The sequence below is a fragment of the Hypomesus transpacificus genome, unplaced genomic scaffold (genome assembly GCF_021917145.1).
Source record: "Hypomesus transpacificus isolate Combined female unplaced genomic scaffold, fHypTra1 scaffold_356, whole genome shotgun sequence".
Classification (NCBI taxonomy): Eukaryota; Metazoa; Chordata; class Actinopteri; order Osmeriformes; family Osmeridae; genus Hypomesus; species Hypomesus transpacificus.
In genome coordinates this window covers 7588-79676 of record NW_025813880.1, presented here as the reverse complement: position 1 = coordinate 79676, position 72089 = coordinate 7588, and the positions used below count along the sequence as shown (strand labels likewise).

At 45.1% G+C, this 72089-nt stretch overlaps 1 protein-coding gene across 2 annotated transcripts; it reads right to left on the bottom strand.

Annotated features, from left to right (window-relative positions):
* Window positions 1–24279: 24279 nt before the first annotated feature.
* tshz1 (teashirt zinc finger homeobox 1) lies at window positions 24280–52034 on the bottom strand. Of its 2 annotated transcripts, none has more exons than XM_047016401.1 (3): window positions 51801–52034; window positions 51005–51603; window positions 24280–28803 (listed from the first exon to the last, which is right to left on the bottom strand). In XM_047016401.1, exons 2-3 carry the CDS (start codon window positions 51042–51044, stop codon window positions 25406–25408), a joined length of 3438 nt encoding a protein of 1145 aa, XP_046872357.1. In that variant the 5' UTR covers window positions 51045–51603; window positions 51801–52034; the 3' UTR covers window positions 24280–25405. The 2 variants fall into 2 exon arrangements, with proteins under 2 accessions (XP_046872357.1, XP_046872356.1); XM_047016400.1 differs by having other exon boundaries at window positions 51005–51600.
* Window positions 52035–72089: the final 20055 nt, after the last annotated feature.

The window sequence follows — 72089 nt, the reverse complement described above, 5'->3', positions numbered from 1 at the left end:
CGTCTCTCAATCTCACTGCTGTTTTCTGGACCTCCCTGACATCATTTCCTCCGACACGATAGCGTCAGGACACGGGGGACTCCAGCCATTGTGGGTTCAGTCTTTCCAGCCATCACTAACTGATGTGGTGCATCAGTGGTCCTGTCAATCAAACAGGAGGAATGGAGTGGGAGATACCTGCGGTGTGATGTGTGTGTGGTTGTGTGTGGGTATGTGGTGTGTGTGTGATGTGTGTGTGGGTGTGTGTGTGTGTGTGTGGTGGACAACTAGCTTATAACAAAGTGGTCTAGGTTCAGATGTGCAGTTCTGATTAGTGATTGTGTGTGTGTGTGTTTGTGTGGTGTGTGTGTGTGTGTGTGTTTGCACTGTTATTGCTTCCCGGTGAAAATCTGAAAAGCTCATAACTACTGATAAGGATGGGGGAGGGGGGGAGAAAAGGGGTCAACCACAATGCTAACCCTACACAGACAATAACTCTCCAGGGAGGTATAGAAAGTAAAACTTCAATGAGTTACCGTTGAGCTACGGTGCCCCCGACCCTACGTCCTCCTGCCCCGCCCCCACCGCCCCCCCGCCAAAGTACCCAAACACACCCTCCTTGTAACGAGCCGAACAAACGAAACAAACAGTGACACGAGCAGTGACGACCACGTCAGCGCGCGTCAGAAGGTCGACCGGCGCCCCGCCGTTGTTCGCCGGAGACGAAGAGTGGCAGAGCGCACGGTGCACCTCGGGGCGCCGGAGCTGTCACGGGGACGCACAGCAATGCATTCTGGGAAATGGTCCCCTCGTTATGAGCTGGCATGCATCCTGTCACTCATCAGATGTTCCTTGTCGCGCTCGCTCGATGGAATCGTTACTTCTCCTTCGCTTCCTGTGTTCTCTCCGTATCCTACTTGACCTTTTAGAGCGCACGAACGGGAAAGAGTAACTGAGGGCTAAAACTCTTCAGATGCACATAATATGATATCTGGAATCATAGCCAGAAAGAGTTTGTTGCGTCGCTTCCTTTTTGGGCTGAGATACAGTGCGACGTGTTTTTCATTAACGACACAGGACTCGCGGTCGGTCGGTCTGGGCCAACGAGTGAATGATATCGCTCTCTCTCTCCGCCAGGACGGGCGAGCACGTTCACGTCATGAAACACGACTGGATGTCATCTCGAGTCTCTCCACCCGCCATTCTCTGCTCTCAGCCGTCCAGTCTGAGGAGATGGTTTATGGCCAAGCTGAGCCTGAGATGTGCTGAACAAGGTATCAAACAAGCTGAAGTGTTGAGCTCGTTTGAAGTGCAATGCCTTTGGGAAAAGTGAGACAAGCAACTTTTTTTTACATAGTGGATGGATTTCATTTGTCACAATGAAATAAGAGAAGGTCAGTTTGTTTTGAGTTTCCTCTTCCTTGCCAGGGTTAGGGTTAGTACCAGGGTAGGGTTAGGACTGGGTTAGTACCAGGGTTAGGCCTGGGTTAGGACCAGGGTTAGGCCTGGCTTAGTACCAGGGTTAGGGCTGGATTAGTTCCAGGGTTAGGGCTGGGTTAGTACCAGGGTTAGGGCTGGGTTAGTACCAGGGTTAGGGTTGGGTAAGTACCAGGGTTAGGGCTGGGTTAGTACCAGGGTTAGGGCTGGGTTAGTACCAGGGTCAGGGCTGGGTTAGTACTAGGGTTAGGGCTGGGTTAGTACCAGGGTTAGTACCAGGGTTAGTACCAGGGTTAGTACCAGGGTTAGGGCTGGGTTAGTACCAGGGTTAAGGCTGTCTCCTGGCCATCTGTGTCTCCTGTTGAGGTGTTCCTGCTGTGACAGCCACGTCATTGTACAGTCGGATTCTCCACCGTGGCTAAATCAATCCATCACTCACACACTTACTCATACACATGCACCATGCCACACACACACACACACGTGTGCACACGCACACAATTGCACATGGTACACACGCACACACTGAAGAAATCTGCCATGAAACGTAATCACAAAAGGTCATGTTGGTGTGTGAGGAACAGATTAAATTAGCATAGTATTAGATATGGAAAATGATTTCTGTCAGAACCATCCGTAGCACAATTATAATATGTTAATTACGTATTTCATTAAGGAAGTTGATTATGGTTCACAGATGAAATCATGCAGTCAGAGACACCTGGAAGGAAGCAATGGGGCTCAAACTCTCTCCCCCTCCTGCTCCCTCCCTCTCTCCTCACCCCTCTCTCTTTCCCACCCTTCACTTTCTCTTTATTTCCATCCCTTGCATCTTCATTGCTCATCATCATTTTTCATTAATTCATGGTTTGCCATTCACTTAGGCCTTAATTGCTGCAGCATGGAGGAGAGGTGGAAAGGAGTGGAGGAGGAGAGGAGAGGGCTCCTATTTGTTCATCAAAGAGGAAATGAGGGTTAGCAGGAGAGCATATTCATTGACCGTGCCACCCTACAATGGGTCCAAGGAGAGACTGAGCATGTGTTATGGCGGCCAATAAAAACAGAGAGAGGAACGAGGAAGGGGGGTGGAGGGTGGGGGGGACGCTGATGCAGTTTTCCTAACGTTCTGGTTTGTAAAACACACACACTCAAACACACACACATACATACACACAAACAAAAGTCAGTTCTCTAAACAATGGCTTTGCCCCTTTGGAAGGCAGCTCAAAGGCAGGATTTGCAGCATGGCAGCAGTGGTGAAAACGAGCCCAGCCAGACACGCTTCTCCTGGGAGTGCCATCTTCATTACTGGCCTCGCTGTATGCTCCGGGACGGGGCGGGGGAGGAGAGAGAGAGAGATATCTTTAGAGAGACCTTAGAAGGGTGCAGTATGGTGGAGTATTGTCTGTCTGGTTGTCAATAATGATTGTGGATGACACCCAAAGACTGTTCATGGATTGTTAGTTACTGCTGGCCTTATTAATTGTGGTTAGCGGCAGCAAGCTAAGATGTTTCTGCAGATGGGGGGTGTGGAGGAGGGGTTGGGGGGAGGCGGGGAGAGAACACTTCTGAGAAGGATCATTAACGTCTTGCTGAAGCAAGCACACTCGTTCTGTCAAGTCATGGAGCGTCCACAGTGACTACAGGGGGCTGTGGGTTGATTTGGGTCATCAACATACTTGTCATTCATGTTTATCTGGACCGGAAGCTACAACATCAGGTGTGGGAACTCTGCAAAGAGATTTCCCATATGTAGACCTCGCTCTTTCAAGTGTATTTACTCAAACTCTGACAAACAGACATACTTACAGTATACCATACGCATGCAGGCACACACTCTGACTCAGACACACACACACACAGAGATGAACAGCACGTCACTATTAAAAGGGCTGTAGATCTGAGCTGACTGGGGCCCTTTGATGTGCATTCAAAGATGTATCAACATGAGTGAGCATGGTTAACAGTTAATATATTTCAAAGCCTGAATCTCATGAGGTTGTCGATGGAAATACACTCAAAAAGAAACAAGTTCAAGTTTGAGGCCGTTTTTTCCCCCCCGAATAATTTCCTCTTTTAAATACACTGCTGATACTTCACAGGTTAGTACAACACAGAAGAGGGACAATCTCAAAACCAACCATGTATTTATCTTGTTACAGTAACATGTTAGAGCTGATTCCATTTTCCCACAAGTCATTTGCCAAAACAAAGAAAACCCCTGCAAAAACCGACATTTTGCAGCAGCAGCAAAGTCAGTTAGCATTATTAGTTAGCATGCTACTGCATTACATACCAGGTCTGTCTTCGAGTTAGCATGCTACTGCATTACATACCAGGTCTGTCTTCGAGTTAGCATGCTACTGCATTACATACCAGGTCTGTCTTCGAGTTAGCATGCTACTGCATTACATACCAGGTCTGTCTTCGAGTTAGCATGCTACTGCATTACATACCAGGTCTGTCTTCGAGTTAGCATGCTACTGCATTACATACCAGGTCTGTCTTCGAGTTAGCATGCAACTGCCTTACATGTCAGCCCTCTCTGAGTTGGGAGGCTACTGCCTTACATATCAGGCCTCTTTCTGAGTTAGCTAACTAACAAACTCAGGGATTGTTTAACAGTCACAAATAAGCAAGTTAATTAGCAGTTGACTACAAAGAATAATGTTTACTGTGATGAGGTGTGCTGCACTCTGTTTAAATCAGGTGTTGATAGCCAACAAAGGTTATAATTAGTTTTCTCTCTCAACAATGCTGCATCCTTCCTCTGTAACAGCCTCCCCTATTTACTGCTGGTGTATTCTATATTTTAGGATCTACCAAGTTCGCTGCTTGAATACCGTCAACTTGGAACTTTCCTATTCTTGAGTACAGAAAGTGCTTGTTCTTAAAAGAGCTTTAGATGCTTTAAAAAATAATAATAATTTAAAAAAAATAAGCGCACACTATGGCAAAAACGATCTACTACAGAATATCAATTACTGTACATGACCTTTGCTAAAATGTGTCTATTTGGTATTAAAGTGCCTTGCTTTTGTTGCTCGTCGGTGAAGACGGTTCGAATCCGTCTCAGTTCATTTCTTGTGTATCCTCCCCTCTCTGCTACATTTCCTGTCGTTCTTCACTGTCTATCTCAACAAAGCAACCCTCCCCAAAAATATCGGATTTCAAACTGCATCAAAGTTTTTAACTCAGAACTTCATTTGGGACCCCCTCACACAATTACACTCCAAGCACGGCTGCTCTCACAACTATGAGCACTTTCCCAAGATTTGATATCTCTCTTTCTATCTTTTTTCTTTTCATAGTCTTGTACCCCCCTCCTGTGCCAACGACATTGCCCATTATTCAATGATTAGCTACTCAACCGAAATTCTTGAAAGACAGACAGACACAGATTGTGTGAGATGGACACATCTTGTGTGAGTTGGATGATGAGGGCAAAGCAAGATGGCAGGGCTCTCTCAGTCTGGTGACAAATGCAGAGGATTACCATAAGCCAATGATCCCCAATTTGAGTGTGTGTTTAAATCTCATTTGAAGTGGCGTCAATAACATTCTCACGCCTATTTGGAAAGAATCAAATCTGTCTGCATCACCCCTCGAAACTCTGATTCGACTTCTAAGGAGGCCAATTTGTTTCGGAATTTGCGCAATTTGATTTTTTTTTTGGGGGGGGGGGCGAGCAATTATGATATCTGAATTTATTCATGAGGCTCAAGAGAGTTGAACTAGATTCCTCTCTCCATCAGTCCTCAAATTAGCCTTCCTTATCAAGTGTTTGAGTGAAGATTAGGACGAAATACGGTCTGTCATGAGACTTGGGGTAAGGGTTAATGTTGCTCCTGGGTGACGCTCTCTCTGGTGTCCAGAAGGGTAATCTTTATTTTTGTAACGTTACTCGAAAGTGCATCCGCTGTCAGTACCCATCATTCACAGTAGGGATAGCCTACATTCACATTTGACTCCCAGGTTTTGAAAAACTAACTAAACTAATTCCAGGGCTCTCAAGTTTTATCAAAGGTTTGGTGTGAGATTACCATAGTAACCATACTGGGGAGGGGGGGTGGGGGTCTGAACTCTGTATAACTCGATACACCTATCAACTCGCCAGAAAACTCTGTATGCCTGCATCTCATCCATTCATTTTATATAGAGGGACAAGTTATCCCTTAATTTTCAGCGTGAGAAATCCAAGGTGTTAGAGAGCGTGAGAAATGTTTTAAATGCATGAGTCTCACGGCAAATGCGTGACACTTGAGAGCCCTGCAACGTTTTTGATTTTTTTTATTACAGTAAATGTACGGGAGTAAACGTGTTTGGAAAGTAATTTCCTGTTAGTTAAAACAGTACTCAAACAGCGAGTGAACTGGTCTGAATCTTAGTCTATGCTCCTTATTTAGCTATTTGATGTGTAACAAATGACTCCAGTACAAATTCTTTTTGTATTCACCTACTTGGGAGAGTATTTTAAAATACATCATACAAGCAGAAAACATGATCTATTTGCATTTAAGTCATTTACACGTTTCAGAGGAGATGTCAACAGTGAAATTAGAATTGTTGTTAGTGGGGAAAGTGTGGTTTAGTGGGTAGATGCCAGTAACGTGTGTGTGTATATATTTGTGTCGGTGTGTGTGTATTCCTGTGTGCGTGTACCTGTGTGTTTGTGTACTTGTATGTGTGTGGGTTTGCATGCTTGTGTGTGTACTTGTACACGTTTGTGTATGTATGCCCTGTTGTATGATAAATGTGCTCCCTCTCATAATCTATGTGCTTCAAAATATGATGTATGTGAGGATGAACTTTGAATTATAACCTAAAGAGGGACTCATAAATCATGTGACTTTGGTGGGGAGCAGACCAGAGGAATCCATTTTGTGTGTGTGTGTTTTGTATTTTATGAATAATGCAATTGTGACTGGCCAGCTGGATGCAGACAGTGACTTGGACGCACGTTTACTGAGATAGAAACAGCTCTTTTGGCAGAACAGGATGGAGGGAAGGCAGTGTTATTGTTCAGACTCAAGGTCAGATTCAGCTCTGATCCTATAGATGTTATATGTCATTCCTCACCTTGGTGTCACACACACAATATGAATAGGCCTGTCGGAAAGCGCTCCTCTCTATTACTTTGGTGCAGAGTGTGTGGTTTATGTTTAAAAACTTCAGACATACACAGACTACATCATCCTATTTCTAGTCACAGCCTGTAAAAATTGTATGTCGGTGGAGGTAATAGATACAAAACTAGAGAGAGACCTCACTAGTGGTGGACGATGAAATTCAACACAAATACCCTCCAAGAAAAATGTGATCTCCAGACTTGTATAATGAATCGCTAACGAGGAGAAGTAGGTCAGTCCGGTCATCTCATGCACTGGAGGATCCCAGATCCTGGGTGAGATCAGACACGGCCTATAAGAGACTGACCACAGATGGCTTCAGGTCAGGGCTAGGTGCGGGTTAGGACATGTAAGAATCCTGAAATCTATCAATTAAATATTTATTAATTTTATGAATATGATTCAAATGTTTAAACCCTGAAAAATAAGACAACACATGTAGTGTTATTCCCATGGTCCGGACCACTGACACTGTGTTCAGTCTTGCAACTAAAATACGACTTTTTTCTTCGTTTGACAACTGTGTCCTCTTCTTAGAGCCTTAAACCAGTCTCATACCTACTTCCTCCTGTGATACAAAGCAGAACAACCAGGTTGGATGTGAGGGTTTGTGTCCAAGCCACACTTTCAGCCAATCATTTAAGCCCCGAACACAAGTTGACAGCATCCTCTTAACATCCAACCAGAGACGCAAAAAAACCCTTTCACAGGGAAATGTAAAAACCCACCAACTGTCAGGTGAGACCACAGACTTACCTCGGCACAATGTAAGAAGTGATTTTCCCCGAGCAGGGCTACTGTCGCTAGGGCTTTCTTTGCTTCCCTGAGGTCTAATTTGTACTTAAATTGCCACTGTGGAGCTACCCGCCCACCCTTCCTCTCCCTTTTTGCACCCTCCGATGACACCAATGTTAGGTTGAAACCTCAAGGCCTCCTCTCAGGTCCTCGCATCCTCATGTCCTCCTGGCAGGAGTTTCGGAGGAAAGATCTGTGCGGTTTCTTCGCTCGCTGCTTCCAGAGTAGTAGGGAAGGACAAAGGACGTGAAGGATCGAAGAAAGATGAGATTGAACCTGAGTACTCTCCCCCCCCCAAGCCGTCCCTCCCAACTCAAATGATAATGTCCTCATCTGGGCCCGGGATAAGCCATCCTTCACACGGGGTGAGAAAGGGGATCGCTTTCAGGACCAACAAGGAGAACGGACATTGGACGGACAATAGCTAAATGCATCTGAGATTAATACTTGTCCACTTAACTGATAAGACGCTGTCCAAGTAGCAGGACTTTGAGAGGCATTAAAGTTTGCAAATTGCCGTTAGCTTAATTTAGCAAGGTCATTGCACTGGCCGGTGAAGATAAAAAATGAAACAGAGCTTTTAGTTGGCCTCCTTCACATTTTAATCTGAAAGAACCAACTAGGAAGGATAAGGGATGTGTTAAATAACAGCATAATTGATAATTTAATCAATAGTTTCCTTCCTATAGGACTTGTTTTTGGATGTGAAAATACAAAAGTATGTATTGAATGGTCAAATAGTTTTACCTTCCAATTGAGGTTCATTAGTTGTGGGCATTATTCCCATAGTCTCCACTCAGTCACATCCATCGGTTGTAAATCACTTTTGCTGCCAACAGAAAGGTATTTACTGTCAAGAAACACTTTCAATTTGCTGTGAAAAAGACAACATGCATAAAACATATAGAACACAATACATATCTGTCCTCAACTGCCACCCACACGCCCCACCCACACAATCCATCTGCCCGCAACTCACACATACGTGCTCTCATCCCTCCCCTGTACGCCCCAAACCAGCGCACACAACATGGGTGAACAGGGGTGGTGGCGGGGGGGGGGGTTGACGTCGCGGGGTAAGATACACATGGGACAACCTCGGCTCTGCGAGCAGGGGTCTCGTAGCGCAGCACGCCGCGGCGCCGCCCGGACGCCCGTAAGCAGGTGCGGCGAGCGAGGAGCCAGGCGTTAGATCCTCACCTCGGTATTTACTCTGCCGCTGAGTGAGAGAGATTAGCCTCGCCCGTCCCCTGATTTATGGACGACAGAAAGCAATCCCTTCTCGCCCTCCTCGGTGGGGATTCCCAGGCAGACTGAAAGGCCCTTGATAGTCTTTTAGCCCCTAGGTGTAATGTTTGATAATATAACTACTGCTTCTGTCACAACACTCCTATTCTTTCCTGTGCAAATACATTACACCGGCTCAGATTTATGTGAGTAGGGGGATGTTAGTGAGAGAGAGAGAAAATAAGAGAGAGAAAGAAAGAGCGGGGGGGGGGGGGGGGGGGGGGGATATGCATTGATTAAAAGCCCTAGATATTCACATCCAATACCGCCCCAAAGAACATCAGTTATTTTGCATTCTGACACAACGATTGATAACTCGTAAATGCGGCCGGGGATGACAAATGCAGATGGAAACTGACTCTGACAAAAACGATAACAGCGCTGGTCTCGGGGGGGTGAAGAGGCAGGAGAGGGATGCTGTTTAAAATATTTAATCATTTTATGAAGGCTGCAAGATGTTGTTTGACCCTGGAGGAGTGTGAATGTCACATGGATCAGAAATTGCCAAGACTTTGAAGTTAAACAGAGCAGGAGGTGTGTGTGTGTGTGTTTGCATGTTTGTGTGTGTGTGTTGTGAGTGTGTGTGTGTGTTGTGAGTGTGTGTGGTGGGTGGGTGGGTGTGTGTTGCGAGTGTGTGTGTGTGTGTGTGTGATGGGTGGGTGGGTGTGGTTGTGGTCTAGGATGGCTCCCCGATGATACATTACAAATTCTATCATTATTTGGTCTCTGTCTTGAGGATATGTAATATAATCTATTCTTATGGAAAACTGCAGAGGGCATAAAAGCAAGGCTGTTTGTGCTGGTTTTATCATCAAATATTAAAGACTGAGCTAATACAGCCAGGTTGTTGTCTGTTTCCTTGCCATTAGGCAGGAAAGAGAGAAAAATACGTAATTGTGTTCAAGCCATACAGGACATGTAGTAATGTCTTGCTTGTTTGTATTTGTAAATAATAAATGTTTATTTGTAATGCGCCCTTTCTCGTACTCAAAGCAACATCATACAATTGCATGTTTGTGTATTTTGAAAGGCTATGTGTTATTTCGGTAATCTAAATATACATTCAGGTATTCATGAGACATAAAATCCTGCATTGTATTCCAAAATAAAATTTTACTGATGTGTTTTTGTGATTAAAATCCGTTCACCGACTATGTTTGAAAGCTGTGTTCTAAAACCTGTGGGAATGTATTTGACTGTAAAATGTTGAGAAACAAAACGAGTGTGTGTGTGATGACCCTTGACCTCTACAGCTACTAAACTCTGATTGGTCACCGCCAAGTCATTCCAACTAGTCCCTTTTATCCTGACAACAGAACTGCTACGCCCCCCTCCCCCCCCCCCCCCCCCCCCACCTGGCACACAGCAGAATCATGGAGAGGAAACAGCAGGACTTATGAAAGACTGCCCCCACCCCCCTACACCCCCCTACACCCCCCTACACCCCCCTACCCATCCCCCCACACTACACACACACACATACACACTACATACCACACTACACACTACACACCACACAGACACACTACACCCCCCCCACACACAAACTACACACTACACACACAGTACACACTACACCCCCCACACACACACACACTACACACTACACACACAGTACACACCACACAGACACACTACACCCCCCCCCACACGCTACACACTACATACTACACACACACTACATACCAAACTACACACTACACACCACACAGACACACTACACCCCCCTCCCCACTCACTACCCCCCACTTCTCCTAAATCTCTAACAGCACCCCCACCCAGCTCCTAAATCAATAAGCAGCTGTGAACAAACTGCTTCTCATCTCGTATTTGAAGGAATCAGCCCTATTACAATCCTCTTATCAGTCAGATGTCTGAGATGAGGCGCAGACAATTAAGTGGGAGCTGCTAATGAACCAGATTAGCTCCTCGTGTTGAAATATAATTTGAGGGCTACTTAAAGAACAGGCAAAATACATGACCTGCTTGTAGACCCGATGTCAGACTTCTAAGGGTACAAGTCATGTCTGTGAGGTCTGTGATTCATACCTTTGACATGATGCCTCTTCACGGTACACTTTCTCATCGGTGAAGTTGAGTTGAAACTTTACTAAACGAGAGAGAGAGAGAGACAGAGAGAGAGAGAGAGAGAGAGAGAGAGAGAGAGAGAGAGAGGGAGGGAGGGAGAGAGAGAGAGAGAGAGAGAGAGAGAGAGAGAGAGAGAGAGAGAGAGAGAGAAGGAGAAGGACTAGACCATAAGCAGACTTTATAAATAGTTCAAATGAGAGGTGTGTCTGGGATGTTACGGCGTACTGCCGAGATTAAAGAGCTGCTGCCGTCTTCAGAACGCTTCACAGAGAGACTTCACAAGGATTTGGTTCGGCTTAAACACCACCTGACACGCAAAATCCAAACAAACACTTCCTCAATAATTACGTGTCTAGTGTCCGGGATGACAGCATCTCAACTTAGGTATTATTCAAGAAGGGGAAATTGAGAAGAATAATGCAAGCCGGCGTTTTCTTTAATTTCTGAGGTTGAAGACCTCTCTCTCCGACAGGTGTGTTTGGAGTTTAGGTAATGCGACTGTTTCCCGTTAGCAGAACCTTTGGTGGTGGGGTGGCAGTCTTTGTTGAGAGAGCTCTCTGGAATGTTTGTTACAGCTGATTTGCAATGGTCTTCAAATAGGTTTCCCATACTCTATCCGCAGCGATATTACAGTAATGTAAGAACTGCCATGAGTCTTAAAATATTTAGAAACCTTTAAAACTTGTGAAGAATAGGTTTGGCTGTTTGCAATTGTGTTGTGTGTGACATTAATGACACGTCACTTGACTGAAACTACTTTTCTCATAAAAAAAATAGCAAATTACTTTGCTTTACTTATAATAAAACCCTGTCAGTTTAGTCCACATTTTGTATTTATTTTCATGGTTATTGAACACACAAATGTATTTCATCTAGATTAAGTAGAATCATCTAGGTAGAATGTGCCTAAAACAGTGTGCATATGTGTGTGTGTTTTGAACATGTAACTAAATATTTACTTAGTACCTGTACTTCACAAGAAGAGTTTAGAAAAACTTAATCGTTCGAAATATAGAAATAGTCTGAAACTATCGAAATAGTCTGTCTATCGTCCTTTCAAACCAACACAAGCAGGAATGAATATCTTGCTCCTCTCCTTGGCGTTGTTCAGCTCACGTCCCATCAGCACTTCCAAATTGGGAAACACCAACCGAAGCCAACGCTCTGTGTTTCTCTGTGGTGTCCAACTTTGCGGTGTTTCTGTGCCAGTTGGTGGCATTTGTTGGCCCTTGGAGGTGTGCACGCACATACTGTGTCCTTGAAAACTTACTGCTCTTCCCTCTCACACCTGCATAGCTGTCATATTGGCTCTTGTCACATTTCTCCTAAGGTTACTGTGCACACTGTGGAAGGTCATCAAGGAAAGCCTGTAAAAGACAAGTCTACAGTGTCGAGGCCTGACACACACACACACGTACACACACACAGACACACACACACGTACACACACACACACACGTACACACACACGTACTCACACACTGCTGACAGTAAAGGAAACAGACAGACAAACAGCAGGAATGGACTCGCATATTAATTTGAACATGTAGGTTAACCCAATCCTTTTCTGTGTAGAAGTATCGGCTTGTCTGCTTGAAAACAATAGCTTTGGACAGACATCAACACTAAAGATACTGGATATTTAAAACTGTAATTTGTATTTATTCATATAAAACTATGAAATCATGTGCATGTGTACAGTTAACATTCTACGTTGTTGCAGGTCTGTACTTCACAGTTCTGGCATATTCAATCTTACGTAACGCAGAAGAACATGATCCTTATAGACTCCAACCAGAATCAACGGCTATAAATATCATCCACAGCAGGTAAGCTTTGTGGTGCTTTAGAATCCCAATGTTTCTAACTACTGTCTCCTGCCTCGGAATCGTGCCCAGATTAAGTACTGGAGGTTTTCTACTGGTTTACAGATTGTCCCGCGTGTAACTTACAATCACACCCAACAACCTTACAATCGCAATTAGTGTCCTCAGAATGATACTTAGTGACCCGACAGTTAGCCCTACAGTCCAGCCAGTAGTGACCCGACAGTTAGCCCTACAGTCCAGCCAGTAGTGACCCGACAGTTAGCCCTACAGTCCAGCCAGTAGTGACCCGACAGTTAGCCCTACAGTCCAGCCAGTAGTGACCCGACAGTTAGCCCTACAGTCCAGCCAGTAGTGACCCGACAGTTAGCCCTACAGTCCAGCCAGTAGTGACCCGACAGTTAGCCCTACAGTCCAGCCAGTAGTGACCCGACAGTTAGCCCTACAGTCCAGCCAGTAGTGACCCGACAGTTAGCCCTACAGTCCAGCCAGTAGTGACCCGACAGTTAGCCCTACAGTCCAGCCAGTAGTTCCAGGTTCCTTCCATGTACCAGGGACTTTCCAAAGTTCACCTCTAATTCATCCAAACCTCTGTTATCAGGTCTGCTCATTCACCCACCTTGTACTGATGACAGGATATGTTTACAAATAAGTTGTTAGATAAACATCTCTCATCCTTTCATGTGCCAGTGATGATGCTAAGCTAATCAGTTTTAAGTCCACACAAATAAAAGAATTGCTGGCATCGTGGCGAGATGGACGATAAGCATCAACAAAACAACAACAACAAAAAAAGGAAAAAACTTAGAAACATGAAATGAATGAGAAGTAAACTGAATGATATGCGTGAAAGGTATGCAGTAAAAAAAAATGACACCTCCATGGCTGAAAATTGATTTCAAGTTTTGTTAGTCACACTGAAGAAAACATTGCATCTAAAATAAATTGCTCACAAAATGCCCTAGGAACACAAAACCAGTGCCATTAAGAATATAATAGGATTATCATTTCTGTTTGTTTGTTATGGTGGATGAGGAAAATCAGGGTTAAGAGAGAAGCTTAACAGCACACTGTTATCAACGCTTCCGAAAATTAACTGCAGACAGAGAGATCATTTGCATATTCATTTATTGTTTTTTTTTACAGAATCCACCTTGTTAATTAGGCCGAGCGTAACGATTGCCACTTATTCCAACAAACACATTGTTGCAGACGTGCAAGAAATCGTTTCTCTATTGAGTTTTCTAAGTGAGAGTGTACCTACCATGTGTAGGTACCTGTGCCCTGTGTACCTGTGCCATGTTGTGTCTTCAACCACTGGTAAAACCACTGTGATAATGATTGACATGTCTGTAGGAGTGATTCCCTGTAAGCGCAAACAAATGAATATCAAACACAGGAAATGCCATGAAGGTAGATACTTGCATATGCCCAAATTTGGTGTGTTTGTGTGTTTTTATTCACAGCCCCAGACACACACACACACACACACACTGTACACATCCTTGTGAAGTGTCAGTCTCTACACCTTAAGTGGATAATGAACCAAATTAAATTGTTTGATCTTAATTATCGTGTACAAGACTTGAGACAGTCTGCAATAGTGTTTAAAAAAAATAACGCATATGGCTCAATATGATATGTTAATGTGACAATGTGCTAATTAAAGATTGCTTATTGCCACTCACTCCAGATAAACACACTGAACACCTGCAGTAGTTCCAGAACATGGGCGGAACATGACACGCAGTGATGAACACCCACCAACCACGTTTTAAACTCGTCTATAATTTTGCGGCCATCATCGACACGGGCAAGTAAAACTCGCAGCGAAGCCGTGCGTTTGAATGTAGGTCCATTTAAACGTACTAAATTCTAAAGCGATTAAAGAAAGGAGCCTTTGTGCGTGGACACATTCTTATTATGGTGCATGTTTCCAAACCGACAAGATAATTCCAATAAAAACAGCATTTCTCCATTGTCTGTTCAGACTGGGGAGACCAGGCTTGTTGATCTGGGTCTTCTGATCTGGGTGGCCTGTCCTCTGGTCTGACCAGACCCAGGGTGATCTGAGTGGCCTGTCCTCTGGTCTGACCAGACCCAAGGTGATCTGAGTGGCCTGTCCTCTGGTCTGACCAGACCCAAGGTGATCTGAGTGGCCTGTCCTCTGGTCTGACCAGACCCAGGGTGTCCTCTCTCTCCCTCTCCTGTGTCCACGTCATGAGCGCTTTGGGTTTTTCAGGAGGCAGCATATTCGACATGACTGGCTCCACTCCAGGTTCAATAACAGGCCTTGCTCCAGCTACACTTCCCCCAGGCCTACCCAAGAGGCAGGGGAAGAGGCGTCTCTGTAGAAGAAGAAAGATAGAGACAGATAGAGAGAGATAGAGAGACATAGAGAGAGAGGGACAAGAGAGAAGGGGAAAGAGAGAAAACGAGAAAAGAGTGAGAGACAGAGGGAGAAAGATGGAGAAAAATAAAGGAAAAGTGGGAGCGACGGAAAGAGAAAACGAGAGAGAGAGAGAGGGAGGGAGAGAGAGGGAGAGAGAGAAGGGGGAGAGAGAGGGAGAGAGAGAGTGAGAGAGAGAAGGGGGAGAGAGAGAGATAGAGAGGGAGAGAGAGATAGAGAGGGACTGAGAGAGAGAGAGGGAGAGAGAGAGAGAGAGAGATGGAGAGAGAGAGAAAGAGAGAGAGAGAGAGCAAGAGAGAGCGAGAGAGAGAGAGAGAGAGAGAGAGAGAGAGAGAGAGAGAGAGAGAGAGAGCGAGAGAGAGAGAGAGACGGTGAGTGAAACTGAGTGAGGCCAGACAGGTGCGATGGACAGGCTGTCCTACCTGTGCTCCACAGCATCCCCCTGTCTGTTCATCCACTCCCCCTGACACTGAGAGCACATTTCCATCAAACTGATCAAAAAGCTGCTTTGATGCCTGCAGAAACCAGGTGGCTGCTTGGCTCTTAACCATCTCTTGCAGTAACTAGAGCAGTACTGTGGGATCACTGTATCGTCAGTATGTGTGTGTGTTTCCAACGCTTACAACCAAAATCTGGATAAACGTACACAACCAAAACACACGTACAGATGCCTCCTCTCGTTAGCATTGTCACCCAGTTCTTACCTTCTAAATCACAGCCTAAAGCTCTGGTTCAAATCAAAATATTGCCTCGGGGCTTCTAATTTATGCACAGTCAAATCTAACGGGCCAAATCTATTCCAATCCAATCTAACCCTATTCCATGAAAAGCACTGCATTCAATACTTCCAGACAGTTGACGTCGCACAGCGGCCACGATTAGACATGCGGGTCGTGACGGTAGACAGACTGAGAGAGGAGAAGGCTACAGCCTGGTTTCCTTTAATGGGTCGTTACCACAGAAGACCATTCCAGTTCTCAGCCCTGGGGCCTATTTGCAAAATCATCATTATCATCACAAGCAAACGTTGACTCATTTGGTGGCTGGTGTCAGAGGGTTAAAGGGGGTGGAGTAAAGAGGCAGAGGGGCAGGAGTAGAGGCAGAGAGGGGTGGTGGTGGTAGAGAGGCAGAGGGGCAGGAGTAGAGGCAGAGAGGGGTGGTGGTGGTAGAGAGGCAGAGGGGCAGGAGTAGAGACAGAGAGGGGTGGTGGTGGTAGAGAGGCAGAGGGGCAGGAGTAGAGGCAGAGAGGGGTGGTGGTGGTAGAGAGGCAGAGGGGCAGGAGTAGAGGCAGAGAGGGGTGGTGGTGGTAGAGAGGCAGAGGGGCAGGAGTAGAGGCAGAGAGGGGTGGTGGTGGTAGAGAGGCAGAGGGACTGGACGTGGGTCTCAAGTGACCTTGTGAACAGTTTGGGTCTTCTAAACGAAGGCTGCTACAGCAAAACTCACTCACACACGTGCTGCGCTGTTGTCGACAAGCGACATCTCTTCTGGGTGAGATTCCTCATTTCATCTGCGTCTTAGTGCAGTTGTCAGATAACTCTAAAAGTATGGTGGGTTTCTTATCAAATTTCCTTGTGATATGAAGCCTCGGAGAACACTTTGAGTCTGTTACCAGAGCTAGTGTCGGAAACAGGACTGGGGAAAGGAGAACTGTTCAGATGTGCTCGGTCTCCAAGCCTGTTTAATGCTTGTGGATGGTGTGTGGCACTTTGTGACACATTTGATTTGTTGGCACATCGAAATAGGGTGTGTGTGCACATAAATAACAGAAGTGACTCTTCTTGTGTGTATCTTGGTGTGTGTGTGTGTGTGTGTGTGAGCCTCCGCAGCCCTGTCTCGTTCCTGCGTTGATGCTGACAGGTCTGATCAGGAAGTGATGACAGCCTATGATTGTCAAAACCCCCGCCACTGACTGGCAGGTTGGCTTTGGCATACGCCACCACTCTCTCTCTCTCTCTCTCTCTCTCTCTCTCTCTCTCTCTCTCTCTCTCTCTCTCTCACTCTCTCTCACTCTCTATCTCTCTCTCTCTATCCTTCTCTCTCTGTCTCTCATTCCCCCTCTCTTTCTCTCTCTCTTTCTCTCTTGCACCCTCTCTCTCCCTGTTTTTGTCACATCTATGTTTCCTGGCAGTCTGTTGGTTGGCTTAACTTAAAGTGAAAGTATAAAAAAAAATGGCGAGAGACGCAGTGGCAGTGCAGATCCAGTACAGTCAGGGGAACTCAATCTTGGTGTGTTGTGCTTGGGGAGTCGTGTGCGATGTCACATGTCAGGGCTCCTACTGTTAGGAAAATGGAAGCTGGCACAGCTAGTGACAATGTGGGGAGAGGAAGCAAGACTATAGAGCCGAGCTTGGAGAATGTCCTCCTCGACAAAAATAAGGACTTGTCGTCACACTCTGTGACTGGACAGGTAGGACAGGTGTGACATGGGGGACGCCCAGGAAGGGAGAGCACACTTGTGTCAGTACACTCCCAGGTACAGTGTGCGTGTTCAAATATACAGCATGAGTTGTCACCCATTACGATACATCCTAACTCGCCAAAACAAATGTTATTTTTGCATTTCCAGCTGGTTATTAGCTTACCCCCGAGGAGACCGTCATATACAATGTGTCAATGTGTCAGTGCCAATAACCGTACGCTGGCCACATATGCACTGTACTGTGCATCTGTGTGGTGTCCTCTACCAGGAAAACACCAACAGAGGCATCCTGGGGGCCTTCACACACTGCATTAGCGCAGGATACCCTGGAACTGGGTACCAGTAGCTTTATGAGGATACCCTGGGCTTGTCCATGCGCTAACCGGCTGTAAGCTTGTCATGTATTATGGTGATCATGTGTCCTTTCAAGGTAGATTGTTCGGTTTAATCGAAACCTGTGGCACCACCTCAGATCTGATATTTCAATTTTCTGCTTTAGGCTGACCCATTTAAGGCATGTCTAAAGGAGAATGGCATAAAAGAGATGACCTACATTGGAAAAAAAAAGTTTTTATGCTAGTACCCTATTTAGTTATTCGTCATTTTATAATTATTACACTTTTTAATAGTTACTTTTATGATTACTTAAATGTTTTACTACGTCAAAACGGTTGTGTAAATGTTAGTTTAGGGCTAGGGGGTTTTGGTTTTAAGTCAGGAATCATGTGATGTCACACGATTTGAGAGGTGCTTTTTACCAAGGCGAATGCAGACCCGCAGTGTACAGGGAAATGCCGACACAAGCCTTGCATAATAAACTCTACCTGTAAATGTCGCAGTTGAAGAACAAGCACATTCCAAGTGAGAGAAAGGTAGGCCTATATGTTCCCTGACCAACTTTGTGGAAGTCTCTTCTGTCAAAGAACTGGGACACAGCCTACTCTCAGTGGAGATGTTAGGTAAGACGGGAGTGACAGGGCCCGCATCTCTCCGCCTCCTAAACTTGTCTATTTATATGTATATTCATATTCATGAGCTATCGGACCCTGAGCCGGTGGCGGTGCATTTAGTGTTATTGCAGAAGCTGAACTTCAGCCCTCCCCCTGGCAGCTGACAGAGAAAGATTGCCGTGCCCAAGTGACAAAGGACTGGCAGGCCGGTGTGCTAAATCATCACTGCCGACGTGGGCCGTGAAAGTGGAATCTCATCTCACAGACTTGTAAAAATGACTCTACCCTTCACTTTGGGCATTAAGTGGATTGTTTGTTCCTCTATTAATACATCTCTTAAAGACATATATGTCGTCGAGTTGTCGCCGGACTGGGGGAAGAGTTGCGTGGAGGACGTGTTAATTTATCGCTCTCCTGTTTTTAAATCACCCCGTGACTCTTTCAAACTTTTATCTGCGTGCGTCTGCGAAGGCGTGCGTCGATGATTTTTGGCGCGAGGGGAGAAAATGCACTCTTCATAAGCAGGGAAGCAGTTAACCTTTAAACAAACGGATAATTCTATACAGCGTTGTAAAATTAATAGACTCTAAACATCAGCGTCTACAGCTGGATGCTACATCCACTACTCCATAATCTCAGACATCCATAAATCAGCATGTCTACACAACCATCCATGACAGTTATGGGACATATACTCTTAAAAAAGAAAACATGATAGGACAATCCCTTTATGGTCCTCCTCTCTTCAAAGAATGTTACCGTATATGCTTCAGTGAACTGTGAAAGATTAGGCTAACCTCAACCCTGGAGATTATGGATGTATAGGTTCAACATATGAAGGTTTAGACCAGGGGCATAGCCAGAAAACATTTTTGGAAGGATCCCATCTTAAAATGAAGGGGCCACAAAAAAATATGTTATTGTAAGCAATCAGAAATGACAAAAGCGCTATCACAGTGGGGAAGTTCAGATTTCATGGGAACAGCCACAACTCATCACCTCGCAAAAGATGACAAACCGTTGCTCCATTCTGCAAATGAAATATGAAAATCATAGTAAAAGCAAGTTATCAAACTATTTGTCATTACAAAAAATAACCAAGTGAAATTATAGATAGGCTTACTGATAACAAAGAATGAAGACATCAATCCACAACACGTTGCTGACATTGCCATCCACTGCAATGTCTTCAGTCAGCCAAAACCCATCCCCTGTCAGTGACCATAAGTAATTTACTTCCACGCCAAAGCTCATGTGACTAGCCCCGGAACCAGGAAGTGATGCCCAGAGTGATGCATGAGACATGCATAATGCATGGATGGACTTGGACTGAAGAAAGGTTGAGAGATCCACTGTAGTTTCAAAGTGACAGTGAGGTCAGAGGTCTTGTGTGTGCATCCAGTAGAGTTAAGTGGTATTTAGTTGCTGGCCATGCAGTGAGAATGCATGAAAACATGTTTTTATTACTGAGGCTGTTTATGTTTTTTTGTTTCTTCAGACAGAGCAAGGCCAGTCAGTACAAAAACCTATGACTGAATATGATTCACATGAGTGATAGGAGGGATACACATTAATACGCTGAAGATAGTCATTGAGTTTGTGTGTATATGTGTAATCGAGAGAGAGACATAGACAGAGTGAGAGAGACAGAGAGAGAGAGAGAGACAGAGAGAGAGAGACACAGAGAGAGAGAGAGCGAGAAGAGAGACGTGTGTATGAGGTTTGTACACTGCTGAGAGCAGTGCATCATGACCATCCTTTGAAGCAGGGAGAGACCCCACTTCCTCCCCCCCAAACCAACACCCCCCCCCTCTGTCTGCGCGGGTCGATCCTGACAGCGTCGCTGTGCATAAGAACAGCGTTACCTTCACATTATGCGGATGCGGCATCAACGGGTCGCAGGATCTACCTCAGACATGTGTCAGAAGCTCACAGTCCCGGCTTCGGCTAATGATGCCACACCGGCCGGCAGGCTGCCCCTCCAGATGTGCACACCTTCGGAAAGGGGGGGACAGTCTTCCTGATTAAAAACACAAAAAAAAAATACCCAAAAGATCCCTCCCCCCCTCCCTAAAAAAGAGTAGGGAACATGAACCACTGTCAAGACAGGCTCGATGAGGACACAAGATCTATGTCACCTGAATTTACGGGCCTAATATGACAGCCAAGTTGTGATCCCTTGTCTGGGACATGTCACGTTCTCGAGTTTGGGCTTATTCTCATGCAAATGATGTCAGGTTTGGACAGAATGTGAATGAGACTCATCACAATGTCCAAGGCCTGTGCAGGCCATGTGACAGTGCTTTTTTTTTTTCTTTTCTTTTTCGCAAAGCTTGAAATGAGAAATACATTGACATTCAAATGTGGCAACCCCAACCAGGGATAGTCTAACATAACAAGAAATGTTGAAGAATCACTGTACTGCTGGAAGTGTCAGGAACTGAGGAGGGAACACCACTCTGCCTTCTCTAAGGTCCTTGAGGACACATCTACATTTTCCCCTTACACAAATGGGAACAGAACTAACTTATATGTTATTCGTAATGTACACATGCACCTTTTCTTATTTTCTCATCAATTTAAGATCCGATTGTGCTGAAATCCCATAGCAGCAAAGGAAGAGGTTTTTTGTTTCCCATAGAGGCCCCATGCAATTATAGACTGTGCAAATATTATTCAGTTAGATTGAAATTCAATCATTCAGGTTTGAACGCATAAAATGCATACCAGTGTAAAGCAGTCTTTTGAGTGGAAACAAAAGACATAAATGAGATATAAACATATTTCTCTCATTACTCAAACATATCTTTCCTTATTGTCTTCGGCATAATACAGGTCTCGCCCTAAATCATCCAACAGGGAAATGAATTAATGTACAAGTGAATGAATTTTATTACAGAGACATTTTAATGTAAATTGTAGAAAGTCATAAGGATATAATAAATACACAGAATGGCTAGGTGAATCTCTTTCTCTACAATGAAGAGGTATGTTTTGATCTGTTGTCAACGGTGACTGATGCCATGGTGACAACGCCGCCTGTGAAAAAACACCTGTGGGGCCTTGGAGAAAACCGGAATCATGAAGAGAAGCTTCCGATAGTTGCTAAGAACACGGCATCTATTCGACGCGTTGGCAGCCGTCATTATTCTCGAAAGAGATGATTTTGTCATGTCTCCATTCTTCAAGGGTGTTTGTCTCACCCTGATGAATAACATTGTCTCTCTATCTTAGAAACACGGCCTCACTTCTGACAGGGACACAACACTACAAGATGGTTCTCGACTGTTGTGGATTTCAACAGGGAGGAATGTGTCAACTAACGTTGGAATGAAATCCCTGTCCATTGTGAGGAGTCTCAAGTGTTTTGGGTATCTCAATTTCTATCTTTGAAATGGGTATCAAGGTTTAATGTAACTTCTCCATAAGTTTGTCTCTACAAAGACGTGGCAAGCCTGGAGATCTCAGGCAGGGAGAGTCGAGAACAGTTTGAGGACTGAGTCATCGTTGTTTGTACTGTATCACGTGAATGTACAATGATCTCTACAGTAGGTATTGTTTTTTTTTTATTCATCATTTCAAGTCTGCAAGTGAGCAAAACCTTTTTTTCCTCAACATTGCTATTCAACCACTGCGAAGCATTTTCTTGTTTTGATTATAGTATATTGTAAACAAATTTAATTCATCACAAAGTTTCTGTCAAATACTGGTTTGCTTAACATTAAATTTATGCTGTTGCCTGCGTTTCTGTTTGTCTGGTAATGGTGAGGACATCAAACCAATTTATTTTCTGTTTGCTGGAAAGTAAAAAAACGATCAGAGTTAAGAGGCAATAGAACAAACCAGTGTCTGATTGAAAGTCTCATGCTTTTTTGTTTTTTGACAAGACAGAGATGACTGTTTCTCAAAGACAATCAATGAAACTCTTATTTGAATGTCCTCAAAGTAACCAATGACTGGTACTCCTATAATTTAGAAATGATTGAAAAGGTGAAAATGTTCTTGTAGAATGGAAAGTAGCTAAGAAAGCAAATATATCCAATGCACACCATCCAGTACATTTGTGAACACAAGGTGCACTATATGCATGATATACCAGAGCAACTGTGAATCTGTTTGTCTGACTTTGATCTGAATAGGGCATGCTAACAAACATACGTAGTTCAGGTAGTCAAACCAAATACTACCAATTCTCAACAGAAAATGCTCAGATACTGCTTATCCATCCATTCAACATATTTACTTCAGATAGACTTTCTATGTCTTTAAAGGAGTGAAATTATAATCTAAATCATCTGAATCATCCAGTGCCATTCTCGTATTCCCCCGCATGCGGTTGTGCCTCCTCCTTTGTTTGCGACTCTAATCCTTCCGTATTCAGCTGCAACATCTCTGGGTTTCAGGTACTGAACACCAGCTGTGAGGTGCAGGGGCTTGGTATTGTTTCTCTGAGTATCGCCCGAGGCTAGTGTAGGGAGTATGTGGGGCTGCGGTGTCATCTTGAATACCTTCAGTGGAAACCTGCCATGCCTTTATCAAGTTTCCCTCCGTGTTTTCAAGCCTTGGGAAGCTGTGTATTTTAAACACACCTGTAACTGTTAAGCCCCTGCAAATCCTACTTTTAATGACAAAAGCAACAGTTTTTAGATTATGTATATTTATTCCGTTGTCGTTCTTATGGTTCGAGATGCGTGCTGGGTTTCGAGGTCTTTCTGCGTCAAGTCGACAGAAGCAAAACTGCAAGTGTTTAGATATGCTACCTTGGTGATGACCTTTCTAGGCCTCCACTGAAGACACGTTCATTAAGACCAATTAAATTGTGTATGATTTCCTGCAAATGTAGAGAGATTACTTTTTATAAAGACACATTTGGTTTCAGTAAAGTCTGTCCATACCTTTCTCGTGCCACACTCTTTACTTTCCCAGACAGGGTAAACTGTAGAATCAAGAAAGGTTGTTTTCTCTATTGCCAGGGGTTGAGATGCCACTTGACTCCAGTCTTGATATAGTTGGTGCCAAAAAGGCAACACAACTATTATTTCATACATTCATTTAGAAATGTGTACCAATTAAAAACTGCGAAATGGCAAAAAAAAGACTTGCAAATAACTATCAACGACATTTTCACACAAAATAATTACAATACAAAAACAGCAATTGAATCAGATAATTAATGTGTTCCGCTGCTGTATTGGACAGTTTCAAATATTAGCATACTGCAGATTCTCACTGTCTCCTTCCCTGTGTCTCCCAGTGTCCACAATACATAATCGGCTCCTAATTGAGTTGAAAGGAATACAGATTCCCAAAAGGGAACTGACATTTACCAAATAAGCGGGAGACCCATGAATCCCCCCCAGAATTCTTTTTTTTTTGTGAGCACAAATGCAAAGCTATGCAAATCTGCTTAAACTCCGACTATCTTCCAATGTAGCCGTACTCTCCACAGGTAGCTGCATTGTGGCGTTACTTACGATTACTGTGATTTACATAGACTAAGCGGCTAAGATCCTTACCGAAAGGAAAAGCCAATCGCCGACTGAATGCTATCTGTTGTGAGAAGACAGTGAAGCTCAAAGTGCTAAACCCACAAGTCTCTCAGCCAGAGGAGTTTGACGTCTGCTGGTGCCAGTCATCAGAAGGTTGTTGTGGTTGGAATGAGTGATAAACTAACACATCTTCATTCGTCATTGATCTGAAGCCACAGTTAAGAATATTTATGCAAATACAGTAGAATGCCAATGTAAGCTGATTCTTTTGTACATAACTTAACTGTTCTTTCAAGTTAACTGATATCCTTCATAGTAAAGTGACCCTAAATGCATATGTGGTGTTGATAAATACATTTGTCTAAATACATGACATTTCTTGTTTGTACTGGACTGTATGCAATGTGTTAATAAAGACTTGAAGCAAAATTTGAAGCAAAACAAAACAACGGAATTCAGAATTACTGGGAGTTTATTTTACAATTAGAGAAACAAAAGAGTATTTCATGAATTAAAGGATAGAATTCTGAACATTATTGATGACAAAACATTAAAATGTATTGTGCATTGCTTGTTAACTTGGACATACAGTACCATGCATCATTTGTGATGCCTGTATAGGTCTATTTAACCACACCAGGGATAACCTACTTTTCATTGAAAAAAAGGACATGTTGTGGCTCTACAGAATATACTGTATATATTTTTATCTATATACATTTGCCATTGTACATTTGACCTTTTACACAAGTTTCTATAAAATGACAATATAAAAATGCACACAGTACAAAGAATGCTGAGCTGCTGCAAATTGCAAGATATGATGACATACATTTACACATACTTGCTGATACTTAATATATTCACCAATTTTACATTTCATGTACAAGTTGACTGTTGCACACAATGATAAATCAAATTTGGGTACCAAAGAAAATATAATAAAAAGCTTTAAATAAAAGTAGAATCATTAAACAAAAATACAGAGAGTAGCTGAACATATTTAGCAAAAATGAGTTTTTAATTATCCACTTTATTACAAAGCAATGACACACAATTCTTAAACTTGCAACGTTTTTTCCAACCTTGCAATAATGAGTTGATTAGAAGGAGCGAGAAAAAACATGTAATCATGCCATGAAGTAAATCCTACAAACCCATAAGAGTATCTCTTCATTGTTCAAGTACATACACTCAGGTACACTTCATTACAGTGCAGGGATCCTTCATAATTTTCAATCATTTTAAGAGAATGTACTGTCTGTTGTGACTAATTTCGAAAAACAAAAAACCTTCATATCAATTATATATTTTCCCAAATCAGATATTTTGGTCGTTTTTTTTTTTTTTTTTTGAATTTGTAAAATACAAACATTGGAAATGTAGTTTTTTTCATACTTCACAGAAAAACATGCACAAATCAAGCATCATATAAATAGTCTCCAAAAAGTGTGTTGAAAAAATAAAATCGAACTGATATCATAAACAGAAGATGGTCCAGTTTTATGACAACAGTTAACTAATTCCAAAGGCTCAGTTACGATGCAGTGCAGTATTGATATAGTGCAACAATTCAATAATCAGTCATGCCATCATCTACTGTTTATCAAACTTTTCAACCTCAGAGACAAAGATCAGGTGGTCCTCTGGAGACTTGCCGTGTGTCTTGCTAAGATGAAGTTTTATCGCATGCTTGCTTACAAAGGTCCGACTGCACAGCTTGCACTGGAACACTGACCCAGAATCTTCCTCCGTAAGTCCTAGAGAACTAAAGGTCTTATCAGATATCATCCTGCTAACTGCCTGTTGATCCCTTATTAGATCTATGGAAAGCTTAGAGAGGTCTTTCAAACTAAAACCTAAGTGAGACTCTAAATGGTTGATGTACGAGGAGGGAGTTCTGAACTGGGAGGCACAGTCATTACACAGAAAAAGGGGATGGCCTGTGTCAATGTTTTTCAGGAACTTCGTCCCCCCTGTCCGCCTCAGCTGGTACTTGACGTTGGCCAGCCAATGGGATATAGTGGTCATGGAGAGTCCGGTAAACTTGCAGATGTGCACACGTTCCTGTGGGCCAAGATCGGTCATGACAAACTTTCCCTCGGGCGTCTCCCGGAGGCTGGAGGCGAACTGGGCCTGCAGGATGATGAGGTGCTGGGGGTTCCAGTTGGACTGCCGGCCTTTCCGCTTCTGGATGGGGGACAACTCCTCCAAGCCGTCCTCAAAGGTGCTGCCGTCCATGTCCGATTTCTCTGATACGGAGGACGGAGTGGAGGACTTGGGCGTCAGACGACCGGTTAAATTCTTGACCATGTCTGAGATGTCCATCAGGGCGTTCTCCCGCAGAGGAGACGATATGGATTCAGACAAGCTGTTGAGGATTGGCCTGCTGCTGTTCATGTTGCTGTTGCAGTTTGTTGAACTGTGAAGTGTAGAAGGGGTACTATTAGCAGTGCGCCCATTGGAGGTTTTGGATTTCGTCAAGTCCATGGGCTGATCGTCACTGTCAAAATACTGGTTGAGAGTCTCTACTTGCTTGACCTGAGTGGAGTTGTTGACGGGTCTTTCCATCATGTTGTTGCTGATTTTGTACAGCATTGAAAGGGGATCCAGGAAGGGAGTTGAAGTCTTTGAGGCCTTTCCCAAGTGTGTGTTCATGATGGACTGCAAAGCACTGAGGGGGTTGATAAGGGGCTGTTCAGGGGAGTGATCTGTGATGATCCCCAAGCTGTTGCCGCCATTGGAGATGTTTTTTGGGGGTAAATCTGTCCCATTTTTAACTGGAGGATCTACTTTTCTCTCTTTTGCCTCTCCGTCCCTGGCCTTGGACTCTGTATGCTCCTCTATGGGTTTGTTTTTCACTGGTTTGAAAAGGTTGTCTGGTCTGGGCGACCCTTTTCTGTCCTTGGGAAGGGGGGAGGGCGACTTGGCAGACCTCGATTTACACCTATTGTCTGTCGCCTTTTCCTCCTTTTCCTTTTTCACTGTGACTTTTCCTGTGACTTTTTCCACCAACTCCTCCATGGCCAACACGTTGTTCTTGTGGTTGGGGGGCGGGGAAGGGCTGCTGGGTGAGTGAATGAGGGCGCTGGAGTCGGACGACAGCGCCTTAAAGTTGTTGGTGCTGAACAAGGGTTGAACCTGGACACTCTGAAGGGAAGGAAAGGAAGACTTCATAGACCCCTGGAGCTGGTATGCGGCATGAATACTGGGGTATCCACCCCAGGTTGGTGTCCCTGTTTGGGCCTTGCTGATGGCACTTGACACTGTGTTCTCTAAGGACTTAATGATATCCAGACCCCCTTTGGGAGTTTCCTCAAGATCTTCCTCTCTGAGGTACTTGTAGGATTGCGTTTTTTCCACCCTTTCACTTTTCTCAGGTGGATCCTCTTGTTCCTCCTTGATCTTCTTTTCTGGCGGATTTCCTTGCTCCTCCTCCCTTCGGTCCTCCTTTTGCTCTTCGGGGGTGGATGGGGGTCTTGGAGAGTCGGGCTGCGGCTTCACATTTGGAACTGGGAGGCGTGTGGTCGTTGGTGGGAGTGGGATTGACTGAATCTTCTCCTCAATCACAGGGTCAAACACCAACTGCTTGCCCTTTTTGGAAGCTGAGTTGGTCACTTTGAGAAAGTGTCCGGTGACCATCATGTGCGCCGTCAACTGCTGCAACGTGTCATGGGAGCTCCCGCACTCCATGCATTTGAGGATCTGCGCCTTCCGTGCCTCAAACTGCCAGGTGTAACTGGCTCCGTTTTGGTAACCATACCGATTATTGGCCGTGACGTAAGGGTTGAGTACCTTTTGGTCTTTTGAGTTGTCCCCAAGGGGTATCCCAGGTGTGTTGTTGATGGACTCGGGTGAACATGGGGATACTACATCTTGGAAAGCTCTTTTTTTGGTAGGGGGTACCAGCTTAGAGGCAAGGGCTGGCATCGGTTCTTTGAGAGGCACTTTCTGATAGTGTTTAGTTTTAATCATGTGGACACTCAAGTCTTGCAGAGATTCAAACGAGTGGCCACAATACATGCACTTGAGCACCTTTTGGGCATCTTCCTTGCCTTCCATCTCCATCAAGGAGCGCTTGCGGGGTTTGGACCACCTCTTGCCCCGGTCTTCCTCCTTGTCCTTGTTGTCATCCCGGTAGTGTCCCGTCTCGTTCATGTGCACCGTCAGGCCCACCAGCGTGTCGTAGGCCCCACTGCAGTCCTTACACCTGAACTTACTGGCGCCCGTAAACACAGGGCCGTACAGCTTGTTGTTCTGGCGGTAGAGCTGCACCGTGCTGAAAAGACTGGGCTCTGGGAGGAGGTGGTACGGAGTATGCTGCAGGGTTTTAGCCAGAGCCGCCTGGTGCCAGTCATAGGCGACCCCTCCGGCGTTGCCAACGCTAACGCTGCCGTTGTTGGTGTGGTTAGAAGAAGCGCTCGTAGCCGTAGTGGTGGTCGTATTTGTGGAGACGGACACAGCACTGCTACTGCCCCCGCCATTGCTGTTGGTGACGTGGCTGTGCCCTTGGTTGCCGTGGACACCGTTGCTTCCCTTCTGGCTGCTTCCGTTACATTTGCTGCTGCTGACGCTGCTGACTTGCTTGCTCTTCAGCATGTCCATGGCTATGCTGGACCAGGAGGCCTCCGAGATGAGGTTTGCATAGACGGCTTTCATCTGCGCCAGGCTGTCCTGCAGCGAGAGGCCGTTGACGGACTCCGCGTCTCCCCCCACGGCTTTCTCCTCCTTGTCTTGCCCATCTTTGGACGAGGAGGTGCTCTTAAAGTCGGCCAGCTGGTCGCTGGTGTCGCTGAGTGGAGACCCGTAGCCGGCGTCCGGGTTGGTGCCGTTGCTGAGCGGGGAGTGTTGGTCGCTGAAGCGGTCCCTGGCATCCTCGTCGTCGTTGAACAGATATTCGGCATCCTGGCCGTCTAAGGACAGGCCGTCGTCCTGCAGGGGTTCCTCCTCCTCATCAATCTTGTCGGCCTTGAACTCGTCCTCCGGCGCGTAAGCTGAAAAACACAAGAAAAAGACGAGGAGAAAATAATTTAGTAGGATACGTTCTTATTGGCACCGATCACATTAGTCAAGATGTTTTTTGTTTGTTTGTGGTGTAGAAGCACTAGCCGGGTCTATGTAAGTGTGTGTGTATATGAGACTGAGTATGTGCACAAGGGCGAGTGAGTATAATGATTCTCAAGAGATTTTAGTCAATAGTCTTGGCAGAGGACACAGCTTTGCAATTATAAAGTGGCAAACATCCATATCTTGACTATGATAGATAGTCCTCTTCTCTGTAAGGCCTAACGAAGGTATTGAACATTATAGCTCAGCAAGGGTAAAGGGGACCACAGATGCGTTTGAGTAATGGTTGATGAACAAAAAAACAGGGACACAAGCAAAATGTTAGAGAATGAGTTTTCAGAGTGCATGATGTAATTTCATCATGAGGTGAATCTGTTCACATATACCACTGACTGTGTGGAAACAAAATGAGACAAACTGCAATCATTGTTAATAGAAGTTACTGTGTACAGTACTGAACTGTCTGGTCTGTACAAGAACAAAACACAGAACCAAATATATACTCAGCTCATGCGTTTCAGCCTAGCACTCAGCTACAAGACTCAAATGTATAGAGCTAACCATACAAATAGGGCCACCCAGATTTCCATCCCCAATAAGGCTCACTGTACAAAACTCCCCCCTCTCTCAGTTTTGGAGGGTATCGTTTCAATCTGACTTTGATCCGATCTCTCCTGCCACTGCACTGCTCACACTACGCCCGTCAAGTAGGGGATAGCAGCGAGGACGCTAGGCGTGCCAGGTCTCGGCTGGCCCGAGTGGAGCTGGCACGGTCTGTGGAAGCGCTCGCAGCGTGATGCCCGGAAATCGCCGGTGGACATAACATGTCATGTTGTCACTGCCCATGCTGGACCAGTGCTCGGGGACTCTGCTGGGTCGTTTCAAGGGGGAAACGGAAATAGAGCAATAAGCTTCTTTGTATGTGGGAAAAGTATAAAGGGAAGGAAGAAAAAAAAAAAGAAGAAAATCTTTCACTGATTGGTATATACATATGAACAAAATGGAGGCAGATGATGAGATTGATTCCCACAGCATGGCTCAAGTATGGTATACAAAACACAGATTTTCACCTTGGCATAAACTCTTTAACGTGTTGCCAACCTAGAAACCTTGGGAACAATAGAATACTTTGTTGGCACACAAGAGACCTGTGCAAGAGTTTATTTATAATAACGATCATGAAATGCCAACTGAAGCTACGCAACCATGTATTTAACAAGACTCTGCTCCACTGCTTGTAATTTTCTACTGCAGACCAACAAAATAACCTTCTAACACTTTCAGCACTACCTTTAAGATCGCAATTGGTCTAAACTACATAGGAATGACCAGATCGATAGAGCATCGTTTCACTCAGATGGAATCAAAACAAATATGTCATTAGAAATATCTCAGCAAACGAGACATGTACAAGTGCAAGCGGAAAAACGTTTGCAAAGCAGGTGAGCGAGGGAGACAGGCCACATGGCTTCACCGTCTCTCCGCGTCCACCCCCGTAAGATGCCTGTCCAGGATGCCAGGACTGGTCTCCAGCGAGCGGGCAGATGTGCTGTCAGCTCCGAGCATCGCGCGGCCCATCATCCTGTAATCGGAGTGGACATGATACCTGATGTCTACGAGGTGCCATTTACCGCTGTCTGGGAGAATCTGCAGAAGCCGTAGGCCTCGGAGCGCATGAGTCCATAATAGTGAGTGAGAATACGAGATGTCGTCCACACATTAAATACATGTGCTTGGTAATATATGTAAGAGCTTTTCTGCACAATACATCTATCCGTTGACTCAATGAGTACAGTCATTAATGCAACGTCATTCAGCAGAACTGAAAACAAAGTCGGGACACACTAGTGTGATCCTTCTAGAACGTTTCCTTATTTGACGACAAGTCTTGGTCAGTATCCTCGAAATATGCAAACACATGCAGATGTGTGTGTTTGAGTGTACAGTACACACAAACACACACAGACCAAGGCTCACTGTCTCTCCTGGGAAGCTCCTGGTTTTAAATAAACACTTCTCAAAAGAAGTTTTCCACCTCGCTACGGACTAATTACAGTCAATATTTCCAGAGTATGTAAAAGGGAAAACGGCTTGACTGACAAAAGAAGCTGACACCTAAAATAAAAAAGAAAAGAAAAAGAGAACACACACAAAAAAAACATTACACCAGTCTTTTCCTGTCATCCTCCGTCTGTTGCCTTGACAGACGTCAGTGTCAAGAGTGTGTCAGTGTCAGCCTTGGCTGTCAGTGTCAACACAAACAAGCCTTGGAAGAGGTAGAGGAGGAGGGAGAGCGAGAGAGAAGAAGAAAAAAAAAAGCACAGCAGAAGTCGGCCATTTTTTTTCCCTCCTCCCTCCCTTACCATCTGTGTCAGAACCTTACGGTGCCACCGGCGGCTAATAGGCAATCAGAGATGGAGAGATGCTGACACGACTCCTTTCAAGCGTCAGTCAGAACAATGGAGAGGGGAGAGGAGTGTGGGATGAGGGGATTAAAATGGGGGAGGGGGAGGGTAAGGAAGGGAAAAGAGAGGGGGGGTTGTCTGTTGTGGTTGTCAGTCAAAAAGAAAGAGGAGGAAGCCCACTTTGTGCTGTCACAGAGAGGGAGAGGAAGGAAGAGAAGTTTGGAAAAGAAAGAAAGGGTAAAACAAGATGTGTTTATGCGAGAGGAGGTGAGGCCTGGTGAGTTTGTGTCTAATTTGTTAGATTGAAAAGGGCTGAGGGGATGAATGTGTGAAAATGGAAATAAATAAATTACCCGGTAATATGTGTGTGTATATTTTGTGAGAATGTGTTTTAAAAAAGGACAGTGTGTGTGTTTCATCTAGTGCTAAATCCTCCATCCTGGAATATTTACGTGTACTCTCTGTGATGTACTACCACGTAACGTATGTATGTGTACGATGTGTGTGTGTGTGTGGCCCAATGTGCGCTGGTGTGTGCACTCGTGTGCGTGTCAGTGTGCGTGTCAGTGTTTGTGTCAGACACAGAGGGGATGCGTGACGGCTGGCGGGAGGAGAGCGAGGCCATCTGTGTCCAGACAGGAGCCTGTCACTTTGGCTGCGCCCCGAGTCTCCGCTTCCTCCACACAGGTGACATCACGGCAGGACCCAGCCTCACTGTCACATCCCCCAGAGGAAGCAGGCCTTACAAGGCCACACACACGCACACACGCACACACACTCAGACACACACACGTGCATACACACACATGCATAGACAACAGCCTTCTTGCTACAATAGCTTCAACATGAGCATTCTCATGATTGAACTCCCATCTATAGGTATTATAGACTTGTGTATATACACACACATGTATATAATGTATGTACACACACAAACACACAATGAGCTGACACGCTACATATACACACTACTGATTCAACACACGAGTTAGCCTACTATAGCACTCGTGTGAGCAAAACCACATTAGTAATCTTCCACAGGTAATGCATATATTTTGTTAAAACAGTCTCCAACAGACCTTTGAAGTGTCCAGTAAGTGTAGAGGATTACAAACAGTCCCTTGGGGAGATGCTATGCATGCACTCACACACACACGGGTGAGTTGACACGGCAAAAATTGCATCCGATAGGCTCGAGTTTCATCCGGCCAGACAAGACTCAATGCCCCACAACAAAATTAGAAAGCGTTCCATCCAGTCGCTTTGCGCGTTTTTTCCTAATTTGTCTTCTGCGGATATGCCAGTATAAGTCACAAGACCATCTATCTGTCACATTTGCGGCAGCTAATACACTTGGCTGGTGTGTCAAACCTAACAAAACCCTCGCTGAGAACATAACAGGAGACAGACCAGGAGCACTTGAGCACAAAACAGCACACACACACTCTTTCTAAGCCTTCCTTATATATTTATTTCACCCCGAGGAAGAGGGCCCAATACAGGCAGTCATTTGCGGTGCTAATGTTCAATTCCGCTAGCTCTCAGTCTGTTGATTTACCAGCACGGCAGAGAGCTCTATTCCACATCGGCCGTCCGCACGCTCTCTCCCGGCACCCTTCAGATCGGGCGCCCTGCCTAGCAGTCTTATTTCCTTCTCCTCGCTTCGCTTTGTCAGCAGCCTCTCCACTCCCTGCCAATCTGCTGTGATGGCTTTGGACAGGCCTGATCAGTGTGTGTCATTTGACCTGCATGCTATAAGCGTGTGCGTGTCTGTGGGTGAACGTAGGGGTAGGATTGAGGGAGGGGAAATAGAGAGAGTGGGAGAGAGAGACACTCAGGCTGTAAATAAAATGACATTATTATTTCCTCTGTCCTATCATGTAGAAAAGCCAATTATGGTAATGCTCTGGATGTCAAGGGGAATACGGCACAATCTCTCACTCTTTCTTTCTTCCTCCATCCCTCCCTCCCACCCTCCGTCTCCCTCCATCTCCCTTCCTCTCTCTCTCGGTTCTTCCTTCTCTCTGGGACAACATGCCTGCTCTCGTTGGGGGTGCTTGCGGGCCGGAAGCTAAGGCAAGCTGGCGCAAAGTCCGTCTGTCTTCTCACCAAAAGGCTGCGATGGAAAGAAGAGCCAGACCTTTTCATCGGTTTCCGTTGAAGTGGGCGGACATCAAAGAGATTATTTAGGGAGATTCTACAATTTTTCCACTCCCCCCAAAAGGCCAAGTGGGGAGGGGGGAACCCTTCGTACTATGACATCTAAATGCTGAAGCCAATTTCTGTACCCCCCCCCCCCCCCCCCCACGACCATTCTCAGCGCATGGTCCTCGTTATGAGATAATGAAGGAATAATTTGTCTCGTTTGTAATTTAGGACCCGTTTGACCTCTCAATACACCCCTGAGAAAAGCACCGTCTTTTATTTTCACCAGGGAAGAGAACAGCCATTTTTTCTTTAATCCACGTAGTTATATTCTTTATAAATCTTTTCATCAAGCACCTGGAATTATTTTTTATTTTAATTTTTTTATCTCTCTTTCACCCTCAGAAACATCAAACCCTGTTCTAGACCAAACAGACAGAGAAGAAGGGAAGCTGAAGTGCAGGTGTGTGTTAACACGGACCCCACCCCTCCCACCCCCCCCCTCCCATCCCCCCCCCCTTCTCGCACCCCCCCCCCCCTCCCATCCCCCCCCCACCCGCCCCACCCTCCCATCCCCCCCCCACCTCTCTCGTGCAGAGTAACTTTGATTAGTGTTGCCGTGGATACCGTGGAGTGCTCCCCTCTAAATTAATTTCAGCTTTTCCCCCTTAACCACTTTTATAAAAGGCTGCCCCCCAACACCCTCCCCAACCACCCTCCCCCCCCCCCATACACACACCACCCCACACACACCCCACTGAAGTGGAATAATTCACCATATGGCACAATACCTCAAGGGCTTCCAAATACTGGTGTGCCATTCCGGCCTGCCCTACACATCCATCTCCTCCGATTTCTAAAAAACTTCCAAAGAACTGCATGTTTCCAGACCAGTCTAACATATCTCCTCTCTATGATGTCTTCATGAACACAACTACACCAAATACAACTTCAGTGTCTCCTGTCCAGGAATATAATCACTTCTGTGGCCGTAGTAACAGAAACATACAGCATTCATGTGCCCCACCTTGTCATTCTAGATTGTTATATATTTTATATATTTTGCGAACCCTGAGGCCTATAAAGGCTTCAACTCGGGGGCCGAGCGGTTGCCAATTTAAGCCAACTGACAAAAACTCATAAATGGGTCACCCAGACGGTGAAGAACACCTTCACTTCTAACAGTAATGGAGTCGCCAATGAGAGGCACAGAGTTGGGGTGAGTCACGGGTGACTTTCTACCACCGAAGTTTGGATGAAAGTCTTTGAACGTTCACGCAAATTCCATCGTCACTGAACGGCAGCCATCTTGGACACCGCTGTTTTCTGGGTTTTTTTTCAGGCCACATTACGTATTCATCTTATAACACTTTAGGATGAATTAAAGATCAACAAATGATTTAGCGGAAGCCCCCACAGCAGGCGGTGAAGTCGCTCAGGAGCTCCTGCTGTCGTCTGGCGTGAGTGACGAGTCATGATGAGTCAAGATGGCCGACCTTGGTAACTCTGCTTTCTATTAAAGTCCCCTTTAACACCCCGGACACAGGTCTTTACTGAATGGCAATGAACATGCCGCCCCCTACTTGGTGGAAAATAAGGCCTGCATGCAACTGTTGGATTGATTATGCTTTCTGGAATCAATAGCCCCCACCACCACACACACACAGCCTCACCACACATACCCCCCCCCCCTACACACACACACACACACAAACACACACACTCCAACAAGGCTAGCACACAAAGGAACCCATTAGAAAGTATTACCTCTGAGGAGGGCTATAGTGTGAGTTCAAGTGTTTCAGAGTTAAGAAGCTTCTGAGGAATTTCAAACAGGTTCATTTAGCTTTGTGGTCCGAGAAATTAATCTGTGTCGAAGAGATAGGCTATTCAGACACAATAACATGTAACACCTTAGGTTGTGATGAAGTTAACCGTTTTGGATGTCGTAAAAATATAATGTAAAAAATGTGAACCAGCATTTTGACCCACAGTGAATATTTAAAAAACGTTTTCAGATGTATTTTTTATTAAAAAAAAAAATCTAATAAAATATTTAAATCGTCATATTTCCACAAGGATGAAACCTAAATAAACCAATAACCCTTTTTACACACAAAATTTTCATCTTTCAATCAGTCCCTCCATTGTTCCTTTCGTTTGCACTATTCTTTCCTCCTCTTTCTCTCCGTTTTCTTCTGCGTCTCCGTGTCCAGGTTCTCTGGCTACGCGCCGCCGTAGCGACAAGCGCAGTCTATAAATCACCTTTCCCCCACTGTCAGCCCAACGCGCTCTGAGATGAGACAATGGCCATTATATCATAAGCACTGCAGAGTCCAGCTCCATCTGGCTGACTCTCTGAAACCACGCAACTGAGAAGTCTGTAATGTTGTTCACCATCGTTAACCGTGCGCTACCACGCCATTTAAGACCCGTTTTCACTAATTTGGTTGCGAGCCTAAAGAGTTTAGAGGTTAAAGATAGGCCTAGCTAATGCTAACTGAATGTGACAAAGTGGATTTATAGTTGACAGACTGCACAAAAGGTTAGAATAGATGACATAAAAAATGTATACGACTTTTTTTTCCTACACTGAACATCTAATAGGAAGAAAAGCTTGTATTGTCCTAAGGATCCTTCTTTGCCAAGTTGAAAATATTGTCTTGACCTTTTGATTTTCTCTGTCAGAAAAATAAAGCAGTTCCTCATTTGAAGGGATTTAAGGTCCCTGAATTGGCACTAGAATGGCAGTCTAAAGTTCAAGACTCCACAATGGTTTGTCTAACCCCTCCACATTACCTTTTATTTTTAAATTACCCACCAGCTGAATTGATTGACTCAATTCATATGAAATAGTAAAATGGAAAACTAGAAGATTGGTTGTTTTGCTTTAAATGTGTCCCCCTGAAGTCACCTGTGCAACTCCCCAGACTTTGTCTCTTCCAAACCCTAACAACAGCTGCTCGCATTGCCTAGCAACAACCACTTGATGGATGACCCAAAAGATAGATAATTAACATAAATCATTCCCTTTCTGGGGGAGGGAGGAGAGGGAGTGGGGCAGAGGAAAGAGAAAATGTCAGAGAGAGAGAGAAAAAAACAGCTTGCTCAGATACTTGCTTTGACCCCAGAGGAGAAGAGATGTTTTTGTCTGAGGTAAGGGTTAAACCAAAACCCATGACAGTTAGTAGTTACCTGTTCCATGATTGGACAATCCCTCATGCCCAATCAGCTTTATGTAACAGACACCTCAGTCAATGGCACTAAAGGTTGTTCTAAAAGGCTCTTTTCTACTGGTTTGCAGAGAGCGGGCGGGGTTGTGAATGGGTCTTATCCTGTGAATAGAGTTGTAAAATGAAACTTGATCAAATGCATCACTGAACAAAACTTGAGGAGAAGGAGTACAGACCAGAAAACAAAGCGGGAAGATGGAAGGAGGCAGGAAGGAAGGGTGGATTTGTTTTGAGAATTGTGATTTAGTAGGAGGGAGGGAGAGAGAGAGTTAGAGAAAAAGATGAGAGAGACAGGAGAGAGAGGAGAGTGGATTTAGAGAGAGAGAGAGAGAGGGTTGGAGAAAGGAGAGATAGAGAGTAAGGAAGGGAGGAGGGAGCTAGACAGAGAGAGGGAGAGAAAGAGAGAGCGGAGTTAGAGAGAGGGGAGAGAGAGGGGACAGTGGAGTTAGAGAGAAAATGAAGAAAATGATAGGGCAGGGGGCCAAGAAGAGGTCATAACCTCACCAGTTCTGTCTAGCTGGGTCTGGTTGCACAATAACCCATCGATCAACCTTCCCTGTGCCGTCACACACACACACACACACACTTCCCTGTGCCGTCACACACACACACACTTCCCTGTGCTGTCACACACACACACACACACACTTCCCTGTGCCATCAGGCCTCCCCTCAAAGGGACCGCCAGCTTTGTACACTGCTGCTGAGGAACAAAACACACTCTTGCTACACACACACACACACACACTTCCCTGAAACTGCTTCCCTCTCTCTGTGGGAAGGCCCACAAACTACGGATGAGTCAGATTAGAGACAACCCCACCGCACACATAGATCATGAAGATCCTGGAAAGCAATACATGTGAACAGAAGACCCATTCCCAGAATCCTCCTGTCACGTCAGGTCCTAATAGAATATAACACGACAGTAATGGCCTGCTTACTTGACAACAGGAGGATTGTCTCAAAACAATCCCTAAATGGGCTAATATCGCAGAAGCAGCGACACAAATGGTAGAAATTAAACTCACTGGACAGAAGGAGAGGAGGACTCTGTGTGTGTGTGACAGAGTGTGTGTGTGTGTGTGTGTGTGTGAGGGAGAGAGTAACAGTGAGATATACAGATAGTGTGTGTGAGAGAGAAAGAGAAAGTGTGTGTGTGTGAGAGAGAGGGAGAGAGTGTGTGTGTGTGAGAGAGAGGGAGAGAGAGTGTGTGTGAGTTTCCTAAAGACCATGACAGTGAACTAACAAAAGAGAAAGAGAGGGAGGAGCCCTGAAGGAAGGAAGACAGTAAATCATGAACTGGAGAAGAAAAGAGGAGGTGGGATCAATAGCCACACTTTAGATTGTGTGTGTGTGTGTCTATGTGTATGTCTGTGTGTGTGTGCATGTACTGATACTTCCCTGGGTAGCACAGAAACAACATTTTGTAAACCATTCATAACAACTGAAAGAGTTTCACCAGTGTTTTAAAGATAGAGAAAGACAGAAGTTGAAAGATTGATAGATAGAGAGAAAGAGAGAGAGAAGAGAAAGGGGAGAGAGAAGGAGAAAGAGGAGAGAGAGGAAAAAGAGAAGGAAAGAGAGGAGAGAGAGAAAATGAGAGAGGTGTAGGAGGGGATACAGACAGGAAGCCATCCTTCAACACAACTTAATATCTCCGAGGGCAGACGGACGACGAGAACATTCTAGAAACTGAGCCTAAAAGAGTCCACCTCTCAGGCAATTAAACTTTTCTACAATCTCCCAAAGTGCCCTCTAAGCAAACACACACACACACACTTACATCACACGTAGACACATCACTCATACACAATGTATTTCTCTATCCACCCCTCTCCTACACACACACACACACACACACACACCGGCCATACAGACTGTCTCTCTCTATCCTCTCTCTCCCACACACACACGGACATTCTTGTCGTGCCTTGCTAGACTCCATGAGTTGCAATAATACCCCTCCACCCAACCCCACCCCACTGCTGATAAATAGCACCATAACTCTGATATCCGCAATCAATCTCTGCTTTAAACACACATCCATCTTCAGTAACGTTGATGGTGGGGCAGGCAGGGGTGCAACGAGGGCTACGTGACTGTGTGTTGACCTCGGAACAGCAGTGTTCCTGGGGAGGGCATGTGCTGGGTGTTGTGTGAATGTGTGTATTTAGGGGGTAGGGACAGTGTGTTGTGGCTGTGTCAGGTGGTTGTGTGTGTGTCTGAGAGAGAGAGAGAGAGAGAGAGAGAGAGAGAGAGAGAGAGAGAGAGAGGGAGAGAGAGAGAGAGAAAGGGGGAGAGAGAGAGAGACAATCGGAATGAGTGATGCCTGTCAGCTTGCATCTGGCAGCAAAAATAAATTAGTCTTATGAAGACAAATGAAAGGGCTGGGGAGGGATAGAGGAGAGAGTGGGAGGGAGAGAGTGGGAGAGAGAAAGGAGGGGAGGGAGGGGGAGGGCTGGGATGGGAGGAGAGGAGAGAAGGAAGGGGGGAAGAGAAAGAGTAACCGAGAGAGAGATGGAAAAAGAGAGAGATGTGGAAGCCGAGAAAGGGAGAGAGAGGTAGACAATGAGAGAAAGACACTGATGAAGAGAGAGAGGAAATTTGTAGGAAGTGAAGCTGTGTGGATGGTGATCCACACACAAGACGACTCCAAGTGTCTGTGAAGAAAAAGAGATATATAGAAAAAGTATTTGTATTTTGTTGGTGCTTGATACCCAAGCAGGTTTGTGACATCCAGCAGTGTGTTTGTAGGTTTGAACTCTGTGTGTATGTGTGTGTGTTCACAGCTTTTAGCTGCTTAAGCAGTCCCATGTCTCATGTTTATCTCATCTGTGTGTGTGTGTGTGTGTGTGTGAGAGAGAGAGTGTGTGTGTGAGAGAGTGTGTGTGTGTGTGTGAGTGAGTGTGTGTGTGAGAGAGAGTGTGTGTGTGTGTGTGAGTGTGTGTGTGAGCGAGAGAGAGTGTGTGTGTGAGAGAGACTGTGTGTGTGAGCGAGAGAGAGTGTGTGTGTGAGAGAGAGTGTGTGTGTGAGCGAGAGAGAGTGTGTGTGTGAGAGAGTGTGTGTGTGTGTGTGAGTGAGTGTGTGTGTGAGAGAGAGTGTGTGTGTGTGTGTGAGTGTGTGTGTGAGCGAGAGAGAGTGTGTGTGTGAGAGAGACTGTGTGTGTGAGCGAGAGAGAGTGTGTGTGTGAGAGAGAGTGTGTGTGTGAGCGAGAGAGTGAGTGTGTGTGTGAGAGAGTGAGTGTGTGTGTGAGAGAGTGAGTGTGTGTGTGAGAGAGACTGTGTGTGTGTGTCCTCACTGGCCTGTGCTGAGCACGGAGACCTCTCGGGGGCTTTGTCACGTGGCTGTCCGTTCATTCCCAAGGCCTGGCCTCCCTTTTGATAAATGACATGTGTCATTCTGTCAGCCCCTGCTATGGGGCCTGGGAGGCCCCACACTGATGTATGGCCCTCCAAGCTAAAGGAAATCAGACCTTTCTGGCACAGCCCCTGAGAACACGGCCTTTCATACGAGACGGGTGTGTGTGTGTGTGTGGGGTGTGTGGGGTGTGTGTGTGTGGAGTGTGTGTGTGTGTGCGGGGGGGGGGGGGGATTTGTGGTGCATGACAGAGAATGTTTGAGTGTGTGTGTCTGTGTGCGTCAGGGGGGTTGTGTGTGTCAGGTCAAGATTGGATGATAAGTTAGCTTTATGCTGTGCATGGGAGTAACATGGTCTATAGACACATGGAGAAACACACATGTACGTACTATACACACGCGTACACACACGCCACCCAAACACACACCTATATAAAAGCCAAATTACATTTTTCTCAATCTACTCTGTATTTAGCACAGAACTTAGCCTCACTTTCAAATAGTACATTTCTCTTTGTGTCGGTGTCCTGCTTTCTCCCTCAACAGGCTTGCGTATGTGTGTGTGTTTGTCTGTGTGTGTGTGTGTGCGTGGTATGTGTGTGTGTGTCTGTGGTGTGTGTTTGTGTGTGTACACAGAACCTGTCAAGATACGCTAGCAGAAGGAGACAAATCATTGTCATAGCCTTCCCAGCTGTTCCCCAAATTTGGTGTGAGGGGGAGAAAGAGAGAAAGGGAGGACAGAGGAGGAGAGAGAAAGGGGGAAGAGGGGAGGAGGATTAGAGAAGGGGAGGGAAGTGGGGAGGAGGGGTAGAGGGTGGCAGAGAATAAAAGGAGTAGAAGGGGAGATGGAGAGAGAGAGAGAGAGAGAGAGAGAGAGAGAGAGAGAGAGAGAAAAGGCTTCATGTCAGAGTTTCAATGCTTGACGCTTCCCAGAACGAGGTGAGCTGAACCAAGGAGAACAGGACACTGTGGCACCGTGCATTTACACAAACACACACACACACACACGTGCACACACACACATACAAGCCTGGGCCATCAACACCCTGCATTAGCTTGAACAGGAACCTAGCCAACACCAGCAGGACACAGGAGACACGTGAATACACATGTTACTGCTGCTCTCCTGCTAACACACTCTCTCTCTCTCTCTCTCTCTCTCTCCCTCCCTCCCTCCCTCCCTCCCTCCCTCCCTCCCTCCCTCCCTCCCTCCCTCCCTCCCTCCCTCCCTCTCTCTCTCTCTCTCTCTGTCTCTCTCTCTCACACACACACACACACACACACACATACAAACAAAACAGTTGGGTGCATGCTACATCTCCAAGATCTGGCCTAATCCCAGCCTGACTGGACACACACCATAAATACCTTAGTCTCACAGGCGGCCACACACAAAGACACACACACAGAATAACTTACACATACATACTGTAGGCTGTTACCTAAAGCAAACATTTTTAAGGATCCGTTTGGTGGTCGTCCACAGAAACGCTCTCACTAAACCGTGATACTGCTTACTCTCCAAACTGAAGTTCTTTAAACATTGCTTTTGCAGACAACACTGCAGTGCAGATACACACACAAACACACACAAACACACAAACACACACACATATTAGTGGGGGCAGCCTCCCACCTGGAGGTCGTGAACTCTGGGTGACCTGTTTTGGTGGGGAGCCAGACTCTTACTCGCAGGAAAATAGTGAGAGAAAAAACCCATCATTAAGCAGTGAGTGATGAGTAGCAGTCATGAGTGACCTCCTCTGGGCCCTCCCTCCTTCTTTCTCTCTCTCTCTCTCTCTCTCTCTGTCTCTCTCTCTCTCTCTCTCTCTCTCTCTCTCTCTCTCTCTCTCTCTCTCTGTCTCTCTCCCTCTCTTTCTTCCATCTTATTCCATGCTCTCTCGTTCACACACACACACACACACACACAACAGTCCCCTGCCCCTCCTCTCCTTTTCATGCTTTCTTCTCTGGCTGCTCTTTCCGTCTCTCTCTCTCTCTGTCCCTCTCTCTCCCTTTTCTCTGTCCCTCTCTCTCCCTTTTCTCTGTTTCGCTCCGCCTTCTCCTATCCCTGGATGCCCCCCCACCCTTTCACCGCCCCTCCTCCCTGCTACTTGCTGTCGTTCTCCTGTTCCCTGGCCCTTTACCTCCCTCCTTCCCTCCCTCCCTCTCCCCCTCTCTCTCTCCCTCCCTCCTTTTCTTCCTCTCTCTCTCTTTTTTTCCTTCTCTCTCTCCCTCTCTCTTTCTCTGCAGCACTTATCCAGGCTGTGAGTCCAGACAGACAGACACTTTGTCTATGGAGACATGTAATAGCTCCTCCATCCAAACAAAATGGAGCCGGGGTGTATAGGACTGTACCTTCACATACGGTGTATGTGTGTGTGTAAAGAAGTCATGTGATGTTGTGTGACTGATCCACCCTGGCTGGAACACAGAAACACACACTGAGCAGATGCCACCAGGAGTGTGTGTGTGTGTGTGTGTGTGCACGAGTGTAGCTGCCACCAGGAGAGCACACTGGAAGGACAGCGTGTGTGAGGAGGGGGGAGGGAGAGAGATCTCTGTGAGCATGTAAGATGCTTGGGCAGACGTCAAGCGTTGACAGACTGATAGACTCATGATCAAAGAGTCAGACAGACACAGACAGCTAGCTAAGACAGGCAGACAGACAGACAGAGCTAGCTACCTGAGACAGACAGACAGCTAGCTACCTGAGACAGACAGCTAGCTACCTGAGACAGACAGCTAGCTACCTGAGACAGACAGACAGCTAGCTAGCTGAGACAGACAGCTAGCTACCTGAGACAGACAGCTAGCTAGCTGAGACAGACAGACAGCTAGGTCCCTGAGACAGACAGATAGCCAGCTAGCTGAGACAGACAGACAGCTACCTGAGACAGACAGACAGCTAGCTAGCTGAGACAGACAGACAGACAGCTAGCTAGCTGAGACAGACAGACACACAGCTACCTGAGACAGACAGACAGCTAGCTAGCTGAGACAGACAGGCAAGCAGCTAGCTAGCTGAGACAGACAGACAGACAGACAGCTAGCTAGCTGAGACAGACAGACAGCTAGCTAGCTGAGACAGACAGACAGCTAGCTGAGACAGACAGCTAAAACAGACAGCGTGTGGTGAGAGGTGGACAGAGTGTCAGAAAGACGTGGTGACAGACATGTCCTGGTCCACGTTGACGTGAGTGACGGGCCAGACATCAGACAGGCTGCCAGGGTGGGGGGGTCCGGGGCCCGGGGAACCCCACTGTTCACAGACAGACGACTTAGGAGAGGATCTGAGATTATGCCCCCCCCACCCTCACCCCCCGCCCCCCCTCTGACTGACGCTGTCTGGGGCTGCATGAGCTCTGAGAAGATTTTGAGGAATTTCGGGAGGAGGTGGGGCATGTGTGTGTGTGTGTGTGGTGTGTGATGGCCTCTTTGAATAGGCTTCACGTGGGATTGTTGCTCTATCTCACAGCGTGTATCAGAGCCAGAGGAGTGACGCTGCTCCACAGCAGCACAGACCTGCCCAGAGCGGCTGCTCACTGTGGCACTGACCTGACAGGCAGGACACACAGAGGGTCTATGTTCTTCTAGAACGTCGAGAAGAGAACAGCAGTTTAGGACCAAACTAAAACCCTCTACCCTGAGGGGAATGGAGTTCCTTCTGACTAGCATGAGAGAGAGAGAGAGACCTCAGAAAATATGAGATCAAAGATAGGAAAGGTCAGATGGGATAACGGACCCAGGCGACAATTGAGGTAGAGAGACACAGAGAGATAGAGCAGGAAGGGAGAGAGAAAGAGAGAGAGAGACAGAAAGGCATTTTTTAACAAGCCACAGTGTGACCTGTCCTAGTGGGTGAGTCTCAAGGACAAACTGTCAACCCCAGCCCTATCTGTTCCCAGATGTCTTATCTACAGCCACGGTAAACTGTTGTCCCCAAAAAATGATATTCATTGCTTTTCAGGCCTGTGATCAGTTAAATAAGTCCTGGTTGGGTTATGCCTCTTGTCCACTCTGCAGTACACTGTGCTCAACGTGCCGAGAACAGCTTTTATCAATCACAGCATCGTAAAAACAAGCCCCTTTTATTTGTCTTTAAGTCCTGATATACTGCAAATACAGACCAAACGTTGAGGATTTATAGGCAAAACGCCTCAGAAATGGAAACAGAAAACAAAATAGCCACCGCAGTGAAACTACCTCAAACTATTAAAATACAGTAGAAACACATACAAACACTCTGACACCATGCCAATGTTTTACTACCACACGATACGGCAAAAATACGTCGTAAATGTAGCACAATAGGCCTTTCTCTGAGGCCGTAACAAGCTGAAATATTATGGGATGTTTTTAAGCACAGGCAGTAATGCATGCTTAAGGCTTATCTTGATGGGAGAGCTGAGTACAGTCGTAACGTTTGGTCAAACTACCGAAATATATATCTTTTTTTTAAGTGCTTGTTTATCTCTGTTGAGTCGGTTAAATCTCTTAAAACCTCTTAAAATCATAAAAGTGTATCAAGTTTGTATGTTAGAAAAATCTCTCAAGTCTTTACAGAGGATCATATCAAATGTAAAAGGCTCTCACTCAGAAATACGGATTATGACGGATAGTAAAATACACTCATTTTTTTTTACACTATGGCAACCAAAAATAATACAACAAAATACAAACACATTAATCATTATCTTCAACAGCTCTAGTTATAATATAACTTCTGTGTACTCAGACACACACACATATTGCCGTACCAGAACCCAGGTCTGGGGGGGTCTAGTCCGGGTCTGGGAGGGTCTAGCCCAGGGCTCTGAGGGTCTAGTCTGTGTAAAACCATGGGTTTTGTCCCACTCGGGGGACAGTGATGAAGAAGTGGAGAGAAAGAACCTAGAAGATTGTTCTAGACCCCTGGGTCTCCGAGGAACCATATATTCACCTGGAAACAGCAGTGCACAGTGTGTGTGTGTGTGTGTTCATGTGAAACATATATCCACCTGGCAACAGGGGCAGGATAAAGCGTCAGTCAGCATGTGTGTAGTCGTGTGTGTGTGTCACAGAGAGAGAGAGTGTGTGTGTGTGTGTGTGTATGAAGCTCAGGCACATCTAATCAAGGGCTAATAACAGCACAGTGGGAGTCGCTGGCCCCCGTAAATCAATGAGCAAAATAATTGCTAATACACTGGTTATCGATTAGCGTGCCCGCAACGCTCCTAGTCAGGGGCGACTGCAGCTAAGAGACACAGTGACAAGGGTAAAGTGTTATTTCTCTCGCGCGCACGCAGACAGACAGCTGGGCCGCAGAAATGACTAGGGGCCTCAGCAGTAATTCTTAATTGACACCTGTCAGGGTAATGGCCGCAGTCACAGCTGCAGCAGGAGAATTCCTACCCCAGTCCTGTTCATCTGTCACATTTAATACCTTTTCCGTTCACCCCCCCTTCTCCCCCCTTCTCCCTCTCTCTATTCATCCCTTTCTTCTTTTTCTCTTCCTTTTCATCCACCCAAAACGGTTTTACATTTGAGATAAGAAAACTATTTTTTGTCTTTTCCACATTAGACAAATTCTGTAAAAAAAACAAAAAAAAAACACATTTATATAAATGAATATCTACGATCAGAATAATAAAAAAAAATGTTTGTGCTATGGGGTCATAAATATGTAATGTGTTTGAGATGTTCTTTTTTGTGGTGTTTGAAACACGTGTGTGTGAGACCCAGTGAGGATCAGGCAGGATCACGGAGTCCATCACTGCGGAGGTCATTTGCTTTGACAAATCAACCGAAGCGGACAAGATTGTCTTACGTCATCTTCTCCGAAAACACCATGTGTCTGGCACCCATCACTCAGCAGCAGCAGAGTTCTGGCACACTAACACACACTCACACACACGCACACACACTCTCACACACAGTTGTGTTTGACTAGAGGTTGAGAAACGCCCAGCAACGCCTCTTAACTCCAGTGTCCAGACGACAGGAGATAAACACCAACTACACTGTCTTCTCATAAGACCCAAGAACTCCCTTCTACTCTGCAAAGAAGGGGATATCACACACACACACCCACCCACCCACACACACACACACACCCAGTGTGGGCTAGGATGGAGATGGCTCAGACAGGACCTCCCGGGGGGAATGTTGACCTCGGCGTGTACTCTGGACTTCCAGTCTTCCCATCTCCAGGTCATGACTCGCTCTTTCTTTCTTTCTTCTTCTTCTCTCTCTTTCCTTCTCCCTCTCTCACGCTGATGGAAATTAGAGAAATGAAATGCCAGCCCACCATACGGAGGGAGGGAGAGAGGGAGAGAGGGAGGGAGGGAGGGAGGGAGGGAGGGAGGGAGGGAGGGAGGGAGGGAGGGAGGGAGGGAGGGAGGGAGGGAGGGAGGGAGGGAGAGAGGGAGAGAGGGAGAGAGGGAGGGAGGGAGAGAGGGAGAGAGGGAGGGAGAGCAAATACAGCTGGCCCCTCTTTGGTGGGGTGACAACTACCCACAATCCTCCACTCTAACCATCTTGCAGAGGTGAGTTTGACTCAATATTGCGTGTGGCGTAGAACACAAATGTGTTATGTTGCTATGACATTTCAGGCCAATGCCAAGCCTGAGGGTATCAGATATACTGTAGTGCTGTAGTTGTACTGTAGTTGTGCAGAGCTTTAATAGTTGGCACACACAAAATGTGCACGTGTGTGCGTGTCATTAAAAGGGAAAGGGGCTGTGTCGTAAGATTGTGAACATGGAAACACATGTGAGTCTGTAGCAGATCACAATGATTCTAGGTGGCTCGATTTGTAAGTGTGTGTGTTTTTGTATGTGTGCTCGTGTGCACTCGTGTGTGCACATGTGGAAATTCAAATCTCCCTGGTTGCATAAAACCTCATTAAACTCCGGGATAGTTTTACCCTGGCGTCTCCGTGGCGAATACCTTGGTATCGTCACACTCCTGGCCAGCTTAATCCCAGCATATTTCCATGGCGACCCTTTCTTTTCCACGAGAGCAGTCATCGATCTCCATTTGTCACTTAACCTCCACGTAAGAGAAGGAGACTGGAGGGTGCAGGAACGCAGTATGTGCGTGTGTGTGTATGTGCGTGTGTCTTTGATTTCCTATAGGCCCGGTGACTGTGACCCTAAATGCAAATGGTAGTATTTGCGCTGTAGAGTGGAGGGGCATGCATTACTATTGACTGCCTCAGTCAATGTCACCTGTTAATGTTACTTTGCATACCCTTCATTTGCAGATTGGATAAAGGGACAGGGCGTGTGCACACACACCCACACGCGTACACACAACACACACACGCGCGTACACACAACACACACACGCGCGTACACACAACACACACACACATGCGTACACACGACACACACACGTGTGAAACATCAGACATGAGCAGGGTTGTTTCATGTGGTACTGTACCACACAACAGGAGTGTATCAGTGTCAGAGAAAGGCCTCGATATAACTTGATGATGTAGGAAAGGGAGTGTAAACCCAGCAGTCCAGACACACAGGACCCCCTAGGGGATTGGGGGGGGGGGGGGTGAAACAACATGGACACCCAGCAACAACACCTTGCTACGGATGCTGGTGCGCACAGCTCTCAGCTCAGCTACCTGCCTCTTTCACTGAGTTGGGCCGCAGCCAACACAGCAAACCCAGCAAGCCCAGCCCCCGCCTCACAAAGAGACGGCAACATGCCGACAAACCTCTAACAAACCACAACGTTTACCGCAGATAAACGTCATTTGTGAATCGTGAAAAAAAAATATTATACTTTTTTTTTTTACAGGTGTCGTGTGGATAAATCAACCCCCTTCAAGGGAACCGGCGAGATCCGGTGACTCCTGGCGAGCGAAGCTTCGCGTCGGCACCTCTGTGAGGAACACGGCAGCCATTAAGCACCGCCAGGCCTCCAACACTTGATTAGTCAGGTAGGCAAAGTCCATTTGTCACCTGTGAGCCCTGCTCGAATTGAGTTAATGTTGCACTACACCAGAGGAGAGAGAGAGAGAGGGTGAGAGAGAAAGAGAGAGCAGGGGAGAGAGGGAGAGAAACAGAAGGAGAGAGAGAGAGAGAGAGAGAGAGAGAGAGAGAGAGAGAGAGAGAGAGAGAGAGAGAGAGAGGGGTGTGGGTCTATATGGGGACTGGCTAATATCAAGTTGATTACATCAAGGCAGCTTGCGGACTTGACACCTAGCTGAATTTGTCAGCATTAATCGGTGGGGCCTTGTCACCGATCCGTCAGCTTCAGAGATAATTAGGGACCTCGGCTAATGATGCCGTTGAAGAAGGGAGGCTCACGGTTTTTTCCTCTTCCTTGGAGTGATAATTAAGAGACTACACTTTTACCAACCAAGAGAAAAGCTTGGGTGAGAGGGAAAAGAGCATTGATGGAGTCAAGGAAGAAGTCCTTGGCATCCTCCCCCTGTGTGCTTCATAATCGTCCACACTGCAAATAATATAGTAATCCTCTCAGCCATACTAATCTTAATTAACTGCTTATTTTAAATCAATCTCAGTTTTAATTTCACTGGTTGGTCATGACATTGGGCATGTCAGACACTGTGACTGATTCACAGGATGCCAGTTTTATTTTTTTTAAACAATAACAAAACAAATCTACATATATTTTTTAACAAAGGTCAAAGGTGATGGCTTGAATTCATTGCTACTTTGAATCAAAGCCTTTATAACCTAGAGCCTAGGAAATGAAAGAGCTAGCTTGTGTTGCAACTCTTACTGTACTGTACAACAACCCTATCTCAACTCTATTACAGCCATGTCTCCACACTCCTTACACAGCATGTAGCCTGCAGATCCCTCTAACAGACAAAGACCCTGTTACACAGGCAACATTAAAATCTCTCTAAGAGGCAGCAACACTGTTCTAAGGATACTGTTACATAGATACTGCTACAGGGACCATGTTTTATGGACTACATTAGACACTGCTACCGAGGCAACATTAAAATATCTGATATATACAAAGACACTGTCACATAGACATTAAAATCTCTGCTACAGGGATATTAAAATGTATCTGAGACACAGACACAGTTACGGGGACCCTGTTACAGGGACAACATTAGACAGTAGCTAACATTTACAACATTGCTACAGAGGCGACATTAAAGAAGCCACAGATGTCAAACGACAACAAAAGCCAGCAGTAGAACCCCTTGTGTTCAGACTGCAGCCGTGTTGAACACAGTCGCCAGAAGCTCACAGACATAGCTATGAGGTTTCACGTGAGGGATACACCGAGTCGATAGCCACAACCCCGGCTACAGCGCCGTAAGAAAAAACGACCTGAGGTGTTAAGGCTACCCTCCATTTTAGGAGCAGTTGAATTTCAAAACCATCATTTTGTGAGTTGGTTACCCTCCTAATGGGGCCATGTCCTCTATCCTGGTCACCAACAGTTTTCTGTGACATCATCTTCACCCAACAATGTCCTGTGCCGTCTGAAATGTTTTTCATACTTTGTTTAATGCAAGAACAAGAAGGCACGTACACACACACACAGACACACACACTTCTTGTCACGGTGTTTTGATTGAGTCCACCATATGTCATACACTGGAAATAATGGAAAGATGATGCCTGCCAAGTTTGGATTGACCATTAGAGCCAGTGATGTATGTGGCTGTCACAAAACAGACAATTAAATCAATATTCAAAGGCTGGGTGGGAGAGCTAGCCACTTTATGGCTTGGTTGAAAGCCCGACAGCCTGGGTAAGAAAAAAAAAGCTAGTTAATATTTGCTCAAAGCATCCTTAGTTTTCGGGGTTATAATACACACTCAGTGTAGCGTCTACAGTAGCTTATGTATCTCAAACCCTTTATTTCAGTCAGCCTACAAACTACTTTAAAGTAATCCTTATCAAAAACCTTGAACAACTATTTTACTATATGTCTATAAAACTATTTTAGGACAACTTCATTCAGATTCAATTCAAGCATGTACATTTTCTCGTTATGATAGACCTACTGGTTTAACAACCTGGTCAATCACTTAGTTGTGCACACAACGAAGACATCTTAAAGGACTTACAAATTGTTCCCTACATCTTCTAAAACAGCGCCAAAACTATTGTAACCTAAGGGGAAAAAAAGAATTGAGATGACCAAAAGCTATAAAAGCCTCCTTTAATAACAATGGTTTCTCTGATTTATGAATTAAAGTCGATGAGCGGTAAACAGCGGTGGCAAAAGTTTTGTACGTTTTAGTGATTTATCTATCTTAGGGTTAGCCCAGGCCTACTAGTTTTCGGGTGGTTTCTGATCTCGACACGCCCCAGAACCCTCGCCTCCGCCTTCTTCCCCTGATCCTCCTCCAGGGCATTAATCGCAAAGTATTTACCCCGCTTGAGAACTTTTCTTTCAATTTGTCTTTTCTTGCTCCTCGACAGGGGCAAAAGTTGTCCCTTTGAGTGGCTCAAGCTGGCAAGCGCATGCGTGTTTCCATGGTGAATGATTTACTGATGTTTATCAGGACTGAATAGATCAAAGGCATGCGCGTGACAGGCGATCAATCAGGCATCAAATCAAGGATGGCAATCCGCGAGCGGAACGCAGTCTAGGTGGCGACGAGTTTATTTTATTTTTGTACATAGGGGCACTTCAACTTTAACAGTTATTTATAAAATAACTGAACTGGTTTACTTTTTCATTTGGTCTGTCTTTATTGTAGCCAATGTAACACTTATAAATGGAGTGGACTTTGACAACACATTAAATGTGAACTTACGGCTGTAAAACATCAGAGCAGTTAAATCATTAGCAGAATATTTTGCTTTTCTGGCACCTATAGTTTAAGATACAAATGGACATAGTAAAGTTCAAGTTATTTGTGTTTTTTGTTGTTGTAAATACTACGTGGAGCTTCATTTAACAATTTCCTAGATGCTGATAGAAAATGTCAGTGTCGAAGTTTAGAGGGTTTCGAGAGAGGGAAGGACTTCGAAGTTGTCTTACCTACAGACCGCCGCGGCGCTTGCTGTTTTCTCCTCGGCATACTGCTGATAGACTTTCCGCTTGACTTTTCATGCAGATACCACAATAACGGACAAGGCAAAGAGGAAACCAAGATCAAAGCAAATCTCGCTGTCTATGTCCTTCTCTCGGTTATGCGCGTGGAAATGTAGATTCCCGTTCTTTGATTGGCAATATGTTGGGTGTATGCGTCAGTGAAAGTAAAAAATCTCAAATCATCTTTAGGAAATCGTTTGTCCGATGAGGAAATCGTAGAATGTTGTACGAAAAAGAAAGGGTTCTATTGATGCCTGGTGCAGCTTAAATATATAAACTCATAGCATTTTCATACAAATTCGTTTGATCTCCGTTTATGTTTCAGTCTAGCAGTGGAGAATATGGACAACCGCCAAAGCCCCCTCGATCCCTCGCCGTGCTTCCATCAAAAAGGATTCCAACCCTCAAACGACACTTGGAAGCCGATTTTCAAATGAAAAGTAACAAAGAGAGGATTCAATGCATCAATGTAACTTCCAGGACGGCGAATGCACCGCTCCCAAACTGTATATCCGCACAGGTGCCGCTCTGTTGTTCAGGGTCTGCTATTCGACAGAAAATGGGAGAGAGAGAGAGAGACAGACGTTAGCAGGTTATGTCAATCAGTCAGTCAAGCGAGTCATTTCCTCACAACAAAACGATCAGACAGCTTTTTTCATCAACATGATTATTTTCTATCCACTTTTACGGTAAAAAACATAGAATCAAAACATAATCTTGTCTCGTGGATTTTGATACTTACAAATGTGATGTTCTTTTGGCTTTCATGTGGACAGTTGACGTATTACGCTACTGCTTTCAAAACTGATTACGAACAAACTCAACTATAACACATACTCGACCAAGGTCAAAGAGATGCACTATTTGCTCTTTTTGGACTGAAAACGAAACGGGTCCCGTCTCCGCCGTGAAATATGTAACGTACATTCGGGATGCGCGGGCGTTCCGACAGCCTCAACTGATAGACAGACACATCGAGTTGCTTCTCCTGCCTTTCCGTTACTCCACCCCTCTGGAAGCGTCACACTGACAGTAGAACCTACCTGTCAATCTTTCTAATTGTTCTGTTTTTTTTTCTTTTTTGTGTTCTTCGTCTTCTACCGTTCTTATTCCCGGATTATAGAAAAACAGCCCCCGCTGCGAAAATCCTGTGCTCAGATCTGAAAAGTGCATGTTAATCTTTAATATGTTGAGCCAATTGGATACACTTTCATCAAATCTGTTTTGTTTTGCTGTTGTTTTGTGTTAGCGGGGAATCGCGTATTGGCATCTGCCAGTTCTGGGTTTAACATAGGTGGGGAAAAAAACTAGTTTTAGAGCAAGGCTGAATAGCATAAATAACGTAACACAAAGAGAGTATAGGCTGCTCACATCATATCATTCTATTATAAATGTTCTGGCTGACAATTATATTTTTTTCAGCGCAGTGGGCGAATAGAAAATAACCCTTTGTCTAGGCTATATGTTTTGGGACATGCATTTACAACAGTCAAATCCGACCACCAAAAAAGTGTGAAAAAAGTAAGACTATTTTACACTTGGGAACAACTAACGAAATAGGGCATTGATTGAAGATGCAGTTTGACTTGTTACACCTTAGACTTCGCGTAGGAAGGGGAGGGGCGCACATCAAGTTTACTGCGACTGCAACACTGTACTCCATCCACTTACTTACCAATTGCCAAGATTCAAGCCGTTATTACCATGTAAATACAACTGCACTGACGGCTGTATAGCCTACGACTTCACATCGACAGTTTGGCAATTTCACTCAAAGTAGCCTACTCCGTTGCCTCTTTTCAACCAGATAACCACAGTAAATTACCAATGTTGTTTTTTTGAAAATGCACGTTTTTTTATAGCTTACATGGCAAGCTAAACACGAAAAGAAAAAGTTAGCTTATATAGCCTGCTAAATAAGCAAATGGTAACTTGAGTTGTACTTAGATTTGTTGAGCAGTTTACGTAGTTTGACGAGCTAGGTAGCCAACGCGCCTTACCATCCTAATTGAGGTTTAGAGATTTTTCACTACCGCTGCTCCATATTCTGTCCACATTCTTGGGCTCACCTCGGCGTCCTAGTGAACGGATTAACTTGGAACACCAGACGGACAGATTCTTACTTATTGGACCTTGGTGAGTTATTGGAATTTGCACCATACTAACCCTATGGCTCTGAGACTAACTCCCCCACTTTACCCCAAAGTATAGTTGTTTTTTGGTGTGAATTGCGGTCATAAACCGCATTGCCTCAGGGTTTCAAGCACTCTACATTCATTAATTTTACGCACTGAAATTCGTTTCCTTACCGTTCTGCGCGTGGCATTCTTGACACACTGCCAGCCTCTATCAAACTGATCATCTATGTAGAAGGGTTGTCGGAGGGGGCTAATAATGTGGCAATATTTTCTAGTACCGCCCCAACATCTGTCTATCCATCCCTCCATCCATCCATCTATCCATACATCCCTTCATCCATCCATCTATCCCTCCATCCCTCCATCTACCTCGAATCTGCCTGTCGCTATTGATATTTTCTACGTCACTAATTTTCTATCATACAGACTTGTAGGGACTTAAGGTGGTTGGTTAGTGGACCGTGCGGTAAATAACATATGCTACAGAGTAGCCAAATACGCGAATAAGTAATGTTTCTTTAATTATAACAGTAAAGTGAATTGTTTATCTTCGGAAGTTTTGGTGATTATCTGTGATAATAAGAAACGTTTAATTAATTACAGTGACATGTAAAGTAGGCTAGTTTATCCTTTGAAGACCAAGTTATATTTATCAGAATTAAGAAGAGTTCAGATTTAGATAAGATAAGTAGAGATTTAGTTTAAAAGTATATTTAATATAACCTCGAGATTCGCTACTGGCTTTGGTTTGTCGAATGTATTTTAATATTATGCCTGAAATGTTTGTAATGTGCGTTATCGTCAGAATAATCGGTGCTGAGCCATCGGCGACCTCAACCTTCGCAGACTGCTTGTACAGACTGCTCCCCTTAGTCTTACGGACATTAACAAACTTTCTTTTGTCTTAATCACACATATATAGATTATACAAACTACAATTTAGTTTTGAACATAATCTCCCTTTAGGAAACCGGTCACAAGTTATGTTATGGAGATGATATAAATAAACAATGATAACAATTCTTCACAGGAAACACAATCGTTGTGAGATGTTTTCTGATGACATCTATAAAGGTTATCTTGTTCTTCATCACTTTCATTATCCTTTTGGATATAGAAACAATGATTAAAAATGATGTATGAATTATGTTAAAATACAATGTTAAAATCCTCACTGTAAAACATCAAACCAGTAGGTTGCTGTGAAACCCAGTAGAATGTAAAGGCCTATACCAGGACACAAATACAAACTACTTTTACTAAAGTTGTGTGTAACTTAAAGTGTATCTTTAACATCAAGTCACCTCTGCTTTCGATATCAAGAAATTCAGCGTAGAGTTTAACTCACTACATACTTCCATTCATAAGCCTATTAGGTTCTTTAGAAAAAAAGATCAAAGAATTTCTTCTCTGTTTCTGAATGAAAGGTGCATTCTGGGTCCGTTTTCAGGTCTCAGTGTAATGCCATACTCTACATTCACATACAAATATTATTCTAGTCCAAAAGGAAGGTCATGTCATGCTGTAGACACACACACTAACACACACACACACTAACATATATACATTTTCACCCCCTACACCCAAGCACACACACCCACACACAGTAGAAGCTGTTGCTTTCCTTCCCTACCTGGATCACATAGTAGCCATTAATAATTCCGCCTAACACACTCGTTAAAACAAGATGGTTGCTCGGGGATATTCCCAATCTACTGTTTTCTAAGCGATCCCTATAAGAGTTTGTCGGAGCTGCAAACTACCACAAACCATTCAAAGATAAGACAAGATACAATAAAGGTAAAACACGTTATCAGTCTTTTATTTGTAAAGTACCGAGAGAATAGAACAGCAATGAACTCAGCTGAGTTTTAACAACATATTATTTACAGCAGTCTTAAAGTACAGTTATGATTTTACACAGAATATCATCCCCTGTCTTCACCATATACAGTTCCAAGGCCTGTGGTGAGAAAAAACCAGTGAAATACATTTGTAACACCGTATACAAAACTTTAAATCACCGTAACCTGGTTGTTTAAACCTGCAACAACATCCATTTTCATTGGTAACCTGACAGGTTTGATGTTACACAGCGTTAGGTACAGTGACTGTAGTATTTGTCTACAGATGTCGTGGACTTCAATCTTTCATACAACATTGTATGCAACAAGGAAACAAATCATTGTGTTCATGTTTTAGGAGTCACTTCCTAACCTTTTAATTGGATCCAGTGATGCTGGAGGACAGAGGCATTGGCCAACACAGCGTCTATATCATTCCAGCACTGTGGCTCATCCCTGGGTCAGATACAACACAAGAGGGAGTCAGGGTCATAATTCACCGTAGGGTACCCCACACTCCCTGGAATGTTCTTCAGTTTGCTGTTTGGTTACCTGGAAGTGGCAGAGAATAGACCTTAAAAAAAAAATCTATTTTAATGTATTATTCTGGAAGATATCGGAGACTGGGATTTGTAGTTTTACGTCCTTTTGTGTAGTCTTTGAAGGCTTTAGAGCTGTAGCCGCAATCCGTCAACACGCTGCGATCCAAATTGTTTGCAAGCTTCACTATCCAGGACACCATCACACGTGTCCACACGCGTGTATGTCAAGATCTGAACATTGGCAAACAATAATATGGCACAGCCCCCCTCCGCCACCCCCCACACTGTGCATATAAAATACCTCTTCATCCTGACACAGTGACAATGCGATGACGCGTCAACCTCATTCTGTGTCATTGTGTGCTTTTTTCACGTCAGAAACACTCCCTCAGTACATGAGAACATGTGTGAGTAGACATTGGTCTGTATATTTGCATATATTACGTCTCCTACTTTGTTCTCTCTCCCTCTTTCTATTTTTTCTTTTTTTTTTTCTTTTTTTGTAGATCAGTTGACGTGGACAAGAACAGTGTGGCTGGAGGACACTGATGATGGGAGCCACCATTTTGTAAGAACTGGGGTGAGGAAGGTGACATTGCACCCCGGGACACCACAGGAAGAACCCCAGAGGACTTTATTTAAGAGTTATAAAAACAGAAAACTGATAGATCTCTCATCTTCATTTCTCCAAACAATTTTGTTCTGGTTTCTGTGGATTAAGACGCTGTCTAGCTGTAAGAGAGACCTGCAAATTGTTTAAAAATCTAAGGCTGCCTTAAAAATACTTCACTATGGGCACTAGGTCAAATTCACATCACAGTAAAATAATAAACCTGCCATAGAAACATCAAGGCACGTTCCATTTCAGATGTAAACTATTTCACGTTTTAAAATGGAAATTATTAACCAATTAAGTTTGTTTATTATCAATAAAATAGTTTAATATTCACTAAGGACTGTGTCTTTGGATTTCTACTTAAAAAATACGTAATCAAACATTTCTGTGTTGCTTTTGTTAAGACCTATCACTCTTTAAGTAAAATGTTTCTCATGATTCATCGTCATCATCATGTTCATCATCCTCGCTCAGCATTCTATACATTCCAGCACTGTGCAACTCATTCCCACTTTTGAATCATGTGAGCTTCCTTGCAACATAATTGGTCTCATGAAATGAAAACGTTCACACGAAGCATCCATCACTACATCCCAACTGAAGACTTCAGCTGGATCAACTTTTCACAAATTAGATCCTATTTTAAAATGTAATAATACTGAGTATCTAAACTTTTCTTCAAACACTTTAGTCTCTTAGGTAAACAGTTAAACTCTTCACAGTGTATCATGATGAATATACAACAAACACTAATACAGCTATAAAAATATATAATTATAATATATAATTATTTAAATCAAACCTATCTGCTGGTTTTTAAAGACTTTTATTCAAATCATATTATAAAAAAAATTCAACAATAACGCAGCATTTTATTATTAAATGTCTACAGGGTCAGACCTTGATAGATTTTGGCTCTGTCTGACATCACAGGTGCGTTCAACCTCCCACTCAGGACAGCATCCTAACTCCTTCACTTACCTTGTTGCTGAGCAAAGACACAAATGTAAGTTTCCCCCTTTGCCTCTATGTCATTCAAATAAGTGAACAGTTTAAACAGATTGCGGTGATAACACCACTCTATGAAGCTAATAATCTGCAATCAATGACGGGTCAAATGAAATCCCAGACATTCATTGACAGTGTGGATATAAGAATATATGATAAAAAACAATAAAGAAGAGACTCTTACTTTGACACAAGGTATATCTTCACATCTATCAGATAAGGCTGCATAATTAAAATGTCACACTGGATCGAGAAAGAAGGGCTTTGATAGAGATTTTCTCACAACTCATTACTTTTGTACTTTTTCAAAATATGTTGATGAAGAAACGGATCTGAAGTATGGGATGTGAAAACGATACATCACAGTAATTTTGACAACGCAATTAAAGGTTCATAATCTCTGCCTGAGATTTTCAATTCTGTCAATTTGGATGCGCAGGATGATGAAAGAGTCACAGAGAGAGTCTGCAGTGACGACAGAAACATCTTCTCACATCCGGTGCATGTTTTTGATAGTTTTAAATAGTTTTACTGTGCAATTCTTTCCACCAAAAGGGCATATTTTCCTTGAGACAGTGACATAATCCATTAGTTTTGATGATCTTCCCTCCCCAATTAGGGTTGCTCAGTTCACCCCGATGATGCAGACTTTCTCTGAGAGTTGAAAATAGACAACTATCTGTTGGGCAGGGCCTTTCTGTGTCAAGCACACACACACACACACGTTGTTGATGCCTCGTACCCGATGTGGTTCAGGGAAGACTTGGGCTCTGGAACAACCCTAGGAAAGCATCTTCAGCTTCTGCCGAATTAAGTGACATATTTCACATTTCAAAATACCAGCTGCTGACACGAATACTACTTCCCTCTCCTCCGCCTCTTTCTTTTGTTTTCTTTGACACACGCACTCCAATTAGCATTTTCTACCCATTATGGAGAAAACTGAAGCAGTGAAATGTTTGCGTCCCTCTTCTCAACCCAACTGCATTTTCTTATTTTTTCAGTCGTTCCTAGGCAAGAAGGTGCAAAAAAAAGAAGACATTTTTTATTGTATCATTTATTGTGATTCCTAAAAACAAAACACAAAAAATATCATATTTTTGCCAATTAGTTTGCATAAGATGTAGATGTTTTCATGTGCCATGAAAATGAGTTGGAAGGCATTTCACTCTTCATTTCCAACAATAACAAATCTAGTTGTTAGATGAGGAATATAACTTATCAGTAGCTTTTGACTAAAACCACCCAGATAATTGTTTATGTTTGTTTTGAAATATGTGCATACAGTGGAAAGTGCTTCTTGCACACTACAGCACTTTTACAAAATTTCAGCAATTATCAGCACAATTATTGAGGCTATGTATGGCGGCTTTTATAGAATCACGTCATTATTCACAGTGTATACTAAGAGGAAAAGGCTTGTTATTTACAGCGTAACGGCATTAATTATGCTTTTGAAGTAAGAAGCAGCTGATGATTTTACAACGGTATAATTAAACCCCTGCCTTGTAATAATCGGGAGATTCCATTTCCTAGTTGCAAAACGCACTCCTGATGCTACACACAACTGATGTTATACATGCCACTGGTGTTATATTTGCTGCAAGCTACTGATGCTATAATGCTACTGATCACATAGGTGCTACAGATACTTGACATGCTACTGATGCTGTGCATGCTACGTTTCCTTCTGATCGTAGCTTTTCTCATCTGAAACGGCTCCTAGTCAATGCTGGTCAGCCTGTGATGTCATAGTCATGTATTTATGAATGGGGACCCCTTAATTAGGCATCCTGTTTCCTCCCCACTCACAGTGAGGGATAGGCCTCGCCAAATTCTTTAATGATAATCATGAGACACAGCATAGCTTCCATCTTAGTCTCAGAGGGGCCGACACTTGAAGAAAAGCATTAATTTACTTTTCTGAAGAGGGATTCTTAAATTACAAAATAAAAAATAAAAAAGACAACACCAGACACACTTTTGTAAGAAGTTCATTTGCCCCAATTTTTTTTAGGAGGATTTAAAGAATATCCACTTTAACTTCAGCATGTCTCTTATTGATGCGAAGCTCTCTTGTTTGCTTAACCCTGACATATTAGACAAAACTCTCCTATTTTTTGGTCAAACCTACCGTTTGTTTTGAGGCAGTGTAGGGTGAGCTCAGGTGGAAGAAGAAGGGGCTTTGATGAAAAAGACTGTTTTTCTGGTCCCATTTATGTTGAACAGAGCCTCCACTGACCCAGCTAAAGACATAGTCCTAGTTATATAAGACTGTTTCAGAGCTAGAATTCACAGGACATTTTTACCTTTGGTGAGTTAGAACCAGATCGTAGTTAGGATTCACCCTAGCCCTAACCCAAGCCCTAGCCCTAGCCCAAACCTAACCCTAACCCTAACGTAGCCTTAAATTAGGTTCTCATCTGTAAGCAATTCTGCTCATACAAGCACTCAGTTTGTGTGTGTGCGTGCATGTGTGTGTGCATGTGTGTCTGCATGTGTGTGTGCATGTGTGTGTATGTGTGTGTGCATGTGTGTGTGTGAGTGTGGGTTCCATGCAACATAACTACCGTTGGAAAGTGTAAGCCCTGTCGTCTGTCTTAACTATAGAATTATCACGTCAGATTTATACTATCTATCACCTTGCTTCTCTGCATCAAAATGGTTGTCCTGATTAGTTGTTGCTCATTTCAACATTTGCTGCCATACATATAACACACACACACACCTGACTTAATTGCTCAATCTTACTGAGCTAATTAATCACGGTAGCCTAATCACAGTGACAAGGTTAGGTGGGTGACATTCTCCAAAACCTGCTTCTTTCTTAAGGACCCTCTCCAATTCTCCAACTGTCAATTTGTAATTCTCTCTTGTTGGTCACACTTTCTCTGCCCCCTGTTTGTGGTTTGTCTATTTTCTTTTGTTTGTACTCCATCCAACCAATCTTCCGATCTTTCTGTCTTTCCTTTTTTGCTTTTTCTGAATTTATTTTCTGAATTTCACTCTCCATCCATCCATCCATTCATACCAATCAATCTTTCTTTTCTTTTCTTTCTTTCTTTCTTTCTTCTTTCTTTCTTTCCATCCGTCCACTCTCCTCCCTCTAGCCTGTATTGCCTGTGTAGGAGCAGCAAGTCACCAGCATACCTTAGCACACGTACATTTTTACCTGTTATTGGGTTCTCCAGAGGTGAGTGAGAATGGGTCTGAAGTGGGGGTGGGGGTATGGGGGGGTTAGGGGCGGGGTCACACTGCCCCATTAATCAAAAAGGATGACACCACGTCGTCCCTGACAACAGTCCTGCCACACATACGTCAGTCTTGCTCCCTTGTTCATCTCCAATTGGACGGTTCAGCCAAAAGGGGGGGGGGGGGGGGGGGGGGGAAATGGGGGGGGAGGAAGGGAGGGAGGGGAGCAAACTTTATTAATCAAGCATTCTGATTAATTGTTATGAAGTGTCATCCATAAATTTCTCCTTTGGATTTAATAATCCTCGAGGAAGACTTAACAATCTCTTGCAGTGATTTGAGTTTTATTGAAGGGGCTGTGCGAGGAGAGAGAGAGAGACGCGATGACACAAATAGCTTCTCAGCGGACAGTCCCTCTCCGCGTGACAGTTATGAAATACAATTATCAGTGAGATCTGCTTAAGAATTCATCAGCAGCAACCTGCCTTCCAAGGAGAGGAGAGGGGAAAAGACGACATACAAAGGAAGTCTTAACTGATATGACGACACCATCCCCCATTGCCTTAAACTATCATTTCAATCTTTCTCTTTTTTTGGAAGTCTCAGGGTTTGTTAAGTTGCTAGCGCTTTGAGTGGATTCTGTGCATTGTATTAAAGCATAAATCACAGCTTAATCACTGAAGAAGGCAAATGACACATTGAATGCAAATCACCAAGATGGTGTTGTTTGTTTGAAATGCAATACCTCCTTTTTCCTATTGAGGTCAATAATAGTAGTTAATCTTGCTGCATAGGAAAAATATGCTGTCATGGAATACTGCCGTGTTCCGTCAGGTCTTGTACGAACAAAATCATAAAACACGTCATCGTCGTCGTCGTCATCTGCCGCTTGTCCGGGGATCGGGTCGCGGGGGCAGCGACCTAAGCAGGGAGGCCCAGACTTCCCTCCCCCCGGCCACTTCCGCCAGCTCTTCCTGGGGGACCCCAAGGCGTTCCCAGGCCAGCTGAGAGACATAGTCCCTCCAGCGTGTCCTGGGTCTTCCCCGGGGCCTCTTCCCAGTGGGACGTGCCCGGAACACCTCACCAGGGAGGCGTCCAGGAGGCATCCTAATCAGATGCCCGAGCCACCTCAGCTGGCTCCTCTCGACGCGGAGGAGCAGCGGTTCTACTCTGAGCCCCTCCCGGATGACCGAGCTTCTCACCCTATCTCTAAGGGAGAGCCCGGACACCCTACGGAGAAAGCTCATTTCGGCCGCTTGTATTCGCGATCTCGTTCTTTCGGTCACTACCCATAGTTCGTGACCATAGGTGAGGGTAGGAACGTAGATCGACTGGTAAATAGAGAGCTTCGCCTTTCGACTCAGCTCCTTCTTCACCACGACGGACCGATGCAGAGCCCGCATCACTGCGGACGCCGCACCGATCCGCCTGTCGACCTCGCGCTCCATTCTTCCCTCACTCGTGAACAAGACCCCGAGATACTTGAACTCCTCCGCTTGGTTCAGGATCTCCTCCCCGACCCGGAGATGGCACTCCACCCTTTTCCGGTCGATTACCATGGCCTCAGATTTGGAGGTGCTGATTCGCATCCCAGCCGCTTCACATTCGGTTGCGAACCGCTCCAGTGAGAGCTGAAGGTCACGGCCCGATGAAGCCAACAGGACCACATCATCCGCAAAAAGCAGCGACCCGATCCTGAGGTCACCAAACCGGACCCCCTCAACACCCTGGCTGCGCCTAGAAATTCTGTCCATATAGGTAATGAACAGAATCGGTGACATAGGGCAGCCCTGGCGGAGTCCAACCCTCACCGGAAACAAGTTCGACTTACTACCGGCAATGCGGACCAAACTCTGGCACCGGTCGTACAGGGACCGGACAGCCCCGATCAGGAAATCCGGTACCCCGTACTCTCGGAGCACCCCCCACATGAGCCCCCGAGGGACACGGTCGAACGCCTTTTCCAAATCCACAAAACATGTGTAGACTGGTTGGGCGAACTCCCATGTACCCTCCAGGACTCCGCGGAGGGTATAAAGCTGGTCCACTGTTCCACGGCCAGGACGAAAACCACATTGCTCCTCCTGAATCCGAGGTTCGACAATCCGACGGACCCTCCTCTCCAGGACCCCTGAATAGACTTTCCCAGGGAGGCTGAGGAGTGTGATCCCCCTAAAGTTGGAGCACACCCTCCGGTCCCCCTTTTTAAAGAGGGGAACCACCACCCCGGTCTGCCAGTCCAGAGGCACTGTCCCCGATGTCCACGCGATGTTGCAGAGTCGTGTCAACCAAGACAGCCCTACAACATCCAGAGCCTTAAGGAACTCCGGGCGGACCTCATCCACCCCAGGGGCCCTGCCACCGCGGAGCTTTTCAACCACCTCGGCGACCTCAGCCCCAGAGATAGAAGGGCCCCCCCCGATGTCCCCAGACTCTGCCTCCACGTCGGAAAGCGTGTTGGTGGAATTAAGGAGGTCTTCGAAGTATTCCTTCCACCGATCCAGGACGTCCCCCGTCGAGGTCAGCAGCGCACCATCCCCACCGTATACAGTGTTGACAGAGCACTGCTTCCCCCTCCTGAGCCGCCGGATGGTGGTCCAGAACCTTTTTGAAGCCGTTCGGAAGTCATTCTCCATGGCCTCGCCGAACTCCTCCCATGCCCGGGTTTTTGCCTCCGCGACCGCCAAAGCCGCGTTCCGCTTGGCCTGCCGGTACACATCAGCTGCCTCTGGAGTCCTACCAGCCAATAAAGTCCGATAGGCCTCCTTCTTCAGCTTGACGGCATCCCTCACCTCCGGAGTCCACCACCGGGTCCGAGGGTTACCGCCGCGACATGCACCGACCGCCCTGTGGCCGCAGCTCCGGTCAGCCGCTTCAACAATGGAGGCCCGGAACATGGCCCATTCGGACTCAATGTCCCCGGCCCCCCCCGAGACATGATCGAAGCTCTCCCGGAGGTGGGAGTTGAAGCTCCTTCTGACAGAGGGTTCCGCCAGACGTTCCCAGCAGACCCTCACATTACGTTTGGGCCTGCCAGGCCTGACCGGCGTCCTCCCCCACCATCGAAGCCAACTCACCACCAGGTGGTGATCAGTTGACAGCTCCGCCCCTCTCCTCACCCGAGTGTCCAAGACATGCGGCCCCAAGTCCGATGACACGACTACAAAGTCGATCATCGAACTGAGACCTCGGGTGTCCTGGTGCCAGGTGCACATATGGACACCCTTATGCTTGAACATGGTGTTCGTTATGGACAAACCGTGTCTAGCACAGAAGTCCAACAACAAAACACCACTCGGGTTCAGATCGGGGGGGCCGTTCCTCCCAATCACGCCCCTCCAGGTCTCACTGTCATTGCCCACATGAGCATTGAAGTCCCCCAGGAGGACGAGGGAATCCCCAGGAGGAGCGCTTTCCAGCACCCCCCCCAGAGACTCCAGAAAGGGTGGGTACTCTGAGCTGCCGTTTGGTGCATAAGCACAAACGACAGTGAGGACCCGTCCCCCCACCCGAAGGCGGAGGGAGGCTACCCTCTCGTCCACCGGGGTGAACCCCAATGTACAGGCGCCGAACCGAGGGGAAACCAGTATTCCCACCCCAGCTCGACGCCTCTCACCAAGGGCAACTCCAGAGTGGAAGAGAGTCCAGCCCCTCTCAAGGAGACTGGTTCCGGAGCCCACGCTGTGCGTCGAGGCGAGGCCGACTATATCTAGCCGGAAACTCTCTACCTCGCGCACCAGCTCAGGCTCCTTTCCCGCCAGCGAGGTGACGTTCCACGTCCCTAAAGCTAACTTTTGCAGCCGAGGATCGGACCGCCAAGGCCCCCGCCTTCGGCCGCCGCCCGTCTCACACTGCACCCGACCCCCATGACCCCTCCTGCGGATGGTGAGCCCACTGGAAGAGGGTCCCACGTTGTCTCTTCGGGCTGTGCCCGACCGGGCCCCATGGGAAAAGGCCCGGCCACCAGGCGCTCGCCATCGAGCCCCACCCCCGGGCCTGGCTCCAGGGGGGGGCCCCGGTGACCCGCTTCCGGGCAGGGGCAACTGAGAACCATTGTTGTATTTCTTCATGGTTGGTTTTTTGAGCCACTCTTTGTCTGGTCTTTCACCTGGAACCTGTTTGCCTTGGGTGACCCTACCAGGGGCATGAAGCCCCCGACAACATAGCTTCCAGGATCACTAGGACACGCAAACCCCTCCACCGCGGTAAGGTGGTGACTCAAGGAGGGGATCATAACATCATAAAACACAAATGATTTTAATCAATAGCCATCTACTGACAGTCACATCTATAGAATTGAATGCATGCTACACTGCTGTTTGTCGGCAGTGCATGCGGTACATTCTTAGAATCAGCAGTTCTAGAACCAACACAGTTCTAGAACCAGATCAGTTCCAAACAGGCGACACAGAGACTCTATGTTCCAACCTCTGAACTGGATACATTCTACAATACATGCCTTGTCCTGCACAACCTTAGTCTGTCAAAAAATTCAGCTAATCCCAAAATGTGTTACTCTCTCACAGCTAAATCAAGGGCACTATTCAGGCCTGACCAGTGGCCATGCTGTCTGTGGTTGAACAAACAAAACTTCTCAACACTGGTACGAGGTGATAATCAAGGGTTTGAATTCCAACACAACCTTGCTCTGCATTGGAAGAAGGTCAGTTTGTCCTTAGGTGTCAGGTTGGAGAATTTCAAGAATAAGGTATAACCCAACACTAGCACGCATAGTGAGTGACTGTGAAATTGAGAGACACGTTAACCAAATGTACCAATCACAATTGACAAAAAAATGACTGAAACATTTTTTATTAAAGTACTTTCCCACACTGAGGTCAATGAAGCTATACTCTAGAAACGTTACAAAATAAACAAATAAAGCTAAACCACAAAAATATGTATGTCATGTGTACACAGTATACTGTATGTATGGTAGTCTTGCTGAATCAGGTCTAGTCTCTGCTATGTAGACCCAGCCCAGTCATACTCATGGTGTGAATAATCGTACCCCCCCCACACACACCCCCCCCAGGTACACACACACTCACACACACCATCTTGTCCCCCATCCTCTCTTTCTCTCTCTCTCTCTCTCTCTCTCTCTCTCTCTCTCTCTCTCTCTCTCTCTCTCTCTCTCTCTCTCCCTCCTCCCCCTCCTCCCCCTCCTCTCTCCCACATCATCCCCCCCTTCTTTCCCCCATTTCTCCATACCCCCCTGCCCCCCTCCCATACCCCCCCCTGCCTCCCTCTTCCCCTGGTGTCTGCTGCCCCAGTGGTCAAGGACACCCCTATCAGCCCTAGTCAGGGGAGGCCCCATCCATCAGGGGGTATCGGTAATGGAAACACCCGGTGACAATGATCATCAGCTCCACAAACAAGGGCCCATAAACATCCCCTGACAAGTGGTCAAGAGAGAAGGGGGGGGAGGGGAAGGGGTAGAGATAGAGATAGAAGATGGGCGGTGGGTGAGGGGGTTGTGTGTGTTAGGGGGCGACGTGCGGAGCTGGGGGGGGGGGGGGGGGGGGGGGGGTGAGGATGTGTGTGTGTGGGAAGGGAAGGTGAGAGGTTATGTATAAGTAGGTTATAGGGTACATGTAAGTATGTATGTGTGTGTGTGTGTGTGTGTGTGTGGATGAGTGTGTGGATGAGTGTGTGGATGAGTGAGTGAGGGAACTGAAAGAGAAAAACATGAAGAGAAGGATGAGACCAGGAGAATGAAAACAGAAAAAAATAACTGAAAGAAAAAACAACTTTTCACCCCAAATGAGTCAATAAAAAAATAAACACAAACAAATACAATTTAAATAGCACCCTTTTAAACTAGGCAATCATTATAACACCAAAAAACAAGTGAAAAGAAGAATTATTTTCCATGAAACCAGATTTCCGGCAACGGTTTCTTTCCCCTTTTCTTTCCAATCAGGGGTAAATGAAGCCCAATTAGGAGAAGATGACGATTTCAAAGTGAGCGGGAAGATAGTTATTTTCATCTAGGTAGGAGTAGAGCTCCTCTTGTCAAGTTGTGATTTTTATTCTGTCTAATTTTTTTGTCAGCTGTTTTCTCCACCCTCCCCATCAGTTTAATTAGCCAACATTTGTCTCGACTCTCTCTGTTTATCCAAACGTCAGGAATGACATTGGCCAATTAGTACAGTGAAATGGTTTAGCCTCCACTATAGCTGGCATCAGGAACCACCAAGTGGGATATTTGCTCTGAGTACAAATGTGTGTGTGTGTTTGTGTGTGTTTGTGTGTCAAATAAGAGTTGCGGTGTCTCGATTTCAATTGTGTCTTTCTCAAAGAAGATGTGATAACAGGCTGGAATATTACAGCTTTTGTTCAGGAACAAGAAAAATGTAACACTCAAATCAGATAGATGATCAGATTAAATGGACGTTTAAGTGTTTTTTTCCCCCTTTCGCTAACCAAGTCATCTCACACCAAAGGCAAAAGACTTCTGAAACGTATCATTAACAGTCTCCTCAAATTAATATAACCATCAAATGTGTCGTCAAATGCCTTTAGACACTGTCGTTATGCACAGCTGACATTTTCCTCATTTTGCTTGAGGCTACATGAGTGGTGTTGATGTTCTGAGGCCGCGAGGGTTTGAAGTGTGTGACGCTGAAGTGCCAACATGCTTGAGAGTGAGAGAGTGAGATAAGTCATTTGACACGTCGACATCACAGTATATAAATCTATCAGCTTTCTGGCGTGTCCTTGCCAAGCCTATCTCTTGTCAGGAACATTTGACAACTGTCACAACTTACTGTCATTTGAAAAGTTGATACAAACAAGTGTGTATTGGAAAGAAGAAACTGAATGAGAAAAAGACAGCTGTCAAATTAAACTACACAAACATGCATGAACACTTATATTTTCTATTACAAGAAAAAAAGGCGACTTAAATAAAATCCATCTTTACAGCTAAACAATTTGCCCTTCTGATTAAAATTTAAATTGGGTGACATTTCGTATAAAAAATTAGAAAAGAAGAATTTCATACATGGCCAAGGACTCCAGACCCTGTCTCCAACATGGTCACCAGCTTTGTCACCACCACTGTGTCAAATCTCATGCAGGTGTTGCCTGGACACAAGGCTCTGAATATATGGATCAGGAAGAATTTACCCCGAATGGCTGCCACCTGATCGCACACACACACGCACACACATGGATGCACACACACACACAAGGATGGGTGCGGACAGACAAAAACGTACGTATACCCATGCACGCACCCATGCACGCACACCACATACACACCCTGACCTCAAATTGTGTTCCGGATACTTTCTTCTCTTCTGGGAGAAACAGCTTTAGACTTGAGAGGACTAAATCTACACCAATCTAAATAATATCACATTATGATATCCACATTCATCTAAATAATATCACATAATCATTTCCACACCCATTTAAATAATATGACATAATCATATCCACACCCATCTAAATAATATCACATGATCATATCCACAACCATTTAAATAATATGACATAATCATATCCATACCCATCTTACGCAAACATTTTCCCAACGTCTCGAATCACAACAAAAACTGCCTTTGAAAATTCGTATTCGTGTGAATCTCTTCTTCGTTGGTGACGGTAGCCCCCTGCAGTGTGAGTCCTCGGGGTGGTTCTCCGGGGGCACAACATCAGAACCACGCAGAGTCATGTTACCCTGGGGCTCACATCCTCAACACTTACTGTCAACCAGGGGAAAGGCTCATCCATGACTCTGCCCTGTCGCCTGTCACACCAAAACACATCCTGTGTGTTTTCTTGTTGTCTGAAAGACTGGGTATCAGTCCTGGGCTAGCTTTTAAAAAGGTGTTTTCATTGATGTCGGGACATCTTTATGGAGGTGGAACTATGAGCAGCCGCTAAGCCTTCCTCCAATTTCGCTTCATAAAAAATGGTCGCAGTGTAACGTGAACACTCCTCAAACAAACCAGCTCTTTTTTTTTTTTTTTACGACTGAAAATCAGGCGTTAGTTGTGATATGCAGTTCTCTGATATGCTTTAACATGGAAGGTGCTGGGTATCGCTACGACAACACTAAGTACATTCCGTGTTCCAGTCTCACCTTCCATGACTTTCATTCTGGTGGCTGACAGCCAAAGAACCAGAGATGATGAAAGCCGAGCAGAAGAAGTGAAGGCCGGACGGGCGTGCGAGGCGCCGTGGCAACGCCCCCGGCACTCGGAGGGTTAACCGTTTGACCGACTCGCTCTGGTCCGAACGCTCGTCCTGGGCAGATGGGGAGTGTTGACACTGACACCGGGAGAAAAACAACAAAGTCGAGAGGTGAAAAATGAAGGCGTCAAGAATAGAAAAAAAAAGAAAAAGTAAAGTACATCACCATCTCACCTGTCTGACATTCTGTAGGGCCTGACCTTACCACACTGCAGAGTTGTCAGAGGCAGGGAGAGAGTGTGGCCTAATCAGCTAGCAGGCAGCTCCTGACAGACCTACCCTGCCTCGGCCTTTGAGGACGGCGAACCTAGCCTGGACCAACCCGCGGTGTTCTCAGGCAGGAGCGGACAGTCCCAGCTGGGAGAGGTCTGGGTTCCTCATTCTGCAGTGAGATTGAGAAAGACTGAGAGAGAGAGAAAGAGGGCAGGCCGGGAGGCCGGTCGCTGCACAGAGTAGGAGAACCGTAGTGGGATTTCTCGTTGATAAACGAGGCAAGGTATTAAATCGTCGAGTCGAAGTTGACGCTGCAACTCTGCGACGTTTCCCCCTCTGTCTGACAAAGGATGCTTGTAAAGTTTGTTTTTGTTTGCGTGGAACTTGTACGTTCTACGTTCTAACAATGTACGTTCTATAATCAACAACTCTTAGTTGTCAGGGGGCTCGTTCTAAAACTCGCAAAGACGTGTGCAGGTTATTTTAAAATCGTTCTGTTATTTTTATCATTTTGTTGTTGTTGTTGTTATTAAACGCCTCAGGTTTGAAATGGTGGTAGTGGTCAATTTACTGTAGAAACAAGTTTTGCTCCCAAAAACTGTCACACTTGATTACAGGAAGGGCTAACATTTCACAAGCTGTGCAGGCAAAGAAAAGTACTCCAGCGTTGCATGTAACTCTATAGCTCTGTCTCCACCTAACTCTGTGCGAAGCTGGAGAGGAGTCTTTGGAGGTCGTTTTAGATTTTTTTTCTCCCTGCTCTTTTTTTCTACGTCCGCTTTGAAATTAAATGAACCTGCAGTACATCTAGGTCATATTTTACACTTTTAAACTTTCCCCCCCCCTCGTAGAATTTCTGTCATAGCGTCAGAGTCAAATTTAGAGGCGGTCTCAGAGGATATGAAAGACTATTAGAGCTGTATTATAAAAATATTATTGACCTTTGCAATGCTCTGCGAGTGGACGTCCAGCTATAGCCTTCTTCTGCTTTTTAAGACTTCGTCCAGCACAGAATATTATTAACATATGCCAGTCTTAATAAATGCTCTGTGTCACTTTATGAAAAAATTTAAGTACAACTATATAATTTTAATGACCACGTAAAGGTGAAGGAAGCACATATTAATTTTTTCATGCATCGTGAACTTTTGAAGCGGGCAGCAATAGGTTACGTAATTAATTTCTATTACCTGGAGAACCCAAAGCTTTATGTTCCTTTTTCTGTCTTTGGTCTGAGTCTGTTCCTGAGCTGGAACCTGTTCAGCTTTCCCAGGTGTTTGGGACACCCAATCCCAACCCTGCATGGACAACAACCAATCAGACCACATTGTGGCCTTCTGAACTGGACTGGAGTCCATGAAACGAACCAGATGTAAATTGTGTAAATTAGAATTCAAGTCATTGTAATAACTGCACCCAAGACCCAAGACTCCCACTGTTACACTCATGTTATGGTTGAGTAAAAATATTTGATACAAATATCAATTTGCTGTTTATTTGCTGTGGTGCTGTGCATTATTCTTTGCACAGCAAAGAAAAACATGCAATGTTTTATTTTCATTGTGTCTGAGACAATGAGAAAAGCCACCGACCACACTAACACAGTTCTGTTTACCTTTTGAAATAGTCACACAAGCAAACATAACTTATTTAGGCGATTATGAATAGAAACAGACTCAATGTCATTACAGAGAAGCTTATTGAAAACATCAGTTTGTCGAAGGCACGAGGCACTTGATAATTGGAGGAGCAATTACTGAAACTAGCGCCAACATCCTCTTTGTGTGTGAAAATGTGAGATCCCTTTGCTTGGCTTCCTGTGATAATTGCTTCCTCGTGCTATTCTGTAATCTCTATCACTCTTTTCTCTGAACGATGACTTTCTGTTACTTAGCCTTTTGATAAGTTGAACAACACTTCACTAACTAATAGAAAATATTTTTTATTGTGTACTGTAATATTTTTGTTCTTCTTGCATATGCGTCCATTCTGGACTGAATGTGATTTTATTCAAACAAGGTTGGTTATAGAAACTGAAATGGCGAATGTTTGATTTGAGCCTGGATTCTTACCAGAGCATGTTAGCCATCTTAGTCGCCTTGAATTGAATCAGTCCAATAGTAATAAATACTGTAAACTAATGACATAGTAGATTGCATGTATGTAGCATGTACATCAGCACTAACTGTACAAACATGTAATTATATGTTGTTCATGGTCTCAAGCTCACTGATCTGTATCTATTAGGAATTAGATCAAAGTGTTTTCCGGTATCAGCAGTTTTCTGTATTCCTATTCATCACACAGTAAGAATGTGATTATTCATTAACATAAAAAAACAAGGTTTCTTCATATGATGTAGTATACCTGCCTTTCTTCCGGTTTGTGTGTGTGTGGTGTGTGTGTGGTGCGTGTGTGTACGTGTGTGATCCTATACTGTACTCGTGTGTGCTCTCCGTGTGTGTGTAAAATAAGAAATTAAAGCCTTTGTTCTTTCACACCAGCGATACCCTGCAGTGACTTTCATTTGACTCACAGTGTGTTTCACTTGTTAATTAGATAACGCGTACACACACACACACATACTACTGGGCTATTATTTTGTGTGCCAACAACCAATATAACGCCACAGCCTCGATGATGAGCATGCCTTTATCGTTCAGCTCTACACAAATTACAGACGTCTTTGAAGTTTTACTTCCAGACATGTTATCATCCCCCCCCCCCCTTCCCCCCACCCCCTGCTGCTGTTGGATAATGTATACGCTTCACACAGTGCAAGAACTCAAGTTTCTTGTTATCGTGCAAAACGGAACGTTTCACTGGCTGTTTGCACTCCTTCAGGGCTCAGGTGGAACTGGGAGCGTTAGTCCAAGCGTTTACCCTCAACCAGCCTAGATTCAATCCCAATCTGGGAACGTGAGTGTGTGGATATAGGACAAATCGTGGTCTCTTGGACCTTTTATCAACGAGCTACGTCTGGCGAGTTGAAATCATCTAACCCAACCACACCAGAGGAATGCCTAACCTTAAGCCTGACCCCAACCTAACCCGAACTTAACCACACACTTGACCATAACCTTAAGAAAAGGCTTGCAAATCTGCAAACCTAAGACATTTGATTCTTTAAAGTGAAGAGGCTAGGTACAGACAGGGCCTGGCCTGGCCCTCCCCTCTTGCTCACAACATAAATAAAAACCAGGCATTGATATACCATTGTCACACAACGCATCGATCTCTCTGGTGTTAAAAGCATTACTTTGAGGGCTAGTG

Bases quoted from the DNA above. Each gene is read 5' to 3' on its own strand.
- tshz1 (XM_047016401.1), bottom strand. From the start codon at position 51,044: ATGCCGAGGAGAAAACAGCAAGCGCCGCGGCGGTCTGTAG. The intron at 28,804-51,004 runs GTAAGACAACTT...TGTGTTTTTCAG, and splicing joins AGCGCCGCGGCGGTCTGTAG to CTTACGCGCCGGAGGACGAG.